General features: G+C 48.1%; 2 protein-coding genes across 4 annotated transcripts; one reads left to right on the forward strand and one right to left on the reverse strand.

Moving 5' to 3' along the window:
* The first annotated feature begins 4805 nt into the window (after positions 1–4805).
* On the forward strand, positions 4806–24457 carry FAM20A (FAM20A golgi associated secretory pathway pseudokinase). The gene is given in 12 exon segments (XM_041485858.1): positions 4806–5032; positions 5035–5155; positions 12030–12214; positions 14279–14329; positions 15152–15230; positions 16279–16371; positions 17789–17904; positions 19785–19965; positions 20260–20369; positions 20620–20701; positions 20780–20839; positions 23724–24457. Coding segments are annotated over 12 exon segments (1524 nt in total). The 5' UTR covers positions 4806–4851; the 3' UTR covers positions 23989–24457.
* Positions 24458–26921: 2464 nt separating this feature from the next.
* Positions 26922–43369, reverse strand: PRKAR1A (protein kinase cAMP-dependent type I regulatory subunit alpha). Of its 3 annotated transcripts, XM_041485722.1 has the most exons (12): positions 43269–43369; positions 42266–42329; positions 40162–40340; positions 34933–35106; positions 34218–34309; positions 33972–34033; positions 33443–33489; positions 32762–32920; positions 32269–32329; positions 31883–32004; positions 31220–31301; positions 26922–29441 (listed from the first exon to the last, which is right to left on the reverse strand). In XM_041485722.1, the coding sequence occupies exons 3-12, from the start codon at positions 40336–40338 to the stop codon at positions 29269–29271; spliced, it is 1149 nt and encodes a 382-aa protein (XP_041341656.1). In that variant the 5' UTR covers positions 40339–40340; positions 42266–42329; positions 43269–43369; the 3' UTR covers positions 26922–29268. The 3 variants fall into 3 exon arrangements, with proteins under 3 accessions (XP_041341656.1, XP_041341657.1, XP_041341658.1); XM_041485723.1 differs by lacking the exon at positions 42266–42329 and having other exon boundaries at positions 43269–43358; XM_041485724.1 differs by lacking the exons at positions 42266–42329; positions 43269–43369 and adding an exon at positions 40510–40633.
* Positions 43370–51755: the final 8386 nt, after the last annotated feature.

Raw genomic sequence — 51755 nt, forward strand, 5'->3', positions numbered from 1 at the left:
CAGGTCACCCTTCTCCACCAGCTCTGCCTGCACAGAGCTTCTGCAGGCTCCCGGGGTTGGTGTCCACCCGTTGGATTTCGGACAGGAGCGCTGGGAGCGCAGAAGAGCCTTCCCAGCCCCACACACCACACAAGGGCTCATGACTCACCCCACCCTCCTGGAAGAGGATGGTTGGTGTTGGGATTGACCAGGGAAAGCTGCCACAGCTCCCCAGGATTTTGCTCAAAGCCAGCTCTAGGGATGCTCAGAGGGAGAGAGGGAGGGGGGAAGCAAAGGCGTGCTGGAAGCCCCGGCACACAAGAGCAGCTCACTTGGACCATGAAGGTGCTTTTCTCTTGTTTGTGCTTAGCTGTGCAAGTTCACTGCCAAGAGGGAGAGGATCCACCCAGATTCCCCAGCCCTGAGCAGCTGGGAGCTCGCTGAGGCCAAGGGATGAGCGTGGAACAGCAGCCAGGAGAGGTGGATGGGAGGAGGGAAATGAAACCACTGATGACAGCTGCTGCCAGGGATGGGGAAGTGTTAGAGGTGTCATGTCTGGGGCACCTCTTTCCTTCTGCCTTCCCTGTCCTGTGGTGAAGGAGCCTCCTGACTCATTCCCTCTTCGTTTCTAAACATTTCCTTTTATACCCTATAATTGCATTTTTGTACCAAAAACCCTCTGGAGTGAACACGCTTCTTCTCTCAAGACTCCTCTCCAATGTGAGTGGAGAGACACTAATTGCTCTGTCAGGGTCTCCAGGGCTCTCCTCAGTGTTGTTAGCTATCAAAAATGTGTTCTTAATTTGAGCACTTGGTCCAAATATTTCATTTTTAATTACAAGCTGAGACAGAGCATGAGACAGCCCAGAGCAACAGCGAGAGCTCCTCCCACCAAGCCAGCAGAGACTGGGGGCTCTCACACTGTCCTGGGGGATAAAGCCCCAGCCCTGGGGGGCCAGGCAGAGGAGAACCCCCTGTGAGAGGGGGAAACAAACCCCAGCACTGGCATGAGGCTGTGCCCAGGGTGGGAGGTGCTCTTTGGGGAGCATGAGGACAATCAAAACAACCACCAATATCATCATCATCACCACCATCACCACCATCACCGCCACCATCACCATCACCACCATCACCATCACCATCATCACCACCATCACCATCACCATCATCACCACCATCACCATCACCATCATCACCACCATCACCATCACCATCATCACCACCATCACCATCACCATCATCACCACCATCACCATCACCATCATCACCACCATCACCATCACCATCATCACCACCATCACCATCACCATCATCACCACCATCACCATCACCATCATCACCACCATCACCATCACCATCATCACCACCATCACCATCACCATCATCACCACCATCACCATCACCATCATCACCACCATCACCATCACCATCATCACCACCATCACCATCACCATCATCACCACCATCACCATCACCATCATCACCACCATCACCATCACCATCATCACCACCATCACCATCACCATCATCACCACCATCACCATCACCATCATCACCACCATCATCATCATCACCATCACCACCATCACCACCACCATCAGCACCACCACGACCAGCACCATGCAGGGAGAAGATGGCCCTGCTGCTCTGAGTCCCAGCTGGACCAAGAGCAGGAGCAGAGCTGCAGGGCTGCTCCTGGCATGTCTGTGCTCTTGTCAGTGAAGCAGCAAATGCAGAACTTGGCTCCTCCAGCTGATCTTCTCCTTTCCTTTGTGATGCTGTGTAGCTGCCTTGGTGTTTAATCCTGCTAATTAACGGCAGTGAGAAAGGGATAATTCTCATCTCCTCCCTTTTGCAAACATGACAATCTGCAGGGTGGGACCAGGGCAGCTCTGCAGCATTTCAAGTGAAAAAGACAAAAAGCAGCAGACAGAGGCATTTACCTTTTGGCAAGTCCAAGGCATCTCTAAGGAAGATGGGTTTTAAATCCATACTGTGTGAAAGAATTTAAATTACATACTTAAAACTCCAAATATTGTAAGTTGCGTGTCTGGAAAAACAAGAGGAATATCCTTTGTTTATTTAAAAATGACTTTGAAAAGGACCTGGCTGGCTTCTATCTGAAATACAAAGGAAGTATTTCTTACTCTGAGATGTCATCATACATTTATTTAAAGCTTTAATTATATGTTTTGGGACATCATCTACGCCTGAACATTTCTCCACTGCAGTTGTCTGGAAGAAGGAGCTTTTTTTTCCCCCATCTTTAAATAGTAAATGAGGCAAATTATCTCATGGTAATTCCAAATGGTAATTTGGTTCCGCTGGAGCTGTCAGTGGCCTATCAAAATAGTATTTCCAGGTTAATTTTAGGAACATATCCACCCCTTCCAGCAGGCTGGGATGAGTTCTGCTGAGCCCTGGGGTGGGAAGTGATGCTCACCTGCAGCCCAGGGACCCCGGCTGGGCAGGAAAAGCCATGAACCAAGAAAGCAGAACACAAGGAGATGTGTGTGGGACAAGCTTCAGTGGCATCCCCCTGCTCCAAGGCACTCCAAGCCATGGATGAGCAGGGAAGCATCACTGTGGCATTATGGAGCAGCACTGAGTTGTTCTAAATAATAACAACAGTGATTTTGCATTGCAGCCAGTTGGGAGCTGGCAGTCCCAACTGCTTTGGGAAGGACTGTAGCACTTCAATTTATTACAGATTAATGGGATTGATTTATTATTTTTTTGTTTCTTTTTAATTAGCTTCATTAAAAGCCAAACAATCTTCCAGCAGAGCATGCAAACAAGAGGGGCACGGGCCCAGGCACTGCTGGTTCCTGGTGCCTTTGTCCAGAATTAGCGTTGCAAACCAGGGAAGATTTATTAATGGTTCCTGGGAGAGATTAGCAACGGGGAAACAGCTCAGGGAGGATTAGGAGCCAAGCAAGTATCAGCCAGTTTTTGGTGGAGTGTTTGTCAAAAGTTGTTCTTTGAGCTTGAGATGAGTCTGTGGGTGTCCTTCAACAGGGTGGTAGCCACAGAGCAGGGCTGGGGATTCATCTGGGTTTGCTGAATCCTGGGCTTTAACTTCATCTGGGCAATCTTTTTAAAATAAGTTTAAAAAATAGAAGAAGAAGACTCCTATTGTTAGTCCCAGGCTGTTGCTTCACCTCGGGTTTATGATGTCAGTGTTTGGGGGAGCTGCCAGCTCACCTGGCCTTGGAGGGGCCGAGCACCAGGGTGTCCCCAGGCAGAGTGTGCAGCTGCAGCACATCCCCTTTGCTCTCCCCTAAGCCACCTGACAGTGAGCTGGCACTCATTTCCCCCTGTTTACAGCCAACCTCATATCCTGAAAGCTCTTTTTGTCCTCCTGAGAAGGATCAGCTCTGTGGCTTCCCATCCTGCAAACCCCAACCCAGCACCTCTGAGCAGAGCCCCTGCCTGCCTGCCTTTCCAGTACAACACCCTAAAATTTCCCCTCTCAACACCTCATGTCTGGTCTGGAGCCTGAAGGGATCCAAGTGCAATCATTTTACCACTTTTGTCCCCAAAGGGCACAGAAGGAGGGCACAGCTGGTGTCCCCAAAAGCCAAGCAGTGTGGGGAGCACATCCTCTCCTCCCACTGATCCTTGCTGGCCACAGCAGCACCAGCTGCGGTTTGTGCTTATAAATCTTCTGTGGAAAACACATAACATTTGGTATTATGAAAACAATAAAAAGAAATTCAGAGCAAAACACCCCAAACCTGAAATCCAAACTCTTCAAATATCAAAAGACTGAGCAATTTTGAAACTGCATTTCTAAAGGAGAGTAAGAACCGTTTGTCAAAGACCAGAAGACCAAGAGGACGGGTGAGTTTGAGGTCCCTGCAGCTACCACGCAGCCCAGGGGATTGTTTTATCCCTCTTTCTGGACCAAAGGAGCACCTCGGACATCAGCAGAAGCTCGGCCAGCAGCCCCTGCGATGCCGATTTGCTCATTCCAGCCCCTCCATCCCAGCGCTGGCACTTCCCAGAGCCTCCCCTCGCCGCGCTGCGCACCGCACCGAGCCCTGCTCCGGCCGGCTGAAAACAAAACCGACTTCTCCCCTTTCCGCAGTTTATTTTCCGTTCTCCCTTCAGCACAGGGCCGGAGCCAGCCCAGTCTGGTCACGCTCCGCCAGTTTCCCCCCCCTCCCCTCCCCTGGCCGCTCCCTCCAGCCTGTCCCTGCCTGGGCTGCAGCCGGGCTCTCCATCCCGCAGGATGCTCCCAGCCCGAGCTCATCCCCACGGGCCAGCGAACTGCAGGGAGCAGTTCCCTCAACTGCAGGGGTTTTTTTTTAGGAATTAAGAAAATAAAAGCGGCCTCTGAACCATCTGCCAGCCCCAGGAGGGGCCGCAATCCCAGCTGTGGGCGGACAGAGCCCACCGGGTCCTGCCCGCAGACACCAGAGGGGTTCGAGCACCCCCTCCCCGTTCCCACACAGCCCCCGGCACCGCAGCAACACCCAGCACCCTCCAGCGGCTGCCAGAGCTCTCTCCGCACCGACTTTCCGCCTTTGGGAGCGGGGACGTAGCCCCCGAAGGAGCCGGCGAGGGCGGGCGGGGGACCCGCCACCTGCGCGGGGCCGCGCCGGGCGAGCGGGCGGCGCTGGGGGGCGGGCGGCAGAGCCCGGGGCCGCTCGGCTCCGTCCCCTCCGGCACCGGCGCCGGGCCCGTGTCCGGGGGAGGCTCCCCGTGCCCCCCCCCCCGCTCCCCCGCGCCGGGCCCCGAGCGCCCTGCCCGGTCCCCGCCCCGAGGTGCCCGCACCCCCCGGCTCCGCCGCTCGAGCTCCCCCGTGCGCCCTGCCCGCCCCGGGAGCGGCCGCCGGCGCTGTCCCCGTCCCCGTCCCTGTCACCGGCCATGCCGGGCCCGCGGCGGGACCGCCCGGCCGTGCTGCTGCTGCTCGGGGCGCTGCTGGCCGCCGACCTCTACTTCCACCTCTGGCCGCGGGCGCGTCGGGAGCTGGGCAGGGTCTCCCCGGGCTGCCCCTGCCCCGCGCCNCCCCCCCCCCGCCGCTCTCCCGCGCCCCCCGCGCCGCCCCCGCGCTGCGCCGCCTCTTCGCCCACCCGCTGTACCGCGCCGCCCCGCCGGGCCCCGCCGAGCCGCTGCTGGGCGCCCGCGAAGCCCTGCGCTACTACCGGCGGAAGGCGGCTCGCTGGAACAGGTGCGTCCCGCGGCCGCGGCACCCCGCGCCCGGCACCGCGCGGCCCCCGCGGGGCTGGCTCCTGGGCACCGCGCAGGACACCCCCTTCCTGGGCTTCTCCTGGGCACCCCCTTCCTGGGCTTCTCCTGGGCACCTCCTTCCCCGGCACCCCCTTCCTGGGCTTCTCCTGCGTGCCTCCTTCCCCAGCACCCCCTTCCTGGGCTTCTCCTGTGTCCGCCGAGCCGCTGCTGGGCGCCCGCGAAGCCCTGCGCTACTACCGGCGGAAGGCGGCTCGCTGGAACAGGTGCGTCCCGCGGCCGCGGCACCCCGCGCCCGGCACCGCGCGGCCCCCGCGGGGCTGGCTCCTGGGCACCGCGCAGGACACCCCCTTCCTGGGCTTCTCCTGGGCACCCCCTTCCTGGGCTTCTCCTGGGCACCTCCTTCCCCGGCACCCCCTTCCTGGGCTTCTCCTGCGTGCCTCCTTCCCCAGCACCCCCTTCCTGGGCTTCTCCTGTGTGCCTCCTTCCCCAGCACTCCCTTCCTGGGCATCTCCTGCTCACCTCCTTCCCCAGCACCCCTTTCCTGGCTATTTCCTGGGCATCCCTTTCTTTAGCACCACATACACCGGCGTCTGCTGGTACTCCCTTCCCTTCCCGGACATCTCCTGAGCACCTCCTTCCCCAGCACCCCCTTCCCGAATATCCCCTGGCTACTCTTTTCCTGGGCGCTCCCTTCCCGGACGATCCATGTGTGGGGAGATTCTGGTCACCCTCCTACCGGGCACCCCTTGCATGATCCCTCGTTTCCTGGGCATCTCCTGGGCACCCCATTCTTGAGTACCCACTGCACTGGCATCTCCTGCCACCCCCTTCCTGGGTGTCTTCTGAGCACCCCTGCATGGGCACCCCTTTCCCGGATATCTCCTGGACACCCCTTTCCTGGGTTTTCTGGGTTTCCTGCATGCCCCTTGCATGGGGACACATTTCTCTGGCATCTCCTGGGCACCCTCTGCATGGTCACCCCATGATGCCGTTCCCTGGCATCACCTGGGCACCCCTTTTTTGGGCCCCCCATGCCCAAAAAATCACCCAAAAGCACCCCGTTCCCAGGCTCCCTCTGTGAGTGCACCTCCTGCATCCCCTGGGCACCCCCTTTCTGGGCACCTCCTGCACGGGTACCCCTGCCCTGGCATTCCCTGGGCGCAGTCTGCCCAGGCACTCCCTGTATGGGCACCCCCTGGCACCCTCTGTCCGGACACCCCCTCTCAGGTACCCCTCCCTTTCTGGGCAGCTCTCCTGGGCACCTCTGTCCCTTGGGTGTCCCCTGGCACCCCCAGTCCAGCTTGCCCCCCCATTCTGGCTCTGTGCCCCCATGGGCAGGGCTGAGGGGCTCTGCTGGGATGCTCCTTCCTGGGGTGTCTCCCACCCTGCTCCACTGGCAGAGCCCCAGAGAAAGGGACCCCCAGCTCAGAGCTCTCTTCCTGCTGCCTCTCCCAGCCCAGCAAGGAGGAAACTCCCTCATCCCCTGCTTCTGGGGTGGGACTGTCCCTGCCCTGTGGTCACTGCCCTGGGGGGGACAGTGACCCTCAGTGCCAGCTCCAAGCACTGATTACCTGCACCCTGAATCCTTGATCTAACCCCCCTTCTATGAGCATACAGCACCCCACAGCTGCTCCCTGCACCCCCAGAACTTCTCCATTCATACACAAATTCAGATACAGCAGAGCACATAGCTCCCAGCGTGCTGAGCTCACGGCATCACCTCACCCACTGTCCCCTCTGTGGGACAGGACACCTGCAAGGGGATGACAGCATGTCCTGGGCACACCCAGGGTCCCCTGTCCTGGCACTTCCCCGCTGCCCAGCTTTGGTTTCCAGCATGGGAGCAGCCCCCACCCCTCCCATTCCCTCTGTGGTGGTTGCTGAGCTGCACAGGCAGGATTCCAAGCTCCTGCTCTTTCCACTTCCATGCCTGTTCCTCCTGTTCCTGTGGAACTCACCCAGTGCTGGTTCCACGTGAGGTTTACTGGAGGAGATGATAGGAAGCGACAATGGAAGGAGCAGAGGATGATCTTCATGGCCTGAGCAGCACCAGGGTCCGGAACCACCCTGGGGCTCAGCCAGGGCCACCCCTGCCAGGCTCTTCCCTGTCTCCAGTCACTCTGGATCCTGTTGAATCCTTTGTCACAGCACTCGAGATCCGTGGCTGCTGGGTTTGAGTACCCCTGGCTGTGCCACAGACCCACCTTGGGTGCATCTTCTCAGAGCTGAGCACTGCCTGCTGAAGACATCAGGATCTGGGTACCAAGGTGGATGTTTCCCAAGCAAAATCCCAGTGGGAATTGGAGATTTAAACCAAAGCAGCTCATGGCTTGATGGCACCATCAGAGGCCCTGAGCACTTGCTGCAGCCTCTCTTGCAGGACAGTGAGAAGTCTGCACTCCTCAGTTTTATTCACCACACTGTTAAAAGATGGAATTTGTGCTGCAGCCGTGGCTGCATTTTGCCTCCTACCCCAAGGTTTGGCTGTGGTGTGCCTGGGAGGAACGTGGTGATGCCATTTGTCCTTGATTGACTTCACTTTGCACCTCCAGGAAGGGAAGAAAGCAGAGTATTGATTATTCCTCCGTCACTCTGAAATAAAATATATGATGCTCATAAATGGGTGAAACCTCCAGAGAGCACAGGCTGAGGTGACACAACTGCTCCTGCAGAAACACAACAACCATCACTGCTGCAAATTGAACGAGTAATCAGGTGGCACTCGCCAGAGCCGATGGATTTTATAAGATTGTTAATTTGCTGTGGGCACAGAGGAATTTCTGCCTCACCAGGAGCACTGCAGAGCCCGTGTCCTGTCTGATGTGGCCAGGGCAGGGTCCTTGTGGGACTCAGGAATCCATGGCTCTCTCCCGCTGCATGGGTTCAACCAAGCTGCTGCCTGCTGCTGCTGAGGACTGAAGAGCAAAAAGTCCACAGCAGCTCCCCATGCAGAGCCAGCCACAGCAGCTCCCCATGCACAGCCAGGCAGCAGAGACTCAGGCCTGAGTGTCCAGGGGCATCCTCTCCTCAGCATGGCAGGATGACAGCACATTTCTCCATCACCTGTGGATGTGAGTGTTGGCAGAGCAGCTTTGGGAGCAGCAGGATGCTCCCCTGAGTAGGACAAGCTGCAGTTTAACCCTGTTCCTCCAGCACAGTGTGTCTGCCTTCATTTCTGCAGCCAGATGGACATCAGCTGGACAGGGGCTCTGCCAGCTGGAGCAGCCCCAGGACACGTCCTGTTGGGACACCCATGGCCAGAGCGTGTCCTCCTCCACGGTGCTCCCTCCAAACCAGCTGCTGCCCAGCCCTGTCTGCTCCAGCACCTCAGTCAGGACCAGCAGCTTGACTGCAGGATGCAGAACCAGCTGGGGAGACTGATGGGGATGCAGGAAGGAAACAGAAAAACAACAAAACATCCACACCTCTTCAAAACAAACAAACAAAAAAAAAATCCCTTAGAAACTCCAGAGCTTATTTTTATCCTTGAAGGAGCAGCTTCAAAACCCCAAACTCAGGATGGTGGTGGCCTGAGCAGTGTCACCCCATGCTGTGCCTCCCTCCCAGCCCAGCAGAGAGCTGAAAGGCAGGGCAACCCCAGGGCTATTTATAGCAGGTAGAAATGAACCCTGTTTTTATATCATTATGCCCTTTGCAGAGATCTGTTTTTTTCCAGGGAAATATTTCAGGAATCCTGAAGGAAGCAGGGAGGCAGAGAGAGCTGTATTTTGGGTTGAAAGGCTGGGAAGGGACTGGCTCAGCCTGGGCAGGGACCATGTGGATGCAGGGCTGGGATCTGCCTCTCCTTGCATAACCACTGCATTTTTTTCCCCCTCAGTAATCTCTTGCTCACCCTGGGGGAACAGCCTGTGTGTATGGCAGGCAGGAGAGCAAATATGGTAAAATATTTGGGCAGCTTCCCTAGGGAAAAACGCTGAGTCATTCCTGTCCATGGCACTGCGGTTTATCGTCCCTGGCTGTGGCAGGGTTAATACCTCATTTATTAATTAAGGCCTTATTAATGCCTCATTGAGATTGTGCCTCACTTATCCACAGGAAGGGCAGCAGGCTGGGGGTCAAGGCACTTCTGCTGGAGCTAATGGCACTCCAGGGCCATTTCCATGTGCACAGGGAATTTTCTGCCTCCTGAGCAAAGGGCTGGTCAGGGAGGGAGGTGCTCCAGCTCCCTCTGACCATGCACACGTGGATTTCTTGCTGTGGCTGGCCCAGTCCAATGGAAAGACAAACAGACTGGGAGAGGGAACAGGCTCCCACGAGCTGCGCATCCAGCCTGTCTCTCCAGCTCCTAGAGGTTTCCCAGGATACCACTGTGTAGGAAATGGATTTGTGGGAAATTCTCAAAGCCTGACAGAAGGCTCACGTAGTATGTGTCTGTATGTAAACCTTGAGATAAGAAATGCGGGCTTAGAAATACTGTGGAATAAGACATTATTGAGAGAAAAATAGAAGTAAAAACAAGTTTCAAAGGATAGTATTGATACACTGTTATAAATGTCTTAAAGCTAATCATCTAAAATTACTCCTCAGAAGTCTTACTACAATGTATATTTCATACTTCTATTTTTCTAAACTATCTACTTTTATTTGCAAGGCTGTCCTTTAAAACTTCTTTTAGCTCAAAGTATGTGTCTGTATGTAAACCTTGAGATAAGAAATGCGGGCTTAGAAATACTGTGGAATAAGACATTATTGAGAGAAAAATAGAAGTAAAAACAAGTTTCAAAGGATAGTATTGATACACTGTTATAAATGTCTTAAAGCTAATCATCTAAAATTACTCCTCAGAAGTCTTACTACCATGTATATTTCATACTTCTATTTTTCTAAACTATCTGCTTTTATTTGCAAGGCTATCCTTTAAAACTTCTTTTTATCTCAATTTTTTCTCTCAATAATGTCTGTCTTATTCCATAATATTTCTAAGTCAACATTTCTTATCTCAAGGTTTACATACACATATGTAAACCTTCTATCAAACTTTAAGAATTTTCTACAAATTCATTTCCTACACCACTGGAACAGCTCTGGGAAGGTTCAAGCCCTGCTCACAGCCAGATTAATCACACTGCTCAGCCTGCTGGATGGAGAAGGGTGATGGAAAAACCCCAACCAAACCCCAGCTGCTGGGCTGGGCAGGGAAATAAAGAAACCCCCAGCAGTCAGGAGCCCTTTCCAGCCCCCAGTGCCATTCCTGGGCTGATAAATGCCTCAGGGCATGGTCAGACCTTGCTGCTCAGGCTCTGGATGGGGTCTGGCCGGGCAGGTGGCACATCCCCCTGTCCAGCCCCTCCATGCCAGCCTTGGTTAATGTCCTACTCCTTATCAGCCACCAGCTCCTGTTTGCTTTCCTGGATGGATCCTGGCACTTTCAGTGCAAACTGAACTTCATTTTCCCTTTATCAGGACTGGCTGCTCCGTACATGGGCTGGACAATGTTAATGAGAAACCAAAGCTCAGTGCTCTGCTGGCTGCAATAAGTGACCTTTCAGTTCCACAGCCCCAGCCTTGGAGGTCTCTGCCACCCTTGAGCAAAAAATGACACAGATTCACTCAAAGGCTGGTTTGCAGGAGAAGAGTGTTTAATACAAAAAATCCTCTTTTTTATAGACAGATTCGACACATTCTACTTGATTGGCTAACTAACAAAAACATCTTTCTCACTAAAAGTCCCTGAGAAGAACAGAAAAACAGAGTAGGAAAACACCACCTGCAGGTTGTACTAACAAGTTATCATCGTTTTTCTACAACTCCCAAAAAAAGTCTCACAAATCCACTGTGAGAAAATGAAGCCTGTTTGCTCACTCTCTGACCAGGCTGTTGCATCCACTGGTCTCGAGGTTGAGGGAAATGCTGATCGAGAGGGGAGATGCTTTTGGGTTATTACTGAACTTGAGAAGCTCCTTCAGCTCCACCTGCCAAAAAAGGGTGGGGTCGAACCTTGATTTTTAGAGATCATGGGCAGGATGCTGCCACGTGACCTCATAGCATCCCTGCTCACTGTGAATTTGGTCACAGAGGCAATTTGTAGCTTTTAGTGATTTTTTTTTCCTTCAACTTCAGGGAAAAAACTCTCTCCGAGACGGTCAGATGTCACCGTGATGTTTCCTGGAAAAATCCCCTTGTCCAGCTGAGAAGCCTCAGTTTCTCCTGTGTTTTGCTGCTTTGGAATGTGATTTGGAGATTGTTTTCCAACATGTGAATTGTTTTTACTTAATGACCAATCACAGCCAGCTTTGTCAGACTCTGAGGAGTCAGTCGCGAGTTTTCATTATCATTCTTGTTAAGCCTTCTGATGTATCTTTTCTTTTTCTTCAGTATAGTTTTAGCATAGCATTCTATGATATGATATATGATAATACTATATATTATATTATATTATATTATATTATATTATATTATATTATATTATATTATATTATATTACAATAATATCTAATATATTAAATTATGTGATATAATATATGATATTATATGATATTATGTGATAGAATTTAACATACTATATCATATATTATATAATAAATAGTATATTATGTAGTATATAGTATATAGTATAGAATAGAATGTAATATATAATATAATATAACATAACATTATATAATATAATATTATATTATATGTGATATATTATATTTTATATTCAGCCTTCTAAGAACATGGAGTCAGCTTCCTCCCTTCCCTTGTCCTGGGGACCCTGCCAAAGACCACAGCCAGAGACTCTGACCGTCCCCTGCCTCAGTTTCCCCGTACCCACCCGTGCTCTGCTCCGGGCGCCCTCCAGCCTCGGAGGAGGAGCTTTTCCCCATGCTGACGGCAGGACGCCTCTGTTGCAGGAGACACAAGCGGTACCGGCAGGAGCTGAATTCTACCTCCCCGGCGCTGCCGCTGCCGCTGCGGCCCGAGGCCGGCTGGCTGCGCTTCCAGCTGGGCATCAGCCGGGACGGGCTCTACCCGCGCTCCAGCGCCGCCGTCGGCACGCTGCTCCGCGACCTGCGGGAGCTGCCCACCGTCAGCGCCGGTGAGCGCCCGCCGGCCGGGGCTGGGGCACCGCCGCTGTGAAAAATGCCTGGTTTGTGATGGGCTTTCCGCGAATGTTAAAAGGAATATTGTGTGTGGCGTGTTAGGGAGTTATGTGTTATTAATTTCCTCAAGTGGTGTTTTATGTTATAATATAATGTTAAAATAGGAGCTGTGTATGTGGGATGGTTTTTATTAAGAAAGGAATGAGGTACTCGCACCAGGCAGCAGTCACAGGAGACCTAAATCTTTCAGAGAAAGAGAATTTATTGCTCTTTTAGCAAAAGAAACAAACTTCTTCCCACCTTGCTCAGCCATGAAGATGCTGTTAGGATTAAGAGGAAGAAGCTGATGCTGACCACAGAATCCTTTGTTTGAATGGAATTTATGCATCATGTATGAGGTGTATGAATGTGCAACAGGCTATTGCTTTTAAGGGTTAATCCTCATGTCCTTTTTTGAGCTTATTTTGCCCAGAAAGAGGTACCTGGACCATCCATAACCCTTTGTTTTTATTGTCTTGTATTGTCCTAATCCCAATTGTTGAAATTTTTATTACTCTAATTATATTACTATTTTTATAACCATTTTATTCCTATGAAACTCTTAAAATCTTAAAAACAAGTGACTGGCGTTTTTCACAGCTCCTTGGAGCCTGCCAGGGGGTCAGCAGCAAGAGATGGAGCCTGGCGTGCAGCCCCACATCTCTCTTCACAGAGAAAAGCAAGGCGCGATCCTTCCCAAGAATATTTCTGAGATTCACATTCTCTGAACCTCAGAGAAAGGAAAAACAATTCTTATCTCATTTGCTGTGTCTGTGTTTGTGCAAAAATAGAATGCAATATGGAGATTGTTGACCCAAAATAATGGTGTTTTGCTTCCTTGGCCTGTCAGGGCCAAGTGTGTTTCAGGACTGTCAGCTGACAATTGTCATTGGGTTTGTGGGTACCAGGACAAGGGAAGAGATGAATCTGACTCCATATTTCTTAGAAGGCTGATTTATTATATTATATTATATTATATTAAATATAAATATTATTATATATTATAATAAATATTATATTAAATATATAATTATATTATATTAAAAATGTTATACTAAAAAAAGAGAAAGGAGACATCAGAAGGCTAGGAAAGAAAAGGAATGAATAATAAAACCCGTGACTCCTCAGAATTATATTACTATTTTTATAACCATTTTATTCCTATGAAACTCTTAAAATCTTAAAAACAAGTGACTGGCGTTTTTCACAGCTCCTTGGAGCCTGCCAGGGGGTCAGCAGCAAGAGATGGAGCCTGGCGTGCAGCCCCACATCTCTCTTCACAGAGAAAAGCAAGGCGCGATCCTTCCCAAGAATATTTCTGAGATTCACATTCTCTGAACCTCAGAGAAAGGAAAAACAATTCTTATCTCATTTGCTGTGTCTGTGTTTGTGCAAAAATAGAATGCAATATGGAGATTGTTGACCCAAAATAATGGTGTTTTGCTTCCTTGGCCTGTCAGGGCCAAGTGTGTTTCAGGACTGTCAGCTGACAATTGTCATTGGGTTTGTGGGTACCAGGACAAGGGAAGAGATGAAACTGACTCCATATTTCTTAGAAGGCTGATTTATTATATTATATTATATTATATTATATTAAATATATAATTATATTATATTAAAAATGTTATACTAAAAAAAGAGAAAGGAGACATCAGAAGGCTAGGAAAGAAAAGGAATGAATAATAAAACCCGTGACTCCTCAGAGCCATCAGATAGTTATTGTTTACATTTCTTTTCTGAGGCTTCTCAGCTTCTCAGGAGAAAAATCCTGGCAAAGGGATTTTCATAAAATATCACAGTGACAGACAGTCACGAGATCAGTGCAGTTGTGTGCAGAGTTGAGTGCTTGGCAGATTCAATTTAGATGTAATGTAACGTAGTGTAATATAGAATAATAGAGTATAATAAAGGCCTTAATTAGCCTTCTGATAAGATGGAGTCAGATGCAACATTTCTGTCCCCTTGTTGGGGATGCCTGTGAATGCTGCCCTGGGGTCTCACTGCTCCTCCTGCCCTTGCAGACTACAGCCAGGATGAGAAGGCACTGCTGGGAGCCTGTGACTGCAGCCAGGGTGAGTGTGGCACTCGGGTCCCCACGTGCCATCCCCAGCTGCTCCGTCCTCAGCTCGGCCAGGGAAATGCCAAGCCAGGCTCTGCTCCCTCCCATTAACCCAGCAGAGGCTGGGATCATAGAGCCTGCACTTACTCCTGTAAATTATTCCTGTAAAATGAGGGAGTCCAACCCAAGGGCCACGTCCACGCTTTTTTTAACACCCAGGAGTGGTAATGCCACCACTGCCATGAGCAGCCTGTTCAGTGTGGGAGTCAGGACACCAGTACAGCACTGGTTTCTGCTGGGAAGGGAGGAGAAGGTCCCCAGGGGGATGTAACAGAGGGGCTGAAGGGAAATCTGCTCTATGGCACAAGGGGGAGAGGAAAATAAATGGGAAGAGAGAGAGGGGTGTAGCTGGATGGAGTAATGGGATGCACTCATGGGGCTGGAAAGCCGGGTTGTGATGGGGTGTGTAACTGGGGTGTTTCCAGGAGTTAACACCCCATTTCCAGGCAGTTAACACCCCCTTTCCCAGGAGTTAACATCTCCTTTCCAGGCAGTTATCATCCCCTTTCCCAGGAGTTAACACCCATTTCTCAGCAGTTAACATCCCATTTCCAGGAGTAAACATCCCAGTAGTTAACACCCCCTTTCCCAGGAGTTAACATTCTCTTTCCAGGCAGTTATCACCCCATTTCGAGGAGTTATCACCCCATTTCCAGGGGTTATTCACTCCATTTCCCAGCAGTTAACCCCCCGTCCATTTCCCAGGAGTTAACACCCCATTTCCAGCAGTTATCCCCCCCATTTCCAGGAGCTAACATCCCCTTTCCTCCCCAAGTGGTGAAGCCCAGCGGTGTGCACCTGAAGCTGGTCCTCAGGTTCCAGGATTTTGGGAAAGCCATGTTCAAGCCCATGAGGTAAGGCCAGCAGAGCCCCCCTGAGCCCCTGCAGTTCCTTGGCATGGGAAGGTCCCAGCCACACCTTCCCTGTCCTGCCCTCCCTACTTGGGCAGCTGAAAAGGTTCCATTATTTTTCCTTATTCTTGGCTGCTCACACCACCCAGGAGCACACGTGGATAAACAGCAGTGTTCCCACACCGCTGTTGATGTTGGAAATTTCTCAGTTCATGGGTGCCAGGTGGAGAAGGACTCTGGGACACTTGTTCTCCTGAGATCTTTGCCATGAGGGACTGCTCTTCCCCAGCAGATTTTGGGGTTTATGTTGGTGTTCCTTGGATTCCCCAGAGTGTTTCCAAGAAACAGCCATCAAACAGGGGAGTTAAATTGCTTCTGTTCATATTTGCAGCCCCTTGGGACTCTTCACATCTATTCCCTCTCACTTTACTGTCCATGTGTGCCAGAGCAGCTGGCAGCACGTGGGCTGGCATAATAAATCCTCACCCAGAGGGCAGCCAGCTCCTCTCCCCTGGGTTTCCATCCATCTCTGCCCAGTGTCCACCAGCTCCTGGAGGGGAAGGAAAGCATCCATGGCCTGCTGAGCCAGGAGGGCTTTCCTGTGTCCTACCCCCTTTCCCAGGAGTTCACACCCCATTTCCAGGAGTTAACACCCCCCTTTCCCAGGAGCTCACACCCCATTTCCCACTGTGTGACCGCCAGAAAATGGAATTAAATGGAGCTCCCACCTCAGGGATAGGAGAGCATCAGACCTGAGCCCTCCTCTGTCTCCGGGGGGATGTGACAAACACCATGTGAAACTTTGTCCTAAGGGGGTCTAAGCTCTTGCTGAAGCAGATTTAAAGCCCCAGTCAGCTCCTCTGCCTCCCCCAGCCCCCTGGCAGCACCAGGGTGCAGTGCTGCTCCCTGGCACGGCGGGTGATGGCTCCAGCTGGGCACTGAGCCCTTGGGCTCTGACCCTGTCCCTGAGCCCACCAGCTGTCCTTGTGCCACCACTCAGTGTCCAGGCTGCCCAGCAGCTCGGTTAGGCTTACCCCCTGCTTTCTCCCAGGCAGAAACGTGAGGAGGAGACTCCTGAGAATTTCTTCTACTTCGTGGACTTCCAGCGGCACAACGCCGAGATCGCCGCCTTCCACCTGGACAGGTAGGGCTGGCCCAGCCTGGGCTGCCTCCTGCTGCTCTGCTCTGGCCACCAGAAAAAGCCTGCAGGGCTCAGGGGAAAAGGGGAAAAAACAGGGGAAAAGAAAGGGGGAAAAGAAAGGGGACAAGGAAGGGAAAGGGAAAGGGATCCTCCTGGCTCTCATCTGACACCCCAGAGTCAGCTTTGCCTTGGCCACTGCATGAAATGGGTTCACTGCATGAATCTGACCTGTTCCAGCAGTCCGGGCTGGAACAGGTCAGATTCTCACCTGGCTGTCACACATTGTCCCTCCCCTGCATCCAGGTGCCAGTCTGAGCTCTGGGTGCCCTGCTGGTGAGGGAGGCACACACTCCATCAGCAGTCAAGGTGTGCTTTGGGTTGATAAACTGCAGCAATGCAGTTTTAAGCCCTGAGAAAATGAGCAATTAACCTGGCACCTCTTCCCAGCAGGGTGTGTGTTTAATAAAATCAAAAATACTCTTCTCAGAAGATGAGGGCAGCAGACTTTCTCTCCTCTGAACACCAGAGGAAGGTGATCTCTGATGGTCAGGGTGGGTGTCGATCTCCAGTTTCCATGGGATAAGCAGGACTCAATTAAGTCCTGTAGCTCAGACTCTGAGAAAGGGAACAAAGGGAGCTGAATTCCCTTCCCAGTTCTGCCCCAACAGCCTCACAGAGACTCTGCTTGACTCAGCCACCACCACCTCGCCCCTGCAGCTCCACTGCCACAAAAATGAGGCCAGACTGCTTTTGTGAAGTGCTTTGTGGTTTTTAGAGCTGAAAGATGCTGGATAAAAGCAAATATTTTTTTCTCTCTCAACATTGCTCAATAAGTAGCAGGCTAAATCCTGTTCTGTGCCCAAATCCCAGGAGCAGGGGGCATTACCCAAGGAGCCAAGCAGAGCATTAGCCAGTTCTCCCCGTGTTACTGACTCAGCAATCAGCAGCATTCCCACTGACTGCCAGGAATGCTTTCCTGCCCCAGGCCCTGAGGTTTTTAAGAGTATTTTTGAGGAATTAGCTGGGCATGAGTGCCTCTGGAGGAGGGGATGCCTCCTCAGCCATGTTGTACCAGGATCAACATCTTTGCTCCGTGCCAAACCAACATTGTAGAAGGGTCTGAAGGGCTGCTCTGGCCCTTGGAGGACCCTGTTTGTGTGCAAAGGGTGGGAGAAACCAAGGCAGTGTGAGGGAGAGAGACAGGAATGCTGGAGAACATCCAGATTGTTCCAGGCAGCAGCTATTAAAATACCAAAACTGAAACAGAGTTGTATTTTGGCCCAGAGGGGTTTTTGCTGGAAAGAGTCTGGCTGCAGCGATCCAAAGGCTCCTGGTTCACTGCTGGAAGGGGCAGGGGCAGCACCTGCCACCCCTGGGTGCAGCAGCATCCCTTGGCACCAGCACCTGTCCCTCTGTGCAGGATCCTGGATTTCAGGAGGGTGCCACCCACGGTGGGGAGGCTGATCAATGTCACCAAGGAGATCCTGGAGGTCACCAAGAACGAGGTCCTGCAGAGCGTCTTCTTCGTGTCACCAGGTGGGCATGAGGCAAATCGTGGTCCCAATTGTCTTTAAGGTTCCTTCACACCTAACCCAAACCTGAGGTGCTCCGTGGTGGGAGGAAGAGCAGGGCTGCAGGAAAAGGGCCTGCAGGACTCGTGCTGTGGTGCAGAAATGAAATTCTTGGGTTAAATGTGCACAAAGACATTGTTACAGCAGAGGTTCCCTCCAGCTGGAATCATCTACCAGATCTACTCATTTGGGCTTTTTTACTTCACCATTCCCTTAGCAAAGGACCCAAATCTATGATTTGGAAGCTTGACATCCATGGCATGGATGCTTTGGGGTTTACCTTGTTTTTCCTTGGATTCCCCAGAGTGTTTCCATGAAACAGCCATCAAACAGGGGGTACTAAATTGCTCTGCACTCATTTGCAGCCCCTTGGGCCTCTTCCCATCTGCTGCCCCTCACTCCATCCCTGCCACAAGAAATAATCACTGTCCCACAGTGGGGAAATGTGGCAGCAGCTCTCTGGGCACAGAGAGAAACACAACTTTGCCAGGCATCGTCCTGGGGAAGGCTGTGAGAAGATCAGAGAAAAGAATAAGAAACAATTCTTATCTTCACTTGCTGCACCTGGTGTTGTGAACATGTAGAATGTGCTACAGAGATTTGTTTACCAAAGGGTGGTTTCTTAATTAGCCAGTGCTGATGGTGTTTTAAGTAAAGGACCAATCAAACACACCTGTAGCAAACTAGTCTATAAAATCAATGGTTTCTTAATAAAGAAAGATCATCAGCCTTCTGTAGTACACGGAGTCTCTGTAACTTCTTACCCAACCAGAGACCCACTACAACGAGAGGGAAAGGCTGAGCCCAGGCCACCTTGCACCCTGTGGGAATCAATATCCACTGAACAGAGAGAGACACAGGCTTTCCCAGGATTTTCCTGGGCTCTGAGAATGCTCAAAGAATTAAAGAATTAAAACAATTCTTACCTTCATTTGCTGCACCTGTTGTTGTCCACATGCGGAATGTGTTATGGAGATTGTTTACCAAAGAGGGATCTCTTAATTGGACTCTGGTGATTGATTGATTGATTGATTGACCAGTTCATTACAAAGCTGTACTGAACTGTCTGGCAAGGGCCGTGGGGGTCCCAGTTGTTGGTTTCTCTGGGTGTGGATTGAAGGCACTTGAGACAATAGCTCCTGTTCAGACTCAGGTGTTTATTATTTCTCATCAGTAAAACAGTCTCACAACCATGAGTCTGGCAGCTTTTCATTAGAAGGCACAAAATGGCCACAATCTCTTGTTACAAGGTCTTTTAAGACTAAACTATCCAATTAAGAACTGACACCTAGATTATTTCCCCTTTTAACCCAATAATTGATCCCAAAGAAGCCCAATGTGGACTTTTCTGCCCAATTACAAAATGCCACCCAAACCCAAGAAGAAGCATGAAGGAGAAACCCAGGACAACACCCTGTGCCCTCCATCTTGCTTCCATCCACAACATACTAAAAATCCCAAAACCTGAATTTCTCAGCAAGTGATGCACCTACACTGCTCTCTATAATCTATTTCACACTTTTGTGGGTTCTAGTCTATCTTGAAGTCTAGGAAACTTTCTCCATGAATGAGGGTCAGAGTCAGAGCTCTCCTGGGGGGTCAGGGCACCCCAGAGCAGACAGAGGAATATTCCCAGTGCTCTGGGTTTCTACAAAGGGCGATGGGTTTTTCTTAGGAGTATAGTGTAGTATAAAATAATAAAGCAATCAATTGCAATAAAGCAATTGATCAGCCTTCTGCAATCATGGAGTCAGTGCACATTATTCCCCGTTTAGGGGTTTGCTGCCACAATAGCATCCTCCTGGAGATCACAGCCCCTTCTCCCTGTTTTCTGCTCTCCCCCAGCCAGCAACGTCTGCTTCTTCGCCAAGTGCCCGTACATGTGCAAGACGGAGTACGCCGTGTGTGGGAGCCCCCACCTCCTGGAGGGCTCCCTCTCTGCCTTCCTGCCCTCCCTCAACCTGGCCCCACGGCTCTCCATCCCCAACCCCTGGATCCGCTCCTACTCCTTCGACGGAAAAGAGGAGTAAGTGGGGAAATGAGGCTGCTCCCCGGATCTGCACTGCAGGGCACGGACACACGGACAGAGCTGCAGAAATAACCCAGGCCAGGCTTCAGGGAGCCCATAATTAGTGTAATAACTAGTGTAATAACCCTTAAAGCCTGGGCATTGGCTGTGTTTCAGTTCCAGTCTCCTGCATGCACAAGGGGAGATTTATTTCCTCCTCCTGTACATCTTCACATGGAAGATGGGTTTGGGGGTATTTTTGGGACATGGCAGAAGCAGCTGCGGGTGTCTCCTTTTCTCCATCTCCTGCAGGTGGGAAGTGAATCCACTCTACTGCAACACAGTGAGGGAGATCTACCCCTACAGCAACAGCAACCGGCTGCTCAACATCGTGGACATGGCCATATTCGACTTCCTGATAGGTAATGGTGGAGGGAAATAACCCTTTCCCTTTCCCTTCCCCTTCCCTTTAGAGGGGCTGCTGTCTCCCCACAGCCCCTCCAATGTGGGGGCACAGGGGAGCCCCCAGACCCACCCCAACAAAGGGAAAGCAGCACCTTGGGTACTTGCAGCATGGCAAACAAATACTCCATGCAGAACTGAAAGAAATCTTGGGATAATTTATAAAATTCCCTGCAAGGCAAGCTGTGTCCCTCTGTGTGGCCTCTGCAGGGAACATGGACCGGCACCACTACGAGATGTTCACCAAGTTTGGGGACGATGGCTTCCTCCTGCACCTGGACAATGCCAGAGGGTGAGGCAGCGGGAGGAGGTGGGGAGGGTGAGGAAGAGGAGGAGGAGGGCAGGCTCTGAACTCTGCTTCACCCCCCAGGTTTGGGCGCCATTCCCACGATGAAATCTCCATCCTGGCCCCGCTCTCCCAGTGCTGTGTGTAAGTTCCAGCTGCAGCTTCCTTGCCAGGAATGTCCAAGTTCCTGTTCCTGCTGTCACTGGGGAGGTCACCCTGGCCTGGCTCCCTCCAGCAGCTCAAGGAGGACCCTGCTAATCCCACCCTGGATGCTGGAGCATGGGAATCACAGTGGAAAAATATCCACTGGCACACCAGGAGATGTTGTCCAATGGATCAAACCCTTCCAGAAAGTTCTAACAGCCTTTCCCAGCCCAGCAGCACGAGGTGCTCTCAGGAATCACAGAAATCTCCATCCAACATCCTGGTGGAACTTTGATGCATTTAATCAAGCTTCCTCTTCTCATGGCATGAAGGAGAAGCTCATAATTAACCCTATGTTCCTCCTTCATTAATTCCCATAAACCAGCAGCTGCAAGTTAAATTTAAGAGGCAGAAGCAGCTGCTGTTCCCTAGGGTTTGTCTTCAGGAGATGTGGAGCCTTTTTCCTTGCTCTACCTGCTCCTTCTCTCCCTCGGGGTGGTAACTGCACTCTCCCCACACACCTTTAATTTCAAGAACTGTTATTTGCACTCAGCAAGTCTTTTCATTCTAATTGCAGGCTCATAGGGAATCCTTCTCTTTAAATTTTGTGCAGTTTGAAATTAACTCTGCCTCTTAATTTGACCATCATACCATAATATCCACAGGTCACAGCATTCCTATTCTTCCAGATCCACCTCCCAGAAACTCCTCTTAATTTAGTTCTTGTAAAAGGCAGTGGTAAGAGGACCTGAACACCTTGTCATAAACAAACAAGGGCCAGGAACAGCATAAAAACAACTTATGTTGCCTGAGGAAGACACACAAACCCTCATTTCCCACAAGAGCTGATCCATTTGGAGTGGGAGAGCTCCTAAAACCACTTGGGAAGGAAGGGAAGAGGTTTTGCTTGAGTAAGCACACAGAGGCCACAAATTTCAGCCTGCCCTGACCAGCAACCTGGACTCAGCCCACCAAGTCTCCTCCTTGCTCCGACACCAAGCTGAGCCATGTGAGCAGGGAAGCTCCTCCAGCCAGGAGCACAGGGATGCTGAGAGCAGGCTGTTAAACACATCCACCTCATTCCCAGCTGAGTCCTGCTCCAAGCCTGGCTTCCAGCAGATTTGAGTCTGTTTTATGTGCCTCTCCCAGCCTGTCCCACACGTTGAAGCCTGCAGGTCTCCTCTCCCAGACGAGTGGCACAAATACACCATGCCATGAGATGGTCCTTTCCCTGAAAGCATCAAAACCCTCCTGGAGGCACAGCCAGGCCTGGAAGCAGCCCCAGTCAGGCTGCTGAAGTCCCTGGAACGCTCGGGGTGAAAGGTTCAGCAGTCCAGCCCAGCCACAGGGTCACAGCCCCCATGGGAGCAGAGCGGGGCTGGCGGCAGCGTTTCCATCTCAGCCCTGGCTGTGCTCTGTTTGTTTGTTGTGTGACTGTTCCAGCACTCCATCAGCTGCTCCTCACGGGTCACACCAGCCCTCTCTCCACCTCCAAGCACTGCTGGGACCAGAGCAAACACAGCTGGTGTTTACCCACAGCAGCTCCCAGGCCGGCCCTGCCTCGAAGGACAGCGCACAGATGCTCGTTCACATCTGCTCTGGGCACAGCCTCCCCTGGCAGCAGCAGCAGCAGCAGCACCTCACAGCTGGGCTTTAAAGCTTCCTTGTCAGCCCTCACACTTGATCAATTGATTATTTTAGGTTTTTCAGGAATATTAATGCGGGAAGGTGATGCCTGGCCCTGTGGCAGCAGCATCTTCCTTCCCTTGTGCCACTGCCCAAATACACCTTGCTCCACACACACTCCTGATTAGACTGGATATTAGGAAAATATTTTCCTGGAAAGGGTGGTAAAACATACTAGTAGGGTAGTAAAACACTGGCACAGGCTGCCCAGGGAAATCATGGAGTCACCATCCCTGGAATTCTTTGAGTGATCTGTGGATGTGGCACTTGGGTTCGTGGTTTGATGGTGCTGGGACAGCAGTTGGACTTGATGATCCTAAAGGTCCTTTCCTACCCTAGTGATTGTCACCAGCACCTGGAGCAGCCACAACCCTTTCCCAAACAGCACATGGCCTGTTGGAGCTGCAGAGATCCAGATCAACATTCCCAATGGATGCCCTGGATAAACAACAGCCTAAGAATACAAATTCTTGAGCAGCCTAAAATGGATCTGACTTCACCTTTTTCCACCTGAAAAATCTGACTGGGCTGAATCCAAATGGTTCCATAAATATGGACCACTTTGTTTCCAAGATTCAAAGGGCAATAACTACAGCCACTGATTTATTTTAGTATTATACACGCTGAAGTCAACACATTTCTGCTGAGGATTAAACAAATGATTTCAGAACACTTCATTTCATGCCCAGAAGCATTCCAAGATTGCAGCTTTTCATCCCATTTTCTGTCAAAGCAAATCACATTTGAATCTCAGTACCCCCTAAGGTGAAAAGTCACAGTTACATCAGTTCCAGGAAATATTCCCTCTTTTTGCTCAGAGTTTTGACAGAAGATATTTTCTCATTCATGTCTTTTCATTTACCTCCCCCTCTGCTCCCGTCTCATAAATGTCATCCTTGGGGAGATGACACCACCCTGCAGGAACCTGGGGAACTGGGTCATCTCTGACTCACTCATTACTGAGAACTTCTGTCATGTTTTTCTCTCTGCTGACAGAAATTTGCAGTACAAAGACTCTGGGAAAACAAAGGAAGAACTAGAGGTTTCTGAAAAAAAAATTCATTACCTTCCAAAATTAAAATTATAGAACTTTTGTTCCTAATTTCTTTAAATTCCTCACCCATCTCTGCCCTGCTGCTGTCAAGGAGCTCAGCTGCTCTTGCTGGGAGGCATTAATTGTTGATTTGTTTTTTTGCAGAATAAAGAGAACGACGTTGCTGCGCCTGCAGCTCTTGGCCGAGCCCGAGTACCGGCTCAGCGACGTGATGAGGGAATCCCTGCTGCAGGACCCCCTGGCCCCTGTGCTCACCGAGCCCCATCTCCTGGCCCTGGACAGGCGGCTACAGCTCATCCTGGAGGCCGTGGGGAAGTGCATTGACACCTTTGGAGAGGCCACGGTGGTGGCCAACGACACCAGGCAGCCCCAGAGCCCTGCAGTGCACAGAGCCAAGCTGGACACTTAGGGCTCGGAGCCAGGAGAGCCCTGCCAGGCAAGTGGCAGCTCCAGCAAGTGCTCATTTCCACCCACAAACACTCATGGAGACTCTGAGGGGAGATGTCAGAAGATCAAGAGTCCCACCGGGCTCCTCTGCTGGTGTTTAAGCAGAGCTCCTGTGCTCGGGCAGTGCTGCCGTGGCTGCAGCTGATCTCTGCACCCTAAGCACAGCTCTGGGGTGGAAAGGCTGTGATCTCCAGGTCTGGAGTTGGCTGTGCCCTTGGGAGGCTGAGGGAACGCCTGACCTTGGTTTGCTCAACCTCCACAGGGGCTTGGTCTTGCTAGAGAAGGACACGAACTCGACCCGAGGGTGAGGGTTGAATAAAGAGATGCCAAGAGCATTTTCCTCTTAGTAAGTCTTTGTTCTGTGGCCAGGAGGGTATATTTGAGAAATACCTGCCCCTGGCACAAGACAGGGCATTGGTCTAGCTTGGTCACACCGGAGGGCATTGTGAGAAACACAGTAAAGGTAAGAAGACTTTCAGAAAGCTGTGAAAGCAGGCTCAGAAACAGAAAGAGCAAAAAACCTCAGAGGTAGCTGCAGCTGCAGGGTCTGAAAGTAGAAAAGTTACAACAGTACAGCAAGCAAGGACATGAAACAATAGTTTGAGTTTTAGGCTTGGCTAAGATAGACCTTAAGACTTAAGGCATTACACGTGCTCACTGTCAGGAGCAGTGTCACCCCAGCCCACAGCGACCTGTGCACGTCACACAAAGCCTCAGAGGCACTGAAACCACTTCCCTGACCTGTCTGAAGGGCCAGTTCGGATACAGAACACAGGCAGGTCTGTGTTGCCTTAGACCCCAAGGGAAAAAACCCACACTAAAAAAAATCATCCTGTAAATCAAAGCACTTGAGACACAGGACTGTATTTACAATGCAAGAACTCACCCATTTCTGGGGAAAACATTTTGCCAAAGTTGGGGGAATCTAACTCAGGTCATCTCCTCATGTCTTTTAAAATAATTTTCTCCTCATATCTTTTACAGTCATTTAGGCTGTCATAATTAGCTGGAAAATAGAAATGGCTATCCCAGTCTCTCCCCCCTCTCCAAGTCTGTGCATTTTGAGGAGATGCAACAGAAACTGGGGACCAAAACAAAGTGTGGGGAGGGAGTTTTCGTGGGTATTTCAGTTCCCTGCTGACCTTTCACCTCCCGACAACAAGGTTTAAGAATAACTGGATTAGTGAAGCTCTCCTTAATAGCTTTTTCCTTTAACTATTAGGAATTACTACACTGAGCCTTTTGGCAGCCCGGGGAAAGTACTTGAGAACTCTGTTGATAATTTATCATCCTTAAGAGGGAAAAGAAAGCCAACAAAAAAACCCACACCATAACCAATCTACCAGAAACTCATTCTAAAGTAACCTTTAAGTTAAACAAAAGCCACCTACAGCACTGCAAACCTTCCAAGGGTCCCCAAATCCCTGCACAAAAGCTGCCAGGCAGCATTTTAACAGGATCCAGCAGGCTGCTGCACCACCACCAGCTTTGTCCCATGGGCTGGAGTTTTGCCTGACCTAAAGGGAGCTCAGTGACACCAACAAGTGCCTGGATGATGCAAGGAAGGAACAAAGCTCATTTGGCCACAGCTGTTTGTCACAGGGGATTGCGCTGGTGCCTCATTTAACTCCACAGTAATCTGATAATGCACCTGGCTCCAAACTGCAAACCCACGGCAGAGGTGCAGTTCTGATCTGAGTGTGTCCTACAGCGCCCATTTGTGTGTTGGAGGAAGTTTGGAGTGTCTCTTAGTGAAGAAATTCCTCCGATATTCTGAGGCCACAAAGGTGAGCAAGAACCCCACATAAACCCCACTCCATGCTCCTTTAAGTCTCTCCCACATCGTGGTTCAGACAAGTCCTTGTGTTTCCAACTTTTCAACAGTCTCAAGCAGATTCTTGACCTTTTTACTCTTGGGACTTCCAGATGTTTTTACTCTTGTGGGCAGAGAACAGATGAAAATACGAGGATGTGACTCCCTCTCAGCACTTTGCTCTGTTGGTTATTTCTGTCCAGAAGAGTGAATTCCCAGAGTTTTATCTCCCTCTACCGGTGACTTTGTGCTCTCCCCACACAGGACAAACCCAGAATTAATTCCATCTTTTGCCATGGAATGGTGATTGTTTGCTGCTTCAACAGGAAGCACATGGCAACAGAAGATAAGCTTAAATTTAAGTTGTAATTATAAAGTGTGTATTTATAGTTATAAGGCTGGAAGTGGAGGGTTTAAAGTTTCACTTTAGGTAATAAAAGTTCTGGTTTCAGCCTGTTTTTTTCAGTGGAGGGGATTGGGAAAGGGAGGGCAGGTGAAGGAAAGTAACCCATGGATATTTAAATGGCTGGTACAGGGTTCTTCTTACTTTTATTCTCCTCTGCATGACAGATACATTTTTACTGGACCTTCAAAGCTGGGTGACTCAGCTTTCTTGGAGCTGGCTGTAAAACACATCCAAGTCTGAGCTGCTTCAGGTCACTCTTCAAATTGTTTTCCTGCTTCACCACAGCTGGAAACCCCCCTTTTCCATTTCCCACCACAACTTATTCATGATTATCCATCCCATGCTCATTAAGGGCTTGCAGCGATGGGAGCAGTCAACTTAGAAATCCAAAAATCATGTCTGGGCTGGGAATGAACACCTTGGGAGAGATGAAAGCTGCAAGGAGCCAAACAGGACACAGGTCCAAGTGCAGAGGAATTCCCAGGCTGGCACGTGGAGGCTGAACTCTCTCCAGGCTCCAGGGGGAAGCCACGACCTGAACTCACCCCTCTGGAGTTTACACCAAGCTAATCCATTAAGCTGCTTATTTTCTGCTGCCTCATTCATAACACATCCTCTAAAGCCAAAGGAAAACACGACGTAGAGGCAGGGAATAAAATAAAAGAGGCTGATTGCATTTAAGAATTTAAATCATTTTATTGCTTTACCTGCCATTAGGACAATCTATAACAAAAGGAATATAATATAATATATTAGCACATACAGTAAATCAGACTTATAGAGTCAGGTAACAATACAAAAATGGTCCTCTGGTTGACTATAGCTTCCTAGGGCAATAGACTTCATCAATTTGCTGAAGATAGACTAGCAAAAAATTACTTCTAAAGCCCTGAATGTTAGCTAAGGCAAAACTATGCCAATTGTGGTTTCAAACATATTGAAATTGCACACAAAGGTAAAGCTATAACTGTGTTTAATATTTAACTCAGACTTAGCTGATTTATCTTAAAATCTTGTAGGTAAAACTACAAAAGGGAGTAAACAGCAAGCTAAAAAGATGCAGTAGTGAAACTTGATTAGAAAGCCTTATATAAAAAAAATGTGCATTTTTTGTGGAGCTCTAACTGGTTTACACAGTTTTTGGTGCTTTAATGTAACACAAAACACATATGAAGAAAAAAACCTACAAGAGTCAAAACTTAAGAAAAAGGTTTTACCAAAAAAAAAAAAAAGGAAGAAATAAAGAACCATAAAAAGGTAGCATTTGTTTATTCCTTAAGGACTCTGGCAGAAATCCTCTATTCAACATCTCTTGAATAGAGAACTCAAACCACACGCATTTCAATCCCCTTCCTGGGATTTCAGTTTCAGAAATACCCTGAAACCTTTTGTAAAGGCTTGATACCTTCAGTATTATTCTGAATACTGAATTAGCAGACTCTTCCTGATTCTCTCCATGCCTGGGAAAACGTTGGATTTGCATCCACTCCACCTCAGAAAGGAAATAAAACGAGGGCTCCATCGTTAAAGTAGTTGCACAACAAATGCCAAACTGCTTGCTGTCACTCCCAAATACAAACCTATGCTACTTGATATAAATTACAGTTTAAAGGAAACCTTAAAAATTGCCTACAATTATTGAACCGTGGAATTCAGTAAAAACTTTTGGGAAGTCTTGGTGAGCACAGAGTAATGGAACACAAAGCTGGGAAATACTGAAATACATTTAAAACTCCGCAACAGATTGAACTTGGGGGGAAAAAAAAAAAAGGATTAAATAAGTGTGGTGGAAGTTCCATAAGCAAGAAAAGAGAATGCACCTTTTGGCTTTGAACTAGATTTACAGTGAACCATTTTTAAAATGATGAACTGACAGCCCTAAAAACTTAAAACAACTGAGTGCTGCAGGAAAGTTCAAACATTCAGTTTTTTTGCCTCACATTCTGTACCAAGAATAATGGAGCTCTACAGACCAGCAATCTTGTCACCTGCAACTGATACTGGCCAAAACACACAGCATTTATTTTCCCTGGTAACAAAGGGTCACTTGAACTAATGGTGATTTTTTTAAAAGTCAACTGAGGATTAACAGAACAATTCACAGGGAAAATCAAATGTTTGCTTTCGACTTCTACACCAATCTAAGCACTCAAACAGTACTAACAGCTGGACAGCTGCACCATTCTTACACCAATCTATGTACTAGAGACCAAAGTCAGGCATTTCATGGAGCATTTGGTTCTTGCCACTTGGAACAGGAAGAGTTTTAAATGGCAAATCTATGGCTGGAGAAAGAACAAGTGGAAAAGATCAGTTGCGGCACGTCAGCAAATGGATCAACAGCTGAAGTAGTTCACCAGAACTAGTAACCTGGAAAGCTTTTGATTTACACTTGACAAGAACAGAACTAAGCAATCTTAAACCAGCAGACACAGGAACAATTATACTGGTAAATTCCAACTGTGGCTTTCTTAGCAGCTGATGCCTCACAATTGAATCTAGGATTACAGTACCCAGAAAATGAAAACGAAACCCAGAAAACCCCAAGCCCCAAGAAGCTCAATTACAAGGGTAGCTCTCATGTGAAAAGAAATACAGCAGGTGATGACCACAGCCTTAAAATCTGTCCAATAATTTGAGAAACACCTTTAAAAGAACTTTTTTTCCCCCCTTTACTGTCACCTCCTCATTCTATGGCAATGGCGTGGTGCCAGGAGGTCTCTCCCTTGCTGAGCACTGGCCTGAGTTGGACACTGGTGCACAGAGAGAAGCAAACGTCTCCACTGAACTTTTTCTATTAATTTAATGGGACAGAGAGCACAGAAATAATATGCTCTAAATTAATGACAGTGCCATGATAAGCAGTTTAATTTTTTTTCCTTTTTTCTTTTTTTCTTTTTTTTTTTTTTTTTTTTTTTTTTAACCGGACAGGAAGCTGCAAATGCCAGTGGTGATGTGGCTCTGCACAAGGGGAAGGAAGCAGTCTGCATTCGTGAAGCATGGCTTGGACAGGGAGGAGGGTTTCAGACAGACAGTGATACAAAACTGTTGTACTGCTGGATGTTCCTCTTGAGGATATCCGAGCAGGGGCCCAGCACGCGCTCGAACCGGGGCCGGTCCAGCTTCACACATTTCAAGGGGCCACGAGCCACGACGGTGGCAGCTCGAGGACGGTTCATCAGCAGAGCAATCTCACCTGGGACAGCAGAAACAGGCAGCAGAGTTACCAATCAATGGGAAAAAGAGGCAAAGAAATGACCCTTCTCCACTTGAAATTGCAGAGAAGCTAATTCAGGCTTTAGCACTGCTCAGAACAGTGCTAAAGTACCTAAGTAATTACATTAAAAGCAACTGTGAAGGTAGTTTAAAAAAATACCTACTTGTTGATTTTGTAATTAAAGAGCCTGTCCACATTAAAGTCTCTAAAAAAGTCTAAAAAAAGCCTAAAAAATTTTCAATACTGTGTCTCTTTGAGGAAAGGTCATGTTTCAATACACAGTGTCATTTTCCTAGCCAACAAGCAGTTATTTTTCTAATAGCACTGCTCAATTCTGGTGTTTCTAGGAAACTCAGGACAACAAGAGCATGGTTTTGAAGTAAACAAACAAATAAAACATTCATGCACCAGACAGAAGCCTTTGACCCATTGCAGACCAGAATCAGAACTCTGACTTTCATGGGGCTGTGGAAAAAGAGCATTTTGGAGTCCCACTGGATCCCATTTCTTAAGTTTTGCACAAACATGCCAAAAGCTTTGTTTCAACTGCTGAACAACATTTGAAAATGAAGTTTTCAACAAGCCCCTGTTATCAGCAACAGAAACAACCCCTAACATTCCTAAAACAAGCATGGAAGAAACCAGAGCAGCAACTCTGGGGTTTTGGTTTTGGACTTGAGCTCTTTCCATGTTCAGGACTGAGGAAAGAACTCAGTGTTCCTTGGAGAACATTTTTGCCTGCATTATCAGAAGGGATGTTCCAAAGAAACGAGGAAAACTCTTCCTCTGTGCCCAAACTCCTGAACTCAGCAGCTTCCAAAAGAGAGGCTTGCTAAAGAATAAGGAGGTTCTGAGAGAGAGTTAAACCCCTGAAGGAAAGGTCTGCAGCACCTGGACACAATGACTGTGGTAATATTTCATTTTAGAGTGGGAAACTCAAGAGAACACAGAGGGAAATATCAGAAAATATGAAATGACACAGAATGAAGTCTACTCCTAGATCCTGAGCCAAGCAGGCCTTTGGGCAGAGCCCATGCACTCAAGTCCATCCCAATTCAGGCCTTGCAGAGGATTTGCTGCTTACATCATCTACAGAGCTGAAAATCTGGACAACCAAAAGATTTTAGCAAGAGGAAAGAGAGGAACTACGGAAAACATGAGAGAAATGTTAGGGGTTTTGAGAGGGAGGGCTGTGTTTAACCACTAAAGAGCAGGTTCTGACCAGGTTCCTTTCTGACTTGGAGACAGAAGGAATTTTCTTATCTTACTGCTGTCTTCAGCTGTGTAATGAGTGACTACAAAGACAAACCCAGGCTGTACAGGGAAACACAGACAGAAAGCAACAGGCTGCAGAACAGGAAATTCTTGTCAGGCATGAAGGAAAAAGCTTCTGCACAACAAGGCTGGTTAGACAGAAAATGAAATTGCCCAGAGAGGCTGTGGGATCTCCATCCCTGGAGACACAGGAAACTCAGCTGGACACAGCCCTGAGGAATATGATGTAATTTAGAAATTTAGCTCTGCTCAGGGCAGGGAGGTCAGGCCAAATCATCTTTTACAGTAAAGTAGCGTGGAACAATCACATCCTGTGTGCACACCTGAGTGCCAAGTGACTCTGATACTCACCCAACACTGAGAGCAACCACAGGAGCCCAAAACAGTAATTAAGCAAATCCATCTCATCTCCACCATTGACACAGCACAGACAAAATGGTGACAGTGGTGTCTGCAGCCACAGTTGTCACAACATAACTCACCAAAGTAATCAGAAGGTCCCAGTCTGCCCACTTCAACAAACTCCTCGTTTTCTGACCGGCGCTGTAACACTGCAGCTGTGCCCTTCAATAAACAACAGCAGTCACACAACTGCAATTTCCAGCATCACTCCAAATACTGAATGTCACACAGAATCAGCTCCTTTGCAGAAATAACTGTTAGGATGCCTCAGTTAAAAAGCCACTTCTCAGTCCTTGCACAGTTCACCTAACTGCTGTATAAGAACAACTGCTCCTCTCCTCTCTAAGCATGAGACATCTTGAACATTTACATATCTACAGCAGTGACTTCTTCCTGGTTTTCCTCAGAACAGTAGAAATATTATAGTATGACTAGCAAAAAAACCCAGAAAAAACACAAACCACCAGACAGAACACTAGTAAGACATTACTAGCTGTCTAGAACATGTCTCTACTCTCAGAAAGATAAACTGCTTTCAGTCAGAAACTTGTTACTTTTTTTCTGGAAGTATCATTTGTGAAAACAGCAAAAGTAAATCCCAGTTATTGCATGTCCAGCAAGATGATGTTTCTTTAGTGATTCTCTGGAAGTACTTTCTTATGTTTTGTTCTTCTCCAAGTGCCTGCTTAGGAACACAATAAAAAAAAGTCAAGTTCTGAGCTTTTAATTTTGAGCTTGCTTACCTCCAAGATAATGAAGAACTCATCTCCTGGCTCTCCCTGGACCACAATCTTCTGCCCATCCTCAAATTGTACCGGCTCCAAGGCATCAGCCACAGTGAGACGCTCCCACTTGTCCAGAGATTCTGCAGAGTTAAGAGTTCATTACTGGAGTGTCTTCTCAAGGCACAAATTACACCTTCTGCTCTGTATTTATACAGAGGTCAGTGTATTTCTGCCTGCATTTGTGCATCAGTGATCAAGACCTGAATTTGAGTTATTTTGGATTGATGCACAGAAGTAGCTGTGATGAGTTACCACAACAGCCTGTAATCATCATAATGCTGGGTAACAGCTTCATGACAATGTGGCAACTGATTCCACTCCAAAACAAAAATCTGCTCACTTACCCAATATAGATACTTTACTAAGGAATTTCTCATACATATTTCTCTTTCTCAAAGTATTTCCCTATAAAAAAAAAAAAGGGAAAGGACACAAAGTAAGTTTTCTTTCTACTCTAAATAAAATTCCAGACACAAACAAATTTAACCAGACACACAGCGTTCTGTCTCACAGACCCCAAACCCACAAGATGAAATGTTTTGAAATTGAGTTCTCTCAGTAATATTCCAGTTGAGCAACATTCCTGAAGCACTCAGCATTTATTGCAGTCTTATTACAGTCTCAGCTCAGTTTAATACTGGCATTGTTTTGCTCACTAATGCAAGATTCCCCCCCTTGCCCTGTGCCTGAGAGATGCACGTTGAGTAATCAGCTTTCTGATTACTGAACAGACAGCAGGATTTGGAATAAATAACTCCAGCAAAGGACAGGCAGAAGGACAGACACCCAGGATACATAACCCCCAAAGCATAAATCCAGGTTTTGAGGGCTACTTGCCATCAGGATCCTTCTGTAGCTGTCCCTGTCAATGCCCCACAACTTGACGTTGGTCTTGGCTTTGACGGTGGCAGCTCGGGGGGTGCCGTAGATGAGGGCGAGCTCTCCAAAGCTCCCACCCTCACCCACACTGGTGGCCCACTCACTGTTCACGTAAACCTGGAAGGCAGAGCATGGTCAGACACCCCTCAACTTCCTGCTGCCCTCTATTCCCTTGGGAGTACATGGAAATTCTCACATCTGTACTAACTCAGGGTTTTATCAATGCTTCCAACCCCAGCACAACTTGAATTTTCATTGACAAAGGGATTCTCTTCTACCTCTCATGCACAGACTCTACACAGACTCCTGAGAAATAACATCTCAACAAGGTCTGTGTCATAAAGAGCTGAGAATGAGCTGGGCTGGAACATAAAAAGTCTGGCTGTTCTTAAAGCCTGCCCCACACCTCACCTCCACCCTGCATGCTTAAAACATCTGTATTGTGTCCAAATCATTCCTTTTCAAACTCAGTCTGTGCAACCAGACTGAGCCATTAAGGGGCAAAACAAACTTCTGTAAGTAAGAACTTAAAATGAGCAAAGCTGCTAAAGGCAGGGTCTGTAGAAGAGGCCTACAAATATCAGAGTATTCTTCTTCTAGGAATGAACATATCATTAATAAACTACCAGGAATGCTTACATCCATTTCTCCTTGATCAACAACATAGAAGTTATCACCTTCATCACCTAAAGAAGAGAAAAAAAAAAAGTAAATATACACTAAACTGAATATACTTAGAAAGAACTGGCATCTCTGCCAACTTTGATGTTTAGACTAAACAAGGTTGGCAAATTTTCGCACAGTTTGCAGGGTGAAACATCACATTTTGCTGATTTCACACTCCTCTCAGCCCCACAAAAGGGGACATCTACTGGTACTCAGGAGATCAGCACCAATTCCAGGATTACTGGAAAGGCCAACCAGATGCATAACATTTCTACAGAGTCATCAAAGGACCATATTCCAAGAGATAATCTCTGCAAGGAAGCCTCATCCTCCTCCAGTGGCTCTGACTCCTCACTTCAGTACAAAGTGCTTCAGGGAACACAACAAGAAATCGTGTGGCTGCAGTGAGCCTGCTCTTATATTAAAAAATAAACACAGAGTACTAGGCCAGAGCCAGCTCCCCATCCCCAAATGACTCCCCAGAGCAAACAGTGTCACTTGCCTTGCTGGATGACAGTCTCTCCTGCGATGTAAGTGACGGGGAACATCGCATCGAAGATGTCACTGAAGGAGAGGACACCAAATCACACAAAAACCTGCACAACTCCACACATCTGTACCCCCAACCCATCAACAATGCTCCTGGAGCTCTGTGTGCTTCCACTGACCACTGCAGATTTGTGACACATTTAGCTCTTCTGAGCTCTGCCCTCCCACAAACCTTAACCCCACCAAAACTTCCTCCTACCTCCTCTCATTATCATCAAGATGGGTAAACAGCACATTCTTCTCAATTGCTTTTGCCAAAGCAGCCATGGTTTTATAATCTTTTGGAATAACCTAGGGGAGGATCATAGAAAGCAAATGGTTAATTTTTCTCATGAAAAATTTCTGCATTTCCCATGGTAAAAAAACAACTTAAATTGCTACAAAACACCGGCTGAGTTTTTCCATTTTCTTTCAAGCACTATAAATACAACTCCAAACATAGTAAATGTTTACAGACAGTTTGAACACAAGGAAAATATAATTTTGTATTATTTTATGCAACTGGAAAGCATAATTCCATGTTCAGTTTTTAAGGTTTTTTTGCAGGAGGACCAGTATCTGTTCAACCTGTGCTTTCCTGGGAACAGCAGCAAGCCTGCTCTGCCATTAGGCCAAATGTTGTTGCAGCTGCCAAATAACTGGAAGCACATTCTATATATCTAAATATATGCACATCTAAATATACATGACTTCAAAGGGAACAGGTCTAAGTAATGCATGAATGGTTTAATTGCATGATGGGTTATTCTGTCCTCCAGTTAAACAGGCACACACACAGGTCTGCTTTTTACAGCAATTAGGACATAACAGGCTCCAGGAGCTTGGTGTTATTTAATGCCCTGGATAGAAGGTGGGTTCAGATAGACTCTTGGATTGTGGATGCAATTCTGAGCAAGGTTTAAGAGTCAGAGCACCTTTCTAACATAAGAGGCAGCATCCTCTTCTGTGTAGACTTCTGCACTGATGGCCCCACGTCGCGATCGGTATTTAACCACAGGGTTGAGGGGGGGAGGAGGGGAGATCTCATCCTCCCGGGAGTCGGAGCGAGAACCAGACTTCAGCTGATTCAACAACTGCTTTGTTTCCTCCTAAACAGGAAGGAAGACATGTTTGTGTCACATAATCCAAAGGGAAAAAAAAAAAAAGCAGTGATGTATCATGTTGCAGCCCAGCCTGCCAACACCAGGGAGCTTCCTGTGTACCATTATTCCCACATTAAGGCAAACAGGAGACTGCAGCATCTGAGATCAAAGGCCTTTCAAAACACGTGGTAGATGTGCCTTTCATTCCTACCAGTCACATCACAATGATGTTTATTTTATTGAGTTACTCTTCATTTATTAAACTATTGGTGTGAACAAGTTGATTCTGGTTTCTGCCAGCATATTCAACAGGTGATGAGGACATTCCTCAAATGCTGAAGGCACTTCCCCAGCTACAAACCCCCAATTCCTCCCCTCAGCTGCGAGGTGTTAAAGCCTTTTTGGAGTTGAAAGACAGAGGAGCAATTCCTCAGAAATCCATGCTACATGAGAAGCTTTTGAAAGAGGTTGAGTCATGGACCAACTTGATACTCATTAACCAACATTTATTTTGGGAGAAAGAAACATGAACACTGCTTTCAAAAGAGCTGGAGGAAGGATGCTAGAGGCCTAAGTGGGATTTTTTTATGCAAACCACATGCAAACCTTGCACAAGGTTACTTGTTTTCCTTATTTCCTTCAGTTACTTATTGTGTTGTAGTGATACTCTAGAAGAGCAGGGTACTTACAATAACATAAATTCTAATTAACTTGACACACAGAAATTTGATTCTTCGAAAGATTCACCTCAATCAACTAAAATCAGATTAAAAACAAAACAGCCAACCCTGGAGTCAGAACACTGACATCAGAACAGCTCAAATGACTTTCCCAGTGTTAGGAAATGGGTTTGGGACATTCTGTAAAAGAACAAGGACTCATCTGTTCTCCCAGAGCTCCAGCCCTTGTAAAAGCTGGGTTTGTCCAGTGTCCTTGATCCCAGCTGGGCAGAGGCTTTGATAACAACACCAGCCCGAGGGAAGGGCCATGGGATGCCCATTCCTGGGAGTTTCCATTGCTCCTCTCCCAGAGCCAAGGAGCTCCACAGCCTCACGTTTCACTTCCTGCTCTTTGCCCATTGATCAAATGGTGCCACATTTCCCAACCATGGGAGCAAAATGTATTTAAAACTCATTTCTGTCCTCTGATTTTAGAGGAACGAGTCTCAACAGAGATGAAATTAAAAATAGCCTGAGGAGTAATAAGTGTTTGGTGTAAACTGCCTCACCATCAACCACAGAATGTGTTTGCTCACATACAAAATACTTAACCCATCAAAAAAGACACTTTTTAAATAAGTGAACATCAGCTGCTGGGTTTTTTCCAGTATCAACATAAAATATTAAATATTGTGATCAGAGATTGAAGCACTTCAGCAGCATTTAGTGAGAGAGTTGTTATCAAAACACTCTTCAAGAGACTCCTCAAGGCAATGCCCCACTCAGGGAGAAGGAAACTGCACTAACACAAAAAATTATAACTGGTAACTTCTGTCTGACCCAAAATTTAATATTAACTTTTTTTTTTAGAATATTAAGTAGGGGATGTACACAGAAACAAGTTACATGTGGGTAAATAATGTATTTATTTAAAATACACCAGTTATTCTAAATAGTCCATACACACACTCAGCAATAAGATTCTCCCTGATACAAATCATAGAATGAGGTTAGAAAAGACCTCCAAGATCATCAGCTCCAAACATCACCATATCAGCTAAACTATAAATCTCCAGAGATTCATATTACACACTGCCAGACAACCCTGTGCCACGACATCCTATAATCTCAGTTTCATCTTTTTAATAGACACTTTTTACAATATCTGACACTAACCCCCATTTATTAAACCAATAGATCAGAGAATAATTACAGTAGGACCTAAAGAAAGGGTGGCAGTTGTTATTCCCAGATACCTTTGGATTTAGCCATTGTTTATGAGGAAAACCTGTCTAGAAGCTCCTCACATTAAACATGTCATGGATAAAGACACTCAGTTTGCTCTGTACTCGTCAGTATAAACATTCCCAGGATTTGAGAAAGATTTAGGAATAATCTATTTATTACATCCAAGTGTTGATCTGTCTTTCAGCTCATGAGGCAGTTCACAATTTTCAGTGTCAGTCACGAACTGCAAGCCTCATTTTTCCTGACAAATGACCAATGTTTTTTAAGTCCAATTATTCCAAGTAACACTGAAGTGATGACGCTTCACATACTCAGATTTAAGTCTATCAGCTACTGAAGAAGACCTTCACATTTTCAGAATTATGTACACTATAAAACCTGCTAATTGTCATTGCACCAGCCACAGTCTCAACTTCCTCTGGTTAATTAGTATTTCATTTATATCAGATTTAAAAAACCCCAAACATTCAGAAGCTATAAAAGCATTTTTAAAAAAGCTCTGCCATAAATTCACAACTGCACAGTATATCCTCCTGAACTAGCTTGTTTTGCAAAAGAAACACTTCAGAAAATGGGAAAATATTCAGATATCCGAGCAGGGCAGGTGGTAGGGAACAGGGACAGTGACTACATGTCCATCACACTTCCTAATTCCAGCTTTCTGTAAAGCCTGATGTGCACATAACTGCATCACACACAATATTTCAAGCATGCACTTCTTCCAGAGGACAGGCATGTCCAACAGCCAGGATTTACCTGCCAGGCTGCATTAATGATCTCTACATTAAATTTCCATAGCTCAAGCTGCACGACACAGCCCAGCACTGGAGAGCTATTACAGCTTTTAGCAGGTACTGCTATTACCACACATGTTTGCACAGCAAAGAGAACAGAGGCCAGATAACAGATAAAATAAAACCATTTATACAATCAATGAGTAGTAATTAGATTCATCTAACAGCTTTCATAACCCAGAAGAGGACATTTGAATTCCTACAGTAGCTGTAACCATCTTGGAGGCAGCAATTTTAATGTTTCTGAACAGAAATTCTAAAGCATGTTCAAATTTCTTCAACATATTTTAATAACATGACAGTGAATCAGCTCTGTTTGTGTGCAGTGGAAGAGATGACTTGTCAAGAGAATGAGAGAGAAAATAGCAAGCTCACTTCAGTCTTCAATGGTGTTCCTTCAAAAATCAATCTCATTTAAAAAAAACTCAGGTTGAGATACAGTCAGAAAGGAAAATTCAGAAAGCACATTGAAAAGTTGCTCTGCTTTATTACAGGTGTAAAAGACATGATTCTGGGAAGTGAAGCAGAGTGAGTTTCAGGCATTTTTGCTGTAGCAGAGCTGAGGACTGGGCTGGAGCTGGTTAATAACGCTGCTGAGCATTTGTGCTCTCCAGACAGGGCTGTCAGGAGTTTCCTGCCCAGCACAGGATGTTCACTGCTCTGTTACCTGAGAGCTGGGCAGGTACCACAGCACCTGGGTAAACTCAGCCAGCCCAGCTGAGTGGGGAAACCACCCAGGGGAAGCTGCAGCAAGTCTGAAACCCTAGGAGGCAACAAAAAAATACTCCAGTTTCACTTGTAGATACAGCTGCACTAGAGGGCACTTGGAAACCATGAGGAAAGACCCCGACCAAAACTGTGAGAGCAAGTTAAGGGGAAAAAACATTACCTAACCAGTTTTATTTTCAGCTTCAGTGTAGGCTGACCAAGCACACAGAGAGCCAATGTGCACCAGAATAAAATCATCAACTTATTCAATTCCAACATCCATGTCGTTAAATTCAGAGTTGGACTTGCTATCTTGCTAAAAAACAAATTAACTTCCTAAATACTGCATGTTGACCATAAATCCACTGCACAAAAGCACCCAAATAATCCCATTTACATCCCCACATATGGATTGGTTTAGGATTTATTCTAAGCACAGTAATGCTGTTTACTTGGTAAAATTTTGTCTATAGATACCTGTGGTGATGTTTTAAAATTCCCAGACTAGCAGTACCTCAAAACTCAAGAATTCAAGGAGGGGAAGGACTAATTGTAACAGGCAGGGACAAGGGATTTTTAAGAACCTCATTATTCACTGGTTTGCTGCTGACACACACAACCAAAAAAAAAAGTCAGAGCTCTTAATTTCATAAGCAAAATGTTCCCCAAATAAATTACGAGTTATAGCAGGTAGTCTGCACCCCTTGGTCATTTTCTAGTATTTATCCTGAACACTTCAATTAAAATACAATTTCCACAAGACATATTTATGATCTCCAGTGTTAATTTCCTTCTTCTTTGTATCAGCAATTAGCAACTCACTAGAACAAAAAATAAATATCTAACTGCCTTATACAAGTACTGAGAGCATCACCTGCAAACAAGTGCTGCACAAGGTCACAGCTGCATTATTTACTAATTCCATGTTCTGAGTACAGTTGCATCCAACCTTTCCTCTGCACAAGCTTTCAATCTTCCCATTCCCACTGCAGCTCCTTTTCCTACCTGCTTAGATTTCAATATATAAAATTAACAGGTCAGATGAGTGTGAAATCACTGTTTCAACTCCGAATGCTTTCCATTCCCAAGATCCTAGAATGCTTCCAACAACAACAAAAACACCAAAGGGACCTCAGGACAAGCACAAGAGGGATACCAACACTGAACTCCCAAGAGAAGACAGACAGGCTTGCTCTTCCAGAGATCTGCAATGCAAATACTTCCATTTGTCTTCAACTAGGCCTGGATAATACCACTGGCACCACTTCTGTGCTCTAGCCACATTACTGGAAATCAATATAAGAATCCAAATGCCCTCAGCAGCATCCAGCAAGGTCAATCTCCAGAGTTCTCCAGCTCCAGACACACCCATGTATGCTGTGTACCAGCCTCCATGAGTAAGCACTGGGCTGGGATCACACCTCTATCCCAGCTGGATAAGTCTTCTTGTCTCCTTATGGTTTGTCCTACAGGCTTTGGTATGACAGAGGTGCACAAACTACTGAAAAACAGGATCTGTTTTCCAAAAGCACCACTTCCAATTTCAAACAGTCAACACAACTGATCAAATCTGCAGCTCAGCCCCTAAATGACAAAGATACATTTCAATAGAAGCTGTTCCACCCTCCTTCCCTCCCATTCTGTGTTTTTACCTTCTCCAATCTCTCAAAGTACTCTCTGATGAATCCCATGGGTCTTTCAGGTCTCACTGTGCATAACTGCACAATGCAATCCTTCAGCAGCTGCTGGATGTTGTGTTTTTGGATGTAAAGCTCACACTCCCGAAGGCTCCGCTCCTCCTCGCTGCTGCTGCTGCTGGAAGCTGCCATGGCTGAAGGGAACAAAAGGAGGTTAAAAAATACATAACTACTGAAAACAAAGATGCTGCTGCCTAAAACAAAGTTATGCTGTTTTATCTTACTGATACCACAGCAAAAAAGCACCTTTACCTACCAGAGCAGTAACTAAGCTAAAGAAAATGATGGGAACTTATTTAGCACCTGGAAAGAAATCAGAAGTCAAAACTCTGAGGACTCTCTGGCCACAGACAGAAAAGGAAAAGCTGAGAAAGCTTCAACAACTCGAGTCCTGTGGGTGCTCCAAGTCAGGGAAGATCCCACCTGAACTTCCTGCTGCTTGAACTGATGATTTTGTAGGACTAGAGGCTCCTCCTGTCAGGAGCTGCGTGGTCTGTGTGGGGTCACGGGGATGGACGAGGGCCAGGAGAGAGGTGGGTGGGAGCTGGAAATGTGAGAGGCCAAGCACGACCAGCATTCGGAAGTGAAACATGCTCAGGTTGAAGGCAAAGCCAAAATGTCAGGGCAGAGTTTGCTATCGGAAGTTATGGATTACAGGCATCACTCCTAAAAAGCTCCTGTGTAATTTAAACCTGCTCATACCTCATCACTTATTTCATGGATACACTGCAATCCAAAAATACCTCTGCAACTGTAAATAATGAAGAGTACAGCTTTAAACATCTGTTATGATGCCAGGTTTTCTAAAGACTTCAGCTATGACACTTCCAAAGAAGTTATTAAGCAGATTTTTCTCCCCTTTCAAGTTCGTGCTGGGTTTCCACTTCCAGATTTGGGTAGCACAGGGTATAGGGGGGTTCTGTGAGAAGCTGCTGGCTGCTTCCTCCATGTCCAACAGAGCCAATGCCAGCCAGCTCCAACATGAAACTGCCACTGGCCGAGGCTGGGCCACCAGTGACAGTGGCAGAGCCTTTGGGACAGTGTATCTGAGGAGGGAGGAGAAATGGCTCCTTCAGCCAGACAGAGGAGTGGGAATAAATGGGAAAAACAGCCCTGCAGCCCCCAGTCAGGGCAGGAGGTGCTCCAGGCCCTGGAGCATGGATTCCCTTGCAGCCTGTGATACAGCCCCTGGAGACCAGGGAGCAGAGATCCACCCATAGTCCCTGGAGATCCATGGGGGAGCAAAGATCCACCCACAGCCCCTGGAGATCCAGGGGGAAGCAGAGATCCTCCTGCAGGCCCTGGAGATCCATGGGGAAGCAGAGATCCACCTACACCCTGTGGAGGACCCCACACTGGAGCAGGGGAATGCACAGAGTGTGACCCCACAGGAATCCTGTGCTGGGGTGGTTTTCTGGCAGGAGTTGTGACCATGGAAGGGAAAGCAGGCTGGAGAGCAACCTGCAGGAAGGATTGATTGCAGAAGTCCATGGAGGACTGTCTCCCAGTGGGGAAGGTGTGAGCAGTCTTCCCCTGAGCAGGATGGAGCAGCAGAGACAACATGCAGAGAACTGACTGCAATCTCCACCCCTGAGGGGAGGGGAGGCAGAGAACATCAGGAGTAAAGTTAAGGCTGGAAAGAAGGGAGAGGGCCAGGAAGATGTTTGTAAGATTTGGCTTTATTTCTCATTATCCTACCCAAATTTAATTAGTTGAATTTATTACCAATTTCCCCGAGTGGAGTCTGTTTTGCCCATGATGGCACACAGTGAGTGATCTCTCCCTTATCTCAGTCCAGAAACCTTTCCTTATATTTTCCTTCTGTTGCTGAGTTGAAGAGGGCAGTGATGGAGCAGTTTTGGTGGGTGCTTAGCATCTAGCCTGGCTCAGCCCCCCACAAGGTTATAAAACCATTTTAAAATACATTTTTTACATGTACAGGTATATAGACACACATTTCATGTCATTTTTTTTCATAAGAAAATGAACACCATGAGAGCTAAAAGAAACAGGAAATAATTTCTCAGGGCATTTTTGGATGAAATATAAAGAAAGTTACCTGGTACAGGGAGTGTGGCAACAGCTTATTTATATGCAGTAAGATATGTTGATCCCGGGATCAGCTTTTGAAAGGGAAAAAATGTATTCAGTCAAAATAATTGTGAGAAATGACAAGTCACTGAAGTCACATCACGGGTTTCATCCTGCTGAGGCAGCAGCAGGAAAAGCCAGGGCACAGAGGTAACACAACAACGTGCCCCTCCAAATTCTGCTGCTGGAGATTACAGAAGGCTTCGAGTTAATAAGGAATTACCAACACTTCACCTGGGTGATTGTCACATTTAATCCCTGCTCAAGGACACGCACACACACACGTGCATTGTGCGTTGCATAAACACAAAGCGTGGCCTTCCCACGGGCTCAGAAGGCGCCCACAAGTTCTCCAGTTACTCCTTTTGTTTTGCCAGCCCGCACGGTGAAGGTCAGCGCTAATTAAGCAGCCCCGGCGGCTCCGTGACCGGCCGCACATTGCGCTCCGGGAGCGGGCAGGGGCCACGCCAGAAAGGCAAGACCGGAGCAGGAAATGCGGTATCACGGGCAAAATGAAAACTCCGGTATTTATTTCTACAAGCCATTTTTTCTGCACATTCCCAAAGCTTCCCCGAGCTGCCCAAGGCGTGGCTGCCCCGCCCAGCCCAGCCCCTCACGCAGCGCGGAGCTGCGGCCGCTCCAGACCCGGGGCCACCGGGGAGGCACCGACCCCGTACCCCCGGGGCGGGGGACGCGGAGCCGCGGGGCCAAACCGGCCCAAAGGCCCGGAAGCGCCGCCGGGCCCGGCCCCACAGCCCGCGGGGCCCCCTCGGACGCTGGCCCGAGAAGGCGCCGCTGTCCCCGCAGCAGTCCCGGAGCCGCGGCCACAGCTCCGCTCCCTCAGCCGGGCCGGGCCGGCCCCGCCCCAAGGCCGCAGGCTCCCGCTCCTCGCCCGTCCCGCGCGGCTCTCATCGCCCCCAGCCCTACCACCGACCCCGGGGCCGCCCGGCCGCTGCCCCCGCCCCGCTCACCTGCGGCGGCTCCGCCGGGACCCCCCGCCCGTCCCGGCCCGGCCGCGGCCTCGCTGCAGCGGCGGCACCGGAAACCGACCGGCCGGACGGGCCCCGCCCGCCGTGACGTCAATGCGCCTCGCTCTCGCCCGGGCCCGTCGCCGCGGTAACCTTAAAGGGGCAACAGTGGGAGCGGCGCGGGCACGGGCTGGGGAGCGGCGCGGGAGGAACCTGTGGCTTTAAGGCGCGCGGGGCTGGCGGGAACGGGTGGGGGGGGTGTCCTCTGAGGGGCGCGGGATCCCCTGAGGGGAGCGGCAATGGCTGAGAGGAGTGGGAAACTCTGAGGGGACAGGGATCCTCTGAGGGGAGCGGGAATGGCTGAGAGGAGTGGGAAAGGCTGAGAGGAGTGGGAAACCCTGAGGGGACAGGGATCCTCTGAGGGGAGCGGGAATGGCTGAGAGGAGTGGGAAAGGCTGAGAGGAGTGGGAAACCCTGAGGGGACAGGGATCCTCTGAGGGGAGCGGCAATGGCTGAGAGGAATGGGAAACTCTGAGGGGACAGGGATCCCCTGAGGGGAGCGGGAATGGCTGAGAGGAGATGGAAACCCTGAAGAGAGAGGGAAGAGCGAGAGGAGTGGGAAACCCTGAGGGGAACGGGAATGGCGAGAGGAGAGGGATCGATCCCCTGAGGGGAATGGGAATGGCGAGAGGAGTGAGAATCCCTGAGGGGAGCGGGAATGGCGAGAGGAGAGGGAAACCCTGAGGGGAGAGGGAATGGTCGGGAGGAATGGGAAACCCTGAGGAGAGAGGGAGTAGCGAGAGGAGTGGGAAACTCAGGGGAGCCGGAATGGCCGAGAGGAGATGGAAACCCTGAGGGGAGAGGGATCCGCCGGGTATCATCTCCACACCGACACGGCCGCGGGTGCTGGCAATTCCCGGCCTGGAAAGGACCCGGTTAAAACATCACAGATTGTTATAGGTGGAAGGAAATAAACGATGTTGAAGTTTGGCAAAGATTTCACTATAATCTATGTAAATCCGCATGGGAATTATTTCATGTGTCTTTATGCTGAGATGAGCCCTTTGACTCCATTCACTTTGTCTACTCCAAGCTGTAAGAAATCATTTAAATGATTTTTATATCCAGGCTGTGCTGGCATGGGCAGAGCACATCTCTGGGCTTGGGGAGGAGAAATGAGCCCTGAACTGTGTGTTTGCTGATCTTGCAATACAGAACATAACTCAGCTTTTTACTCTATAATGTTACATCATTTCAGCCAGCACTCACTTGTGCTTAACCTTATATGGGAGAATCACGTAATGCACAGTGAAAATTACTCTCAAAAGCAACAGTTTAATGTATATTTTGATATAAGAAGAAAGTGGTGTTTGTGCAGTGACACACAAGCCATCAGGAACTACCTGCTGAGGGGTTTCTTGTTTATTAGCTCTTATATTAGAGAAATAAAGGGTAATAACTTGGGTGTAGATCTTGGACCTGCAATTCCAACAGACCCAGTCCAGCCCCTGAGCTCACATTCCCCAAATCTTTTGATAATTTCTGTCTGATCTGGATTAATTAGAAGCCACGGTCCAGGATGTTCTGACATTAAGCTCAAAGTTGGGACTTTTACAAAAAATACAAATAAGAGTAATTAATATTTGTGAAACACTCTCAGAGCACAGCATTGAAATACCAAATTACTTGCTCACCTGGTTATAGAACAGTTCCTTCAGTAACTCAAAACTACTGGAACACCACAAAAAATCATCTGCATTCCCACCTACACATTTCTTTCTCAGCTTTTTACCTCCCCTTTTTTCTTTATGAGCTGCCTGCTAGTGTCACATCTCACTGCTCCTTGTTTGGACAAGTCCTGGTGCTGTTTTGGGATAGATCCCATCTGGAACACCGTGTGTAAAACCTGTTCTGCAACGTCCTCTTTCTTAGGGAAACAAGTAATCCTTTGTGCTTGATGCAATCCCTGCTGGAGTCCTGGAGCCAGGAGGAGGGGAACAGAACCAGCTTCCAGGAGGAGTCTTGTGAAGCCACTGGACACAGCTTCCCCCAGTGAGTCAGCACTGCTTATCTCTCAAAGTTAAATCACACTTCCATGAGCTGATGCTCCTACATCCCCACGTGTTAATTCTCACACCACCGAAGACGTAAGGGAAATTAAAAGCAAACAAAGCCCTGTGCCATTTGGTCTGGTCTGAATTAAAGTCAGATCCTGGTCTTAACCATCTAATTAAACATTCCTGAGTAAATAACTGGCGTTACCGTCAGCGCTATTCCCACAACTTTGATTTCAAACAACTTCATGCATCAGTTTCTCATGGAGCAATCTGCTGCCCAGGGCTGTGGCTGCTGGAGAGCAGAGGAGAGCTCAGGGGGAAAGAGCGTGTGAGCCAAGGTGGGAAATAAGAGCACAGACGTCAGCCACCCCTGCTGTGTGCGTGGAACAGAAAGAGCTGCTTGAAAGGTCAGTGACAGCCAAATTAACAGTGCCTGTGGGGTGCTGCACAGGAGCTGCAGTGCCAGGGGCTTCTGCTGAAGGCACCACCCAACTCAGGACCATGGTCTGTGACAGACAGTCCTGGAGCAGCCTCGGGTTGAAACTAAATGAATCAAACAAGTGGCAGATTGAAGCAGCCCATGGTTTTGTCACACACACAGATTTAGGTGTTAAATCAGGCATGCTCGTCATCCATGGGGTACAAATGGGGTTTCAAAGGGGCAGAGCACAACCTGGAACACTCCTGATCGGTGACTGCAGCATGTGTGCTCTCTTGGGGTGGAGCAAATGGGGAAAGAAGAAGTTTTAGTGGCACAGAAAGGTTTCATCCACAAACAGAAGCTGCCATTATCTCAAACAGCCCTGAAATCTACATCAGAAAATCAGGAATTAAAACCTGTGAGCTCTCTGTGGACCATGAGGTGCCAGAGGTAGAGTTCACACTGTATCCTTAGGGCTTGGCTCCTTGTATTTTGTTTAAGCTTTAACTAGCACTGAAAATAACCCTCTCTTACTGCTGCACACCTTGGCTCACAGCACCACACAGTGATTTGTAGGAAGATCCATGGATTAGAAACCAAAACACACAAAAATATATTATTTTTTAACATTAGATTATTTGAGGATGTCTGAGTTCCAGGTCAAACTCTGGATGTTGACAGCTTTCAGTGTGACACTTCAGTGTCCCCACATGCAGGGACAGAAGGACACTTGTTCCTCAGCAGTGCAGTGTTTGTCAGGGAGTCTGAGCCTCTGGATGAATTTTACAGTAAAATCTGTAAAATTTACAGTAAAATTACAGTAAAATCTGTAAATTTGCCACATGAAAGTGATAAAGGAACAGAGCAAGGAATTGATATGATCCAAAAAGAGTCTGAAAGACAGTGCTTGAACTTCCTGCTGTACCCCGCATGAGTCATGGGCTCAGAACCCCTGTGGACCCTGAGAGGTGCTGTGTGGAGGCTTCGGTCTGGCTGACGTCAGCCGTGTGAAACAGTCCCCAGTGCAGAACCCGTTTGCTATGGGCAGATCCCAAACCATTTCCATATGTTACTTTGAAGAAGAAAATGACTGCTAAGACTCAAAACAGAGGAAGCAAGTGCCAAGAAAAAAATGCCCTGAAGTGGCCAGATCTAACAGATAGACCAGTGGGGGAATCCATCTCCATCTGCCAGACGTGCCTGCTGCAGCACAGCCCGTCAGACTCCCTGCATGGCTCCCAGCTGGAAGGCTCCCAACACCCAAGGGGCAACACTGGGAACATTTTACCTCCTGAGTCAGTGCTGACGAGCTCAGCGTGAGGGAGGCTGTGATTATCAGAGCTCTGTCACACAGCTCTCCTGTGTTGGCTGAACCACAGGCTCCACATTTTGAAAAAAAACAGGATACCCTGGTTAAATTCTGACATTGATAATGGTGCTCTTCCTGCCACCCAGCCAGGTTGAACTCAGCATTCTCTTTTCTAGCCTAGGGAGTTCTGTCCTAGATCAGTGATTAACCTCCACCTCAACAGCAGGGCAAGAAGTCTTTAAGCAGCCTGCTGTCAATATTTATTGGGAACTCTTTGCTCAGGTGTCTCTGCACTTCAAGGACTCTCCTTCTCCTCAGCTCCAATGAAAACAGGCATTAATGCAGTAGGAAACAGTTCTAGGTTTGCCCCACAAGACCTGGGAGATAGAAAACAGTACCTGAAGTGGGACAAGAAAAGCCCCTGCAAGGCTCATGCCTCCAGAGAGAGGGAAGGAGATGGGAGAGCAGCAGGTCTGTGCCTCCTGCAGTTTGGATGTCAGCAGGCTTTGTTCTGCATCATTAACTTTAAACAACCTCTGGGCAGCCTCAGCAGTTCATGAACTGCCCATGCATCTGCAAATGTGATTCTTGACTTTGAGATCTCTCTAAGACAAACCAAATTAAAGAGCACTGAGATAGTGTGCAGCTACTGCCCACTTCTTTCCGGGAATGCCTGTGAAATACTCCCAGTGTTTCTTTTGTAACAGAATGTAAATACCCCCATTGAAAAGAATCCTCAGTTCTTGTGCTTTTAACATAGTATGGGGAGAGCTCCCTCTCCGAGCATCATCTGGGACACAGTTCTCCTGCAAGATAAATGCACATATAAAAGCATTCAAAACATTTGAATTTGCTTATGTGCTTTGCTCTGAAAGCAGGTGGCAAAGTAAACACATTGGTCAGATCCACTCTCCTTGGTCTGGACTGACATCCAAACAATGTCTGGACCAACATCTAACAAACTGGCTACAGAATCGAGCCATTTCTGAGGCAAGTTGCTGCCTCCCTCCCCCCAAGATAATAGAGCATTTTCCCAGATGGAAGGAACCCACTTGAAAAACAAAAGGTCTTTGAAATGTCAGCTCAGGCTTGCTTGGCCCGCGCTGTGTGCCCACAGGAAAACGATAGAGCCTTTTTTCATTCCCCAGCTGTAACACTTACATCTGAAGCAGCAAGATGATTAAGAATTGCAGCTCTGGATTCCTGCTCTCCTACTGATTTCCAGCTTCTCCTGTGGAAGTCATTTAGCCTCACTCTATCTCCAGCACAATGAGGATAAAAGCACTTTCTGGGCTGAGCATGGATGCAAGCTCATGAGAGGTTTGCATGCTCCAATAATGGGGATCAGTAACTGAACTGCTTGAACAAGCTTCAACCCAGGCACAGGAGAACTGATCCAGTGTGGCTGGCAAAAGAAGTCAGGACATGGCATCCACATGGATGGAGGCTCCCTTGGCTCTGTGGGCACCACAGTGCTGTGGGCAGTGTAGGTGCTGCCCTGCATTCTCTGTTTGAACTCTGCTATTAATGCATTTATTACACCAACGTTTTGTGCCACTTCTCCTCCAAACCCCTCCTTGTCTCCTCTAGCATGGAAGAGGAGAAAGTCCCCCAGGTGATAAATCTTCTGTGCTAAGAGCTTGGGCAGTGAGCCTGCCTCTCCCAAAGTTCTCCCTCCCAGCTGCTCCCTGCTCTGCTCACACCAGGCTGTGTGGGAACCCAACGTTCCTCTGGCTGTCAGGACCTCCGTCTGTTCCCAGTCTCCCTCTCACAATGCAACTTGTTCTGATCTCTCACGTCAGAACATTTTTTGATCTTTAGATAATTACAGAGGAATTACAATTTGTGCTGTATCCAAGAGTTAAAAGGAAGGCAAAAGTTCCTCTCTCCCAGTTTTAACCCCTTTGCTCTCTGTGGTACAGGTCTCTTCATTCTCAGCTGAAAACACTCCAAGACTCGAGTCCAGTGTGCACCCCAGAGAGCCAGGAAGATGAGCCACCCTTGGCCTGTGTCACTCCTGTGAGTAGTGTCAGGCCCCCAGGGAGATAATCCATGACCAGGGCAAGTGTTATGTCCTAATGCTACTTAGGGAAATGAAGCATTTCCAGAGCGAGGACAAGATAAGGAGCATTAATCCAACTTACAAGGAAATGCAACATGCAGTTGTGAGCTCTCCCCTGACCTCACCAAGCACGTCTGCAAGGGCTGCTCCCAAGCACAGCTCCCTCCTTGGCAGGATCAGGGATAGGGTCAGCACGTAAAACAGGGAAGGAACAAAGCTCACAAAGCCTTGGTGACATCCAGACTGGTTGTGGAGTCTGCCATGACTGCTCCTGTTCTTCCCTCACCCTGGCTGATGCCAGTGCCAGCACACAGCTCTCAGGGTCCCCAAGAGTCTTTCCCAATTTCTGTACCTTAAACAGAGGGCAATGAATTCCCTGTGCAGATGGCACACACATCTCCCCTGTGTCCCCCTTGCCCTTCCCACTCCACGTTAGAACCTGTCCAGACAATTTAGCAAGACAAGTTAGTCTGCTGGTGACTCTCACAAACATGTTGTCCATTGGTTTTTACTTTCCCACATATTTTATATTTAATACAGGAATCATTATATTTTAAAAAATGCCTTTGAAGTGATGACTTCTGTGATTCCTGCACTTTGTGATCAGGATTCTTCCAAACTCAGAATGGCCTCTGACAACCAATCCAGCTCTCTGCCTTCTTCTCACTTTTCCACTGCATAAGAGAAAAAATCTCCTTATGTGCCCTGACAGAAACAATGAGTAAACTCATCAAAGATGAGGAGAGTGCAGGTATAAACTCCACTTTCCCTTCTCTAGCATTGCATTAGCAGGGCTGCTCAACCCTCTCTGATATCAGTGCTTCTTCTTGCAGTGGAGGGGCAGGGAACCCATTGGAAATCCAAGGAGCAGGATTGAGCAAACCCACTGTAACCCATTGGAAATCCAAGGAGCAGGATTGAACAAACCCACTGTAACCATGGATAATCCAAGGAGCAGGATTGAGCAAACCCAGTGTAACCATTGGATAATCCAAGGAGCAGGACTGAACAAACCCAGTGTAACCATTGGATAATCCAAGGAGCAGGACTGAACAAACCCAGTGTAACCATTGGAAATCCAAGGAGCAGGATTGAATAAACTCACTGTAACCCACTGGATAATCCAAGGAGCAGGATTGAGCAAACCCACTGTAACCCACTGGATAATCCAAGGAGCAGGACTGAACAAGCCCGGGGGAGGCACTGCCGTGTGCGATGCGATGCTGGCCCGGCTGTGTGCAGCCTGCTCGGGGCACCAGATGGCAGCATTTATTGTCTGTCTGAGATCCTAAACCAGCCACTACTGGCACTTCAGTGCTCGACACTTCGTGTATTAAAGCTCCTAAAGGTCGGGGTGCAGCCCCTTCCTCCTCCACCTACTCGATACACTCGGGAAGGGTAACAAAAAAGGGCAAAGCAATGTCTGTGCCACCCCTTCCTGCTCTTTCCCAAGGAAAAAGTGGTTTCTTTGCTCTTAGAAACACTTGTTCTCCTTATTACACATTCACCTTTTGCCTGTTTATCCCCTACAAGGCTGTAGTCCCTGAACAGGCTCCTGGTTATCAGGAATTCCAGTGAAGGATATAAAGATATTTAACAGGTTTAGCTCTGCCAAGACCTTTTTATTTTCCTGTAGCAGATTTAAAATACCAGACCTATCAGTGAGAGCAGGCTTTATCTGAGAGGGAAGAACTTAGCTGGAATTTAAACTCTGAACCTGAAAGCTCTCAAAACCCTTCCCATGTGGAATGGCAGCACACAGGATGCCATGGGTGGGAGAGGCCCTTGTGGACACAGCACTGGTTTCCCAGCTTCTTCACCTCTGTTTCCTCTTTAAGGCTTCAGTACAAACACCCAGGGTGGAGATCACAAACCAACATCCCTCACACCATGTTTTCTGCACTGGAAAACATTTAAGATCAAATGGTCACACTCTGGACTGGGTTTGGAGTTGATGACTGAGTTGAGGTTGTTACTGTCAATAGTTACTGCAGTCACAGGATTGTCAGGAAAGGGAGGCCAATTCCTGATATATTCTTCCCAGCAAACACATGCATCAGTACAAGGACTGTCCTGGTAGCTGGCAGGGCTCTCTGCTGGCCTTGCCAGACCATTTTCCCCAGGTGTGACATATACTCATCCCAAGAAATGTCTTGGGATTTTACTACTACCCTAATTACCACCTCCCTCCTAAGCTGTATTCCTGAAAAATCACTTCAGCTATTTCTTTGAGGCACCTGACACACCTCATCTCTTTACCAGAAATGATGCCTTGTGAAGGCTGACCTAGAACAGAATAAAGCAGGGATTTATTCAAAGGATCTCCTCCATGGATCCACCTTGGGCAGCACAAGAGCCCAGCCAGGGCTGCACCCAAGATGAACCAAAATGGTCCCAAAATGCACGAGCGCTCACGGGGTCTCTCCCTGGGATCAGCTCTGCTCCATGTGCACATTGCAGTTCATTGTCCAATTCCAGCTTTAGCCCATCCAGTCCCATCCTGCTTGTTCTTCTCTCTCCAGCCCACGTTGTTTGTGCTCTTGGGCTGAGATTTGGATCATTTGTCCTTGGTGCCCAGCTGGAGCAGGAATTGTTTTGTCTCCCTGCTCTGTGCAGAGCTCACCATCCCCTGATGTGAACC

This window comes from Pyrgilauda ruficollis, unplaced genomic scaffold, assembly GCF_017590135.1.
Source record: "Pyrgilauda ruficollis isolate IOZ18807 unplaced genomic scaffold, ASM1759013v1 scaffold72, whole genome shotgun sequence".
NCBI classification, from domain to species: Eukaryota; Metazoa; Chordata; class Aves; order Passeriformes; family Passeridae; genus Pyrgilauda; species Pyrgilauda ruficollis.

Coding starts and splice junctions, on each gene's coding strand:
- PRKAR1A (XM_041485722.1), bottom strand. CDS start 40,338: ATGGCAGCTTCCAGCAGCAGCAGCAGCGAGGAGGAGCGGAGCCTTCGG. Junction 34,310..34,932: donor CTGCCTCTTATGTTAGAAAG/GTGCTCTGACTC, acceptor ATCCTCCCCTAG/GTTATTCCAAAAGATTATAA. Junction 32,330..32,761: donor GCTACAGAAGGATCCTGATG/GCAAGTAGCCCT, acceptor TTTTTTTTATAG/GGAAATACTTTGAGAAAGAG.